Source organism: Pelophylax lessonae (assembly GCF_965119305.1).
Source record: "Pelophylax lessonae genome assembly, chromosome: 12".
Classification (NCBI taxonomy): Eukaryota; Metazoa; Chordata; class Amphibia; order Anura; family Ranidae; genus Pelophylax; species Pelophylax lessonae.
The window spans coordinates 216,232,482-216,290,030 of NC_138779.1; the positions used below are offsets into that span (position 1 = coordinate 216,232,482).

The 57,549-nt window shown below is 48.1% G+C and overlaps 3 protein-coding genes across 3 annotated transcripts; 2 read left to right on the forward strand and 1 right to left on the reverse strand.

Annotated features, from left to right (window-relative positions):
* The first annotated feature begins 2,626 nt into the window (after positions 1-2,626).
* On the forward strand, positions 2,627-4,741 carry PSENEN (presenilin enhancer, gamma-secretase subunit). The gene is made up of 3 exons (XM_082274478.1): positions 2,627-2,751; positions 3,124-3,228; positions 4,427-4,741. Exons 1-3 carry the CDS (start codon positions 2,691-2,693, stop codon positions 4,564-4,566), a joined length of 306 nt encoding a protein of 101 aa, XP_082130604.1. The 5' UTR covers positions 2,627-2,690; the 3' UTR covers positions 4,567-4,741.
* Positions 4,742-15,508: 10,767 nt separating this feature from the next.
* Positions 15,509-22,967, forward strand: HSPB6 (heat shock protein family B (small) member 6). Its single transcript, XM_082273255.1, has 3 exons — positions 15,509-15,725; positions 20,374-20,496; positions 22,231-22,967. Exons 1-3 carry the CDS (start codon positions 15,531-15,533, stop codon positions 22,408-22,410), a joined length of 498 nt encoding a protein of 165 aa, XP_082129381.1. The 5' UTR covers positions 15,509-15,530; the 3' UTR covers positions 22,411-22,967.
* Positions 22,968-28,968: 6,001 nt separating this feature from the next.
* Positions 28,969-46,217, reverse strand: LIN37 (lin-37 DREAM MuvB core complex component). Its single transcript, XM_082274386.1, has 9 exons — positions 46,136-46,217; positions 45,448-45,523; positions 44,341-44,391; positions 40,573-40,602; positions 38,013-38,095; positions 35,671-35,822; positions 33,533-33,676; positions 30,182-30,255; positions 28,969-29,068 (listed from the first exon to the last, which is right to left on the reverse strand). The coding sequence occupies exons 1-9, from the start codon at positions 46,167-46,169 to the stop codon at positions 28,987-28,989; spliced, it is 726 nt and encodes a 241-aa protein (XP_082130512.1). The 5' UTR covers positions 46,170-46,217; the 3' UTR covers positions 28,969-28,986.
* Between the last annotated feature and the right edge of the window lie 11,332 nt (positions 46,218-57,549).

Here is a 57,549-nt window from a genome sequence, read left to right on the forward strand (position 1 = left end):
ATTATAGACCCCCCCCCCCTTAGTCTTTACCAGAATGTGTCCCCATCCATGTGGCACAACAGGAAGTGAGAGGCAACTCCTTTGGATTTACCTGTATAAGTGTCCCCATTTGAGGATTTGATCCTACTTCCTGTCCAGGTGGCACAACAGGAAGCGAGAGGCAACCCCTTAGGATGTACCAGAATGATTGGACCCCATTTCCTGTCCAGGTGGCACAACAGGAAAGCGAGAGGAAACCCCTTTAGGATGTACCAGAATAAGTGTCCCCATTGGAGAACTTGACCCCATTTCCTGTCCAGGTGGCACAACAGGAAGTGAGAGGCAACACCTTAGGATTTACCAGAATAAGTGTCCCCATTTGAGGATTTGACCCTACTTCCTGTCCAGGTGGCACAACAGGAAGCGAGAGGCAGCCCCCTGGGATTTACCAGAATAAGTGTCCCCATTGGAGGATTGGACCCTATTTCCTGTCCAGGTGGCAAGACAGGAAGTAAGGGGCAACCCCTTAGGATTTACCAGAATAAGTGTTCCCTTTGGAGAATTTGGCCCCATTTCCTGTCCAGGTGGCACAACAGGAAGTGAGAGGCAACCCCTTAGGATGTACCAGAATAAGTGTCCCGATTGGAGGGCTTCCCTTCACTCCCTTTCAAGGTGGCACAACAGGAAATGAGAGGCAGACCCCTGGGATTTACCAGAATAAGTGTCCCCATTGGAGGATTTGACCCCATTTCCTGTCCAGGTGGCACAACAGGAAGTGAGAGGCAACCCCCTAGGATTTACCAGAATAAGTGTCCCCATTGGAGGATTTGACCCCATTTCCTGTCCAGGTGGCACAACAGGAAGTAAGAGGCAACCCCTTAGGATGTACCAGAATAAGTGTTCCCATTGGAGGGTTTCCCCTCATTTCCTTTCAAAGTGGCACGACAGGAAATGAGAAGCAACCCCTTAGGATCTACCAGTCTAGGTGTCCCATTGCAGGATTTTACCCCATTTCCTGTCCAGGCGGCACGACAGGAAGTAAGGGGCAACCCCTTAGGATGTACCAGAATAAGTGTCCCCATTGGAGGGTTTCCCTTCCTTTCAAGGTGGCACAACAGGAAATGAGAGGCAGCCCCTTGGGATCTACCAGTCTAGGTGTCCCATTGCAGGATTTTACCCCATTTCCTGTCCAGGTGGCACGACAGGAAGTGAGAGGCAAATTACCTCACTGGCTATAAAATAAGGAATGTAATGAATATGAAAATCTTATATAATATATATTTCATTAGATTGGGAAGAGCCAGGGAAGGTTAAATATAAGCCGGCCCGATCTGTGGTTTCCCCTCATAGCCGACCCCATTTATGTTTGGGATGATTGTGGATCTGTGTGGGGGGTGGGGGAGATGTTCTGCAGATTCCGGGCCGTCAGACTTCTGGATATAAAATATGGCGAGTCATAGATCCGTGTCCCAAACATTACCAAATACGGCCCTCCTCCGCAGGGAAGAATGGGGGGAGGAGCAGCAGAGGGCCCGGGGCCAACATATCTCAGTACGACCCTTAAATCTCCCATCCCCCCCCTCCGGAGTCCACCACTGCGCTAAAGTGATAGACGCTTCCCATACTTGGCGGAGGATGAGACCATTAACCCCGCGGCTCCCTCCTCAGTCTGACTTTCAGTTCATTTGGTGTTCAGGGACTTGTAGTGCCACACATCCGAAATAAGAACTGTCTGTTCTGCCCTATAGCCAGCGGGCGGGTTCAGGTGATTGTGTGGGGGGCAAGTGTGGATCTGCTTGTTGGCTGCTGGGTTGTGCCGGGCGGTAGAAGTGCGGATACCTCGATACAGAAGAGGTGAATTGTATCTAAAAGTAATTATTTCTATAACATTGTAACAAAGTGCAATTCCAAGATAAACTGTCCCCTCTCCCTTCCCTGCCTGCTCCGGTCATGTGATCAGACTTCCCTGTCCCCTGCCTGCTCGGGTCGTGTGATGCCACTCCCCTGCCTGCTTGTGTTCTGCTCAGGTCGCTTGATCCCGCCCCCCCCGCCTGCTTCGGTCGCTTGATCCCGCCCCCCCCCCTGCCTGCTTCGGTCGCTTGATCCCGCCCCCCCCCCCTGCCTGCTTCGGTCGCTTGATCCCGCCCCCCCCCTGCCTGCTTCGGTCGCTTGATCCCGCCCCCCCCCTGCCTGCTTCGGTCGCTTGATCCCGCCCCCCCTGCCTGCTTCGGTCGCTTGATCCCACGTCCCCTGCCTGCTTCGGTCGCGCGATCCGGCTCCCACGTCCCCTGCCTGCTCCGGTCATGTGATCCGGCTCCCCTGTGTCAGTCAGCAGTGGCTGCAGGAAAGAGGAGGGATGGTCTATGGGAGCTTATGAGTGAAATCACCGCTCCCGGGCATTACCAGCTGTTGTGATCACTCTCCCCTGCAGCTGCCACTGGCTGATACAGGAGATCACATGACCAGACTGGAGCAGGCTGGGAATGGGTATATACATCTTTCTTACACAGGTTAGACAGTATAGGTATTAGGAGGGGGTGGGGACAGTTTTTAGGAGGGGGTGGGGACAGTTTTCAGCCTTGTTGGGTTGGAAGAGAAGCTTTCAGATCCCATGACTCTCATTGTTGCTTTTCCTCCCACAGCCCGGTCCGTCCAGTGAATTTCCTCCCCCTGTTGTGTCCTCCATATCCTGCCGCCTCCTGCTGGTCACCATGAACCTGGAACGAGTCCCCAATGAGGAGAAGCTGCAGCTGTGCCGGAAGTATTATCTGGGTGAGTTTCGGGGGGGGAGGTGTCACCTGTTTGTGGAGTCTTCCGGGCATGCTGTCTCTTGAATGGGTTGCAGATTGTCACCTGACAGCCGTTCTCTACCCGGCAAGAGGGAGCAAATGTGAGTTGAATATTTGCAGCAGTCAGGGAGTAACTTGTATGTGTTTCTAGGGGCAGCAAGTCTGTATTTCAGAGGTCAGCAGCCATGTGGGGGGGGGGGCGCGTCTGATATTGCGCCAGCTGTTGTAAATATAACATGGAATTTGAGATGTCTGCCCTTTTTATGCCCCCTTCTGCTGAAGCACCCAAGGCGGCCACCTGTACTGCCTACCCCTCAGCCCGGCTCTGTGTCACACAATGAATCTCTTTTTGCAGGTGGATTCGCATTGCTGCCTTTCCTCTGGTTGGTGAATGTTCTCTGGTTCTTCAAGGAAGCTTTCTTCAAGCCGGCCTACACCGAGCAACCTCAGATACAGAGCTGTGAGTTCCAGATGTGGGTGGAGGGGGGGCAGGGCCTGTACATAGAATGGATATTTAACCCCCGGAGTGACTATCCGCATCCCCTGCATGGCAGAGGAACAGGTTCTCCTCGCTCTCAGGAATAGAGCTTACACATGGCCCCCCTTTCCTCACACCCAGGAGTAGAGCTTACACAGGGCCCCCTTTCCTCGCTCCCAGGGATAGAGCTTACACAGGGTCCCCTTTCCTTGCACTCAGGGATAGATTTTACACAGGGTCCCCTTTCCTTGCACTCATGGATAGAGCATACACAGGGCCCCCTGTCCTCGTACTCATGGATAGAGCTTACACAGGGCCCCCTTTCCTCGTACTCATGGATAGAGCATACACAGGGCCCCCTTTCCTCGCACTCATGAATAGAGCTTACACAGGACCCCCTTTCCTTGCACTCAGGGATAGAGCATACACAGGGCTCCCTTTCCTCACTCCTAGAGATAGAGCTTACACAGGGCCCCTTTCCTCGCACTCATGGATAGAGCATACACAAGGCCCCTTTCCTCTCTCCCGGAATAGAGCTTACACAGGGCCCCCTTTCCTCGCTTCCGGGGATAGAGCATACAAAGGACCTCCTTTCCTCGCTCCCGGGGATAGAGCTTACACAGGACCCCCTTTCCTTGCTCCCGGGGATAGAGCTTACACAGGACCCCCTTTCCTTGCTCCCGGGGATAGAGCTTACACAGGACCCCCTTTCCTTGCTCCCGGGGATAGAGCTTACACAGGACCTCTTTTCCTCTCTCCCGGTGATAGAGCATACACAAGACCCCCTTTCCTCGCTCCCAGTCATAGAGCATACACAGGGGCCCCTTTCCTCGCTCCCGGTGATAGAGCTTACACAGGACCCCCTTTCCTCTCTCCCGGTGATAGAGCTTACACAGGGCCCCCTTTCCTTGCACTCATGGATAGAGCTTACACAGGACCCCCCTTTCCTCTCTCCCGGAGATAGAGCTTACACAGGACCCCCTTTCCTCGCTCCCAGGGATAGAGCTTACACAGGGCCCCCATTACAATTTCCATATAGTCTATAATAGTATTGTGGGGGCGGGGCCCTCATCAACAAGCCATGCAGCGTATAGCCAATCACACGATCAGCATAGCTATATTTGAAGAGGAAATCACGAGACTGGCTGAACAGAATTACAAATCTTGTTTCCTCCCGCAGATGTGAAGCGATCGGCGTTCGGCCTCTTTGTGTGGGTTGTGATCCTGACCACCTGGATCAGCATCTACCAAACCCATCGAGCCGGCTGGGGGGCGACCGGCGACTACCTGTCCTTCACAATCCCTCTGGGCATCCCCTGATTGACGGGGCGACTGCGACCTTCCAAACGGGACCACCTTCCCTCCACCAGCATTAATGCGCTCCCTGCCCCCGAGGGCCGACACTAATAACACTGCGACCAATACCTGGACTAATGACCTCACCTCGGGGGGGGGGCTGGATTGTTGATATGAAATAAAGGACTTCATGAGTCACTCTGGTCACTCTTTTCTAGCAGCAAACGTCTTCTATCCACACATCGGAGATGGAAACCGATTCATCCAATGGTTTTTGGGCCATTCAGGAGAAGGTGACAAAACCCTCCCACAACACAACTCCCCCTTTCTCTTCTTCCGCTGAGATACCGAGTACTTCAGGGTATGGGGGACCATGTGACCGCCTCTCCTTCTACCCAGAATGCATTGCTCTGAGTGGCCAACCACCCAAGTGTTTTAGGAAGGGGGGGGGGGAAAGTCGAAAGCCTCAGCTCCCACAGAGGAGTGCTGGAAAATATCAGGGGCACAAGACCACCCGTCACTGTGCCCTGAGGGTGATAGAAGGCACTGGTTAGCGGTACTAGTGGCCACTAGTAGGTGGCACTGAGTGGCAGCACTGATAGAAGGCACTGGTTAGCGGTACTAGTGGCCACTAGTAGGTGGCACTGAGTGGCAGCACTGATAGAAGGCACTGGTTAGCGGTACTAGTGGCCACTAGTAGGTGGCAATGAGTGGCAGCACTGATAGAAGGCACTGGTTAGCGGTACTAGTGGCAACTAGTAGGTGGCACTGAGTGGCTGCACTGGTTAGCGGTACTAGTGGCCACTAGTAGGTGGCACTGATGGGCACTGAGTGGCGGTACTAGTGGCCACTAGTAGGTGGCACTGAGTGGCAGCACTGATAGAAGGCACTGGTTAGCGGTACTAGTGGCCACTAGTAGGTGGCACTGAGTGGCAGCACTGATAGAAGGCACTGGTTAGCGGTACTAGTGGCCACTAGTAGGTGGCAATGAGTGGCAGCACTGATAGAAGGCACTGGTTAGCGGTACTAGTGGCCACTAGTAGGTGGCACTGAGTGGCAGCACTGACAGAAGGCACTGGTTAGCGGTACTAGTGGCCACTAGTAGGTGGCAATGAGTGGCAGCACTGATAGAAGGCACTGGTTAGCGGTACTAGTGGCAACTAGTGGCAACTAGTAGGTGGCACTGATGGGCACTGAGTGGCGGCACTGGTTAGCGGTACTAGTGGCCACTAGTAGGTGGCACTGATGGGCACTGAGTGGCGGTACTAGTGGCCACTAGTAGGTGGAACTAAGTGGCAGCACTGATAGAAGGCACTGGTTAGCGGTACTAGTGGCCACTAGTAGGTGGCAATGAGTGGCAGCACTGATAGAAGGCACTGGTTAGCGGTACTAGTGGCCACTAGTAGGTGGCACTAAGTGGCAGCACTGATAGAAGGCACTGGTTAGCGGTACTAGTGGCCACTAGTAGGTGGCACTGGTGGGTACTTGTGTTTACTGAGTGGGATCGCTGTCCCTTATACAGAAGCCGGTAATCAGCTTTATTTTTTAGCGGCTTCTGTTTACATCATGTGATCAGCTGTCATTGGCTGACCGCTGATCACGTGGTAAAGGGCCGGGATCCCAAGGACTCGGTGATCACAGAGCACACCAAGCACATGCCGCAGGGGGTGTGCGGGCAGCATGAGTAATGGAGGACGTCCATGTAGGGATCTTCAAACTACGGCCCTCCAGCTGTTGCAGAACTACACATCCCATGAGGCATTGTAAAACTCTTGACATTCACAGGCATGATGGGAGTTGTAGTTCCCGAACAACTGGAGGGCCATAGTTTGAAGACCCCCTGATGCCCTCCCAGCAATTTAAGCCCGCGCTGTAACCGTCTTTTAACTATAGTGCGGGCATAAAGTGGTTAACATGTATGCAATGAAGGAAGAGGGTGACCAGAGACCCCCAGTACAGCCATGTTTAGGGGGAAGCCATATACAATAAAATTGTTTTTTTTTTTTTTTTTTAATTTGGTCATGGCAGGAGATTTTCCTTCACTTCCTGATCCGGTGACCACACAAGAAGTCACAGAAATGTTCTCAAAAACATAAAACATTTGATGACCTCAAAGGGTTCTTCCCAGGGCTCCATCCATATAACATTTGAGGACCTCAGAGGGTTCCTGATATGTAGAGTCAGCTCTGCTTCATCCATATATCAGGAACCTTGTGAGGTTCTCACCTGTTACATGAATGGAGCTGAGCTGATCCTACATATCATGACCTCTGTGCGCTCCTTACCTGTTATGTACAGTGCATTGCGAAAGTATTCGGCCCCCTGAACTTTTTGACCTTTTGCCACATTTCAGGCTTCAAACATAAAGATATAAAACTGCAATTTTTTGTGAAGAATCAACAAGTGGGACACAATCATGAAGTGGAATGAAATTTATTGGATATTTCAAACTTTGTTAACAAATAGAAAATGGAAAAATTAGGCGGGCAAAATTATTCAGCCCCTTTACTTTCAGTGCAGCAAACTCTCTCCAGAAGTTCAGTGAGGATCTCTGAATGATCCAATGTTGACCTAAATGACTAATGATGATAAATAGAATCCCCCTGTGTGTAATCAAGTCTCCGTATAAATGCACCTGCACTGTGATAGTCTTAGAGGTCCATTTAAAGCGCAGAGAGCATCATGAAGAACAAGGAACACACCAGGCAGGTCCGAGATACTGTTGTGGAGAAGTTTAAAGTCGGATTTGGATACAAAAAGATTTCCCAAGCTTTAAACATCCCAAGGAGCACTGTGCAAGCGATAATATTGAAATGGAAGGAGTATGAGACCACTGCAAATCTACGAAGACCTGGCCGTCCCTCTAAACTTTCAGCTCATACAAGGAGAAGACTGATCAGAGATGCAGCCAAGAGGCCCATGATCACTCTGGATGAACTGCAGAGATCTACAGCTGAGGTGGGAGACTCTGTCCATAGGACAACAATCAGTCGTATACTGCACAAATCTGCCCTTTATGGAAGAGTGGCAAGAAGAAAGCCATTTCTTAAAGATATCCATAAAAAGTGTCGTTTAAAGTTTGCCACAAGCCACCTGGGAGACACCAAACATGTGGAAGAAGGAGCTCTGGTCAGATGAAACCAAAATCCAACTTTTTGGCAACAATGCAAAACGTTATGTTTGGCATAAAAGTAACACAGCTCATCACCCTGAACACACCATCCCCACTGTCACACATGGTGGTGGCAGCATCATGGTTTGGGCCTGCTTTTCTTCAGCAGGGACAGGGAAGATGGTTAAAATTGATGGGAAGATGGATGGAGCCAAATACAGGACCATTCTGGAAGAAAACCTGATGGAGTCTGCAAAAGACCTGAGACTGGGACGGAGATTTGTCTTCCAACAAGACAATGATCCAAAACATAAAGCAAAATCTACAATGGAATGGTTCACAAATAAACATATCCAGGTGTTAGAATGGCCAAGTCAAAGTCCAGACCTGAATCCAATCGAAAATCTGTGGAAAGAACTGAAAACTGCTGTTCACAAACGCTCTCCATCCAACCTCACTGAGCTCGAGCTGTTTTGCAAGGAGGAATGGGCAAAAATTTCAGTCTCTCGATGTGCAAAACTGATAGAGACATACCCCAAGCGACTTACAGCTGTAATTGCAGCAAAAGGTGGCGCTACAAAGTATTAACTTAACCGGTTGCCGACCACCGCACGACGATATACGTCGGCAGTCAGCCCCGGCCAGGCAAAGTGACTAGCCTGTCACTCGTCGTTCCCCAGCCAGTCCATGAGTGTGTCCGGAGGACCCGATGTCCGCTGGTCACTCGCCGATCGTCAGTGCAGAGGGAGAAAGGCAGGCGGCTGATGTAAACAAGCCGCCTGTCATTCTCCCCTGTGTAGGAATAGTGATCATACGGTTCTACTATGTAGGACCGTTGATCACTGTTCCTACAGCTCAAGCCACAGCCAATCACAGTAAGAATCACGCCCCTAGGGACACACACCACCCCTCCCTCTCAAATAAAGTTAACCCCTTCACTATCAGTGTCATTTTGCGGTAACAGTGCATATGTATAGCACTGAATACTGCAGTAATGTCACTGGTAACCCCAAAAGTGTAAAAAATGTCAGTCAAGGGTCCGATCTGTCCGCTGCAATGTCGCAGTACCGCAAAAAAAATCGCAGATCGTCGCCATTACGCGTAAAAAAAAAACCCACCAAAAATGACATAAATCGTTCCCTTAGTTAGTAAACGCAATAACTTTTGCGCAAACCAATCAAAATACACTTTTTGCGATTTTTTTTTTTTTTTTTTTTTTTTTTTTTTTTTTACCAAACATAGGTAGCAAAAAACAAATTGGCCAAAAATGTTAAAAAAATTTAGATTTTTACATTTTTTTGGGGGAATTTCAGATAAAAAAATGTGAAAAATATGGTTATTTTTGCAAAATTGATGCTCTTTTTTTGTTTATAGCGCAAAAAGTAAAAATCGCACAGGTGTTCAAATACCACCAAAAGAAAGCTCTGTTTGTGGGAAAAAAAGGACGTCAAATTCATTTAGGTACAGCATCGCACGACCGCGCAATTGTCCGTTAAAGTCAAGCAGTAAGAAATCGCAAAAAAAACCCTGGTCAGGAAGAGGGTAAAATCTTCCAGGGCTTAAGTGGTTAAGGGGGCTGAAAAATTTTGTACGCCCAATTTTTCAGTTTTTGTATTTGTTAAAAAAGTTTAAAATATCCAATAAATTTCGTTCCACTTCATGATTGTGTCCCACTTGTTGTTGATTCTTCACAAAAAATTACAGTTTTATATATCTTTATGTTTGAAGCCTGAAATGTGGCAAAAAGCTCAAAGTTCAAGGGGGCTGAATACTTTCGCAATGCACTAGATGGAGCTCAGCTGATTCTACATATCCGGAAGCCTGTGAGGTACTTGAATGTTATATGGATGGCACTAGGCTGATCCTACATATCAGGAACCCTGTGGGGTCCTCACCTGTTATAGGACCTGTTGAGGAGCTCACAGGGTTCCGGAATTGTTGAACTCTTTGCACAGTACACTGCGTCCAGTCAGTCATTCTTCGCCCTGTGTGTGTTTGAGGTCTCTAGGCTCCTGGAATGAGGACGGGATTGGGGATCTATTCTGAGACATGGCCGTCATCCTGAGTCACTGGTCTCATCGCAGACTGCACTGTCATTCCAGGACTGTTACTATACACCATCTGCTTCCACCCTTCACCCCTGTAACATTACACTCGTCCCGGGACAGAACCGCGCTGTCCTTTGCCTCTCACAGTCATCACAGGTGGAAGAATTCAAAATAATTGCACCTCTGGCCACATCTCCTTCTCTGCATACCATAGCTGGGCAGGTCTGAATCTCTCATGTTCATTGGTCACTCCTCTAAGTAATTTAGAGGGGGACTGACACTGCTGAAAATGCTGATCGCCAGGCTGTCATCATGGCTTCAGTGTTTCCGGAACAAGTATCAGAAAAGTCAGAGCTAAGCCTGAACCACTTATCTGCCTATCTGTCAGGGATCAGCGAGTGAAGGTGTCAAAATTTTCTTTTGCTGCGTCCCTAGTTTACAGGTGTCACATGACTAAATCGTTCCCCTAGTTCCCTATCTGCCTCTAGCAGTGATGAAAATTAAACAGGTACAGCTTTGCCTAAAATAGTTCCAAGAAAAATCGATGAATCTAAAATGGCAATTCAAAGATTTACTCAACAGAAAGGATGGCACCACCTTTGTCCGGGCATCATCCAGGGTCACCATCTTCTTCCTAAAATGAGATGCCAGTTCAGGGATGAAACAATCATGTAAAACCTGGTGCCCTCCAGCTGTTGTGGAACTACAGCACCCATGAAAATTCCCATGAGGCATTGCAAGCATGACTCCCAAAGGCATGATGGGACTTGGCTCCCAAAGGCATGATGGGACTTGGCTCCCAAAGGCAGAGGCATGATGGGACTTGGCTCCCAAAGGCATGATGGGACTTGGCTCCCAAAGGCAAAGGCATGATGGGACTTGGCTCCCAAAGGCATGATGGGACTTGGCTCCCAAAGGCAGAGGCATGATGGGACTTGGCTCCCAAAGGCAGAGGCATGATGGAATTTGGCTCCCAAAGGCATGATGGGACTTGGCTCCCAAAGGCAAAGGCATGATGAGACTTGGCTCCCAAAGGCATGATGGCACTTGGCTCCCAAAGGAAAATGCATGATGGAACTTGGCTCCCGAAGGCAGAGGCATGATGGGACTTGGCTCCCAAAGGCAGAGGCATGATGGGACTTGGCTCCCAAAGGCAGAGGCGTGATGGAATTTGGCTCCCAAAGGCATGATGGGACTTGGCTCCCAAAGGCAAAGGCGTGAAGGGACTTGGCTCCCAAAGGAAAATGCATGATGGAACTTGGCTCCCGAAGGCAAAGGCATGATGGAACTTGGCTCCCAAAGGCAGAGGCATGATGGGACTTGGCTCCCAAAGGCAGAGGCATGATGGAACTTGGCTCCCAAAGGCAGATGGGACTTGGCTCCCAAAGGCAAAGGCATGATGGGACTTGGCTCCCAAAGGCATGATGGGACTTGGCTTCCAAAGGCAGAGGCATGATGGGACTTGGCTCCCAAAGGCAGAGGCATGATGGAATTTGGCTCCCAAAGGCATGATGGGACTTGGCTCCCAAAGGCAAAGGCATGATGAGACTTGGCTCCCAAAGGCATGATGGCACTTGGCTCCCAAAGGAAAATGCATGATGGAACTTGGCTCCCGAAGGCAAAGGCATGATGGGACTTGGCTCCCAAAGGCAGAGGCATGATGGGACTTGGCTCCCAAAGGCAGAGGCATGATGGAATTTGGCTCCCAAAGGCATGATGGGACTTGGCTCCCAAAGGCAGAGGCATGATGGAATTTGGCTCCCAAAGGCATGATGGGACTTGGCTCCCAAAGGCAAAGGCGTGATGGGACTTGGCTCCCAAAGGAAAATGCATGATGGAACTTGGCTCCCGAAGGCAAAGGCATGATGGAACTTGGCTCCCAAAGGCAGAGGCATGATGGGACTTGGCTCCCAAAGGCAGAGGCATGATGGAACTTGGCTCCCAAAGGCAGAGTCACGATGGGACTTGGCCCCTAAAGGAAAAGGCATGATGGAACTTGGCTCCCGAAGGCAGGGGCATGATGGAACTTGGCTCCCAAAGGCATGATGGGACTTGGCTCCCAAAGGTAAAGGCATGATGGGACTTGGCTCCCAAAGGTAAAGGCACGATGGGACTTGGCTCCCAAAGGCAAAGGCGTGATGGGACTTGGCTCCCAAAGGCAAAGGCGTGATGGGACTTGGCTCCCAAAGGCAAAGGCGTGATGGGACTTGGCTCCCAAAGGCAAAGGCGTGATGGGACTTGGCTCCCAAAGGCAAAGGCGTGATGGGACTTGGCTCCCAAAGGCAAAGGCGTGATGGGACTTGGCTCCCAAAGGCAAAAGCGTGATGGGACTTGGCTCCCAAAGGCAAAAGCGTGATGGAACTTGGCTCCCAAAGGCAGAGTCATGATGGGACTTGGCTCCCAAAGGCAAAGGCATGATGGGACTTGGCTCCCAAAGGCATGATGGGACTTGGCTCCCAAAGGCATGATGGGACTTGGCTCCCAAAGGCATGATGGGACTTGGATCCCAAAGGCATGATGGAACTTGGCTCCCAAAGGTAAAGGCATGATGGGACTTGGTTCCCAAAGGCAAAGGCGTGATGGGACCTGTAGTTCCACAACAGTTGAAGGGCTGCAGGTTGAACACCAGCCCCTCCTGCAGCCTCTTGCTGCAAAATTACAGCCTCTCATTGTAGGGGGAGCGGGAGAGGGGGGGGGGGCTTAGAAAATGCTTCCTTCTGCCTGCAGAACAATTATGACATCATCTCACTCAACCTAGGCAAAGCCACTGGAACTCAAAATTACAAAGTGACACTTTTCGGTCATTGTTGTCAACTGCAGGCCAGCTTTTAAAATCTGTACAGCTTGTAGCTTTTAGCAAATCCTCTGTACCGGACAGGCCTAAGTGTCCCTCTCTGGCATTTGGACCCCTCCCCTTGCCTGTGGCACTGCCCACATCCCAGCTGACTCACCTGCTATAAATTCAGGGTGGTCAGGTTACTGTGGATTAGCAAAATCCTCCCCCCCACCGCCACCACCATCCACAGGGGGACAGATACCAGTTACCAAATATAGCGCCCCCTCCTGAAGGTATAGGAGATCTGTTTGTTTTCCCTGTCAAAACATTGTGACAGTTCTGGAAAAATGACCGGCCACAGGCGTCTGGCTATATATAACCGGAGACATTTCCCAAGGGGTCGGGTGACTGTGATGATATCGGACAGCAAAGCATGCAAACAATGTCAAAGGTCAGGAAAGCTATGGTGACTGCCGGAGAGCAGAGTGCTATGCTGCTGCTTCTGGAGAGAAAAGGGTTAATCGGCTGCTGTGGAACTACAAGTTTCAGAATGTCCTGCAAGCCAGTGAACACCGGCCTTCCAAATCTGTACCCAACTCCTTGCTCTGGGCATCCCCAACTTATGACCCCCCAGGGGCACCCCACAGAGTGAGTTTTGGTATATTTACCTTTTTCCTAAACATTTCTGGCCAATCAAGTCACAGGCAGGTTCCCCTTCCTCTCCCGATCTTCTCCAGGGAAGGACAGTCCACCAAGATGTAGAGTGACACCAACATTGTCACCCCAGCGTCATTCTCGGCATAAACAAACTATGAGTGAATAGGTTTACGCCGCCCCCTTAGGGGGTGTGGCCATGTATCCCTTTTAGATTGTAAGCTCTCAGAAACAGGGCCCCCCTAGCTCTCTTCAGCGGTGTATTTTGGTTTTGTGCTGCCCTAGGCAAGACTAAAATTTGGCGCCCTGCTCCCCCCCCTATGTAAATTTGCCCCACTCCTTTTTTAACGTATGTGACTCCCTCCAAAGTTGAAGGCCTACAAGTCCCATGAACCCCTGAGATCTCATGAGAGGGGGGGGGGTGAGAGGGGGTGGGAGAGAGATAAGGGTGAGGGAGGAAGAGAGAGAGGAGGGCTGGGTGATGGAGGGAGGGAGAGAGGGGGGGTATAAGAGAGAGAGGGGGAGAGAGAGGAGGGAATGAAAGAGAGAGGGGGGGGGGATAATCAAAGAGTGAGAGAGAGAGGGGATGAGAGAGAGGGGGGATGATAGAGAGAGGGGGTGAGAGAAAGTGGGTTGAGAGAGGGGGATGAGAGAGAGAGGGGGGGTGAGAGAGAGAGGGGATGAGAGGGGGTGAGAGAGAGAGAGAGGGGGGATGAGAGAGAGAAAGGGGTGAGAGAAAGAGAGAGAAGGGGATGAGAGAGAGGAGGGGGTGATAGAGAGGGGGTAAATGAGAGAGAGGGGGGTGAGAGAGGCAGCTCTAGCAACCAGTGGCCAATAGAGTCCAAGGTAGAGGGGGGCAAATTTTTTGCTGCCCCCCTGCAAAGTGCCGCCCTAGGCCTGGGCCTTGTTGGCCTAGGCCAAAATACAGCACTGGCTCTCTTATCTTGTACTGGAAGTGTACTGACTCTCTTTATATTACAAACTGTAACTGTTGGCTCTTTATCACTTGCCGACCTCCAACACTGTGGCAGGTCAGCTCTATTGCACGAAACAACGTACCTGTACCTTGTTTCTTGCAATAGCCAGAGGGGGGAGCCAAACAGCGGATCGCGTCCGCTGGCCACCCGAGATTGCTCCCCAGAGAGACGGCATGGCGGTCTGTCTATGTAAACAAGGCAGACGGCCGTTCTGTCACAGATGAACACAGGGATCTTCATTATTTTCTAAGAGATAAAAAAAAGAACACAGTAATCTTGTGATCCTGCTATTTAGGAACACGGATCTCTGTGTTCATCCAGTGAGTCCATCCCCCCACGCAGGTACTCTTGTCTAAAAGACCCCAAGCCCCTCCTCTGCACTGAAAAGTATTCAAAATGCCAAGTTTGGCTGTTTTGAATACTGTCATTTTTTTTAATCTGGCGCCGAGTACCCGGAAGTGATGTCATGACAGCACTTCCGGGTTTTTACATGGAGACCCGACCAGAGCCGAATGCGGCTTTGATCGGTCCTTCGGCGGCCGTGCAAGCTGGTTGCCCGGGTCTTTTGGTGGGGCGGGAGACCCAAGTGAGCCGCGGAAGGCGGCGGTAGGAGGGGGGGGGGACGTCCCCTCCTGCTCCTTGTAATGACAGCCGAGTGGCTTCTCAGCCGCATCCGTTGTCATTACAAGACAGCCGACCATCGGCTATGGATGCCGGTACCGGGGTGATGCCTCTAGCTGCAGGTATCACTCCGGTACAAGCACTTTCCGAAATATCGGTCACCTCAGGGGCCGATTCCAATATATCGGGGAAAGTGCAGATCGGCTTTGCCGATAATCGGTTGATTCCTAATCAAAATGCCTTGATGGGTGGGTGTCAGTCTGGAGGGTGTTCCTAGGCAGGCTGCGTTTGTTTGCATGTAACACTTACCTGTAATGCTCTCCCTCCAGGGTTGAAAGAACTGAAATCCAATGAAAGGGGTGGGGCCAGGGCCAGTCAGATTGGGGAGGAAAGGGCTAGATAATGCCGGATGTCCTCCAGACAGGAAATGAGGCGGATTCTTTCGGACTTGCTGCAGGTTCTAATGTGAAAAGCTCACAGTGTGCAGTGAAATCAGAGTAAGCCAGGAGAGGAGAATGTATGAGACTGAAGGGAAGGCTGGAGGCCAGCTTTAATTATTTTAGTGTACCCCCCCATCAGGCAGGAATAGTTTATACTCTGCGATCTCTGAATTGCTCAGTCATTGTCAGTTCATCTATTTATACTGTACAGATCTGGACGACGTCCACCCCCCCCCCCCTTGGAAGTGTCAGAACTGCAGCCAATTCTAGAGTGTTCTGTCTATGGGGGGGGGGGGGCGCTCTGTATATAAGGAGTGGAGCTCAGAGACTCCCAGTCTGTGCCCACATCCTCCCTGCAGCATGGATATTACAATTCACCACCCTTGGATGCGGCGCCCGGTCCTGGCCCCGCCGCTCTTCCCCAACCGTATCCTGGGTCAGAGGTTCGGTGAAGGAATCCTGGAATCAGATTTGTTCTCCCAGATGCCCCTGGGCATGAATCCGTATTACATGCGTGTACCCAGTGTGCCCCAGCCAGAGACCGGACTGTCCGAGGTATGAAGGGGGGGGGGGCAATAACAGTCCCATGGGAAAGACCCACTTAGGGGTGGAGTTATAGAACTGCGAATCTGACATTTACCAAACATTCAATGCAGGTGAACCTTTCTGGCGCATGTATTATAAATGATTCACCCCCAGTGAATGATCAGTGAAAGTCACATTCACTGTTTTTCTTTTTAATATTCCACATCACGGTCCTGATTGTACAACCTCACTGCCATGGAGAGCATTATTGTAGAATTTGCTCAGAGCCAGCGAGATCAGATTTTTCAATCACACCTAAAAGATTCTGATTGTACAGGGGGAGTGGTCTAGTGTGAAAGGGGTTCTGTGGGGGAGGACATTATTATAATGTAGGGTGTGGTCAAATGGTATTGGGGGGATGAATCTACCTAACAGGGACATGGACACATTGACTGTCCTCACTGCATACTGCTCACTGACTGTCCTCACTGCATACTGACTGTCCTCACTGCATACTGCTTACTGGCTGTCCTCACTGCATACTGACTGTCCTCACTGCTCACTGACTGTCCTCACTGCATACTGACTGTCCTCACTGCTCACTGACTGTCCTCACTGCATACTGACTGTCCTCACTGCTTACTGACTGTCCTTACTGCTTACTGACTGTCCTCACTGCATACTGACTGTCCTCACTGCATACTGAATGTCCTCACTGCTCACTGACTGTCCTCACTGCATACTGACTGTCCTCACTGCATACTGACTGTCCTCACTGCTCACTGACTGTCCTCACTGCATACTGACTGTCCTCACTGCATACTGCTCACTGACTGTCCTCACTGCTTACTGCTCACTGACTGTCCTCACTGCATACTGACTGTCCTCACTGCTCACTGACTGTCCTCACTGCATACTGACTGTCCTCACTGCATACTGACTGTCCTCACTGCTCACTGACTGTCCTCACTGCATACTGACTGTCCTCACTGCATACTGCTCACTGACTGTCCTCACTGCATACTGCTCACTGACTGTCCTCACTGCATACTGACTGTCCTTACTGCTCACTGACTGTCCTCACTGCATACTGACTGTTCTCACTGCTTACTGCTCACTGACTGTTCTCACTGCATACTGCTCATTGACTGTCCTCACTGCTCACTGACTGTCCTCACTGCATACTGCCTGTCCTCACTGCATACTGCTCACTGACCGTCCTCACTGCACACTGACTGTTCTCACTGCATACTGATTGTCCTCACTGCATACTGCTCACTGACTGTCCTCACTGCATACTGATTGTCCTCACTGCATACTGCTCACTGACTGTCCTTACTGCATACTGACTGTCCTCACTGCTTACTGACTGTCCTCACTGCATACTGACTTTCCTTACTGCTTACTGACTGTCCTCACTGCATACTGACTGTCCTCACTGCTCACTGACTGTCCTCACTGCATACTGACTGTCCTCACTGCTCACTGACTGTCCTCACTGCATACTGACTGTCCTCACTGCATACTGCTCACTGACTGTCCTCACTGCTTACTGCTCACTGACTGTCCTCACTGCATACTGACTGTCCTTACTGCTCACTGACTGTCCTCACTGCATACTGACTGTTCTCACTGCTTACTGCTCACTGACTGTTCTCACTTCATACTGCTCATTGACTGTCCTCACTGCTCACTGACTGTCCTCACTGCATACTGCCTGTCCTCACTGCATACTGCTCACTGACCGTCCTCACTGCACACTGACTGTTCTCACTGCATACTGATTGTCCTCACTGCATACTGCTCACTGACTGTCCTCACTGCATACTGATTGTCCTCACTGCATACTGCTCACTGACTGTCTTTACTGCATACTGACTGTCCTTACTGCTTACTGACTGTCCTCACTGCTCACTGACTGTCCTCACTGCATACTGACTGTCCTCACTGCTCACTGACTGTCCTCACTGCATACTGACTGTTCTCACTGCTTACTACTCACTGCCTGTCCTCACTGCATACTGCTCACTGACTGTCCTCACTGCTCACTGACTGTCCTCACTGCTCACTGACTGTCCTCACTGCATACTGCTCACTGACTGTCCTCACTGCATACTGCTCACTGACTGTCCTCACTGCATACTGACTGTCCTCACTGCTCACTGACTGTCCTCACTGCTCACTGACTGTCCTCACTGCATACTGACTGTCCTCACTGCTCACTGACTGTCCTCACTGCTCACTGACTGTCCTCACTGCATACTGACTGTTCTCACTGCTTACTACTCACTGCCTGTCCTCACTGCATACTGCTCACTGACTGTCCTCACTGCATACTGCCTGTCCTCACTGCATACTGCTCACTGACCGTCCTCACTGCACACTGACTGTTCTCACTGCATACTGATTGTCCTCACTGCATACTGCTCACTGACTGTCCTCACTGCATACTGATTGTCCTCACTGCATACTGCTCACTGACTGTCCTCCCTACTCACTGACAGTCCCTCACCACATACTGCTCACTGCTTGTCCTTACTGCATACTGACTGTCCTCACTGCTTACTGACTGTACTCACTGCATACTGCTCACTGACTGTCCTCACTGCATACTGAATGTGCTCACTGCATACTGCTCACTGACTGTCCTCACTGCATACTGACTGTCCTCACTGCTTACTGACTCTCCTCGCTGCATGCTGCTCACTGACTGTCCTCACTGCTTACTGCTCACTGACTGTCCTCACTGCTTACTGCTCACTGACTGTCCTCACTGCATACTGTTCACTGCATACTGTCCTCACTGCTTACTGACTGTCCTCACTGCATACTGACTGTCCTCACTGCATTCTGCTCACTGACTGTCCTCACTGCATACTGACTGTATTCACTGCTTACTGCTCACTGACTGTCCTCACTGCATACTGCTCACTGACTGCCCTCACTGCATATTGCTCACTGACTGTCCTCACTGCATACTGACTGTCCTTACTGCTCGCTGACTGTTCTCACTGCATACTGACTGTCCTCACTGCTTACTGACTGTCCTCACTGCATACTGCTCACTGACTGTCCTCCCTACTCACTGACAGTCCCTCACCGCATACTGCTTGTCCTCACTGCTTACTGCTCACTGACTGTCCTCACTGCATACTGACTGTCCTCACTGCTCACTGACTGTCCACACTACATACTGACTGTCCACACTGCATACTGCTCACTGACTGCCCTTACTGCATATTGCTCACTGACTGTCCTCACTGCATACTGACTGTCCTTACTGCTCGCTGACTGTTCTCACTGCATACTGACTGTCCTCACTGCTTACTGACTTTCCTCACTGCTTACTGACTGTCCTTACTGCTTACTACTCACTGACTGTCATCCCTACTCACTGACAGTCCCTCACTGCATACTGCTTGTCCTCACTGCTTACTGCTCGCTGACTATCCTCACTGCTTACTGACTGTCCTCACTGCTTACTGACTGTACTTACTACATACTGACCTTTTCACTCAATAAAATACACTTTGTTTTAAGTTTGACAATAAAGGGGGCACACTGACAGCTATACCCTTGGAGGTTATGTGATGTTAATTATTGTGTAGTCCTGGGGGCTAATAATGCACATTCCTGGGGGTTTACTACTTTGCTGTGCTAGGAGTTTCTGTGTCATGCTGGGGGTTTATTATTGTGCCAAGTTAGGAATTCATTATTGTGCAGTGCTGGGAGTTTATAATTGGGCCATGCTTGGGTTTTTACTATTGTGCTCTGCTGGAGGGTAATTATTGTGCAGTGCCGGCGGTTAATTATTATGTTGTGCTGGGAGATATTGCTGGCCCTGACTAATGGCTGGAATACACGATAAGAAAATCGGCCGAAAATTTCCGTTCAGCGAGCGATCGGCCGATATTCTACTCGTTAATGCCCAGCCATCAATGAGCGATATCGATATTGTGAACGAAAAATACCGTTTGAAAAACCCGAAAAATGTTGTCATCTCGTTTGCGAATGAACGATTTTCTATACGTTGGTGTTGAGGTTGTTCAGTTTAAATCTGTATAACCTCATCACTCATGAGGACCGAGGAACACTGTTTCGATGGTCGGCGGGCAACGGTCGGGCGATATTCGGACCGTGTATGTTAGCAACGTTTTCGACCGACAAATACTTTTTCAAAAGTCGGTGGTTGAATGATCGGGCGATATTCTAATCGTGTATTCACACCATTATACTGGATGTTATCATTCCTGGCTCTTACACTTGCTGGGGGTTATTGCTGGCCCAGACACCTGCTGGTGGTTATCATTACTGTTCCCAATTGGGCTTTTCTTATTCCAACAATCTCTTTAGTGTGCCCCCAGGCCATATTCTCTCCATACAAATGGGGAAAGTGACAATATAGGCCACAAACTTTGAAGAAACATCCAGAAGATGGTCAGAGACTGCAGCTGTGGTCAGTCGGAGGATATGCCAGAGGTGACTGTCAGAGACTGGAGATATGTTACATGTGACTGCTAGAGATCACTGACCCTTACAGCCACTTGCCAGCTTCCATATTAGTGCCTTGTTTGAGAGTTCTGTTGGGATGATTCATTAGAAAAGAGGAAATAGAATGGTTGGGTCAGAAGAGTCAGACCTGTGCAGATCACAACCAATGTCCTTTGTCTCCATATAGGTGAAGCTGGATAAAGACCTGTTCTCTGTACTGCTGGATGTCAAACATTTCTCCCCCGAAGAGCTGACAGTCAAAGTTGTTGGAGACTATGTGGAGGTGCACGCCAAGCACGAGGAGAGACCGGTAACTGGGATATTTTACAACACACAGAGGAACAGCCATTGGCTAAAAAGTTTCAACTTGGCAAAACTCCCCTTAGCCTAGCTCTGAGCATACTCTGGTCCATGCGCACACTGCTCTGTTTTGATCCTGAATATCAAAAAGCTTTATTAACACCAGAGCAGGTCACTCAGATGCCTTTCAGATGAAACCCCACCCCTGAGAAGCTTAGTCCCCTAGATTCCTATGACTAAGCCTGTGTGGCAGGCAAAACATGTTAGCGGTGGAGTTACATCATTGACATGTTTCGCCCGCTTTATGGGCTTAGTCACCTCCTGTATACTCCTATGGCTAAGCTTGTATAGCAAGCAAAACGTGTAACCCCACGTTCTCCCGAGGGGGACTCCTATGACTAAGCCTGTATAGCGGGCACCACCACTGACAAGTTTTACCTGCTATACAGGCTCAGTGAAAGGAGTATAGGCGATTAAGCCTATAAAGCAGGCGAAACATGTCAGTGATGCAACACTACCACTCTCACGTTATGCCTTAGTCATAGGAGTTTAGGGCTTAGTCATAGAAGTTTGGGGGGACTAAGCCCTTCGGGGGTGGGGTTACATCTAGTGGTAGCTCAACCACTGACACGTTTCGCCTGCTATAGAGGCTTAAGCCTGGTACACACTTTTTTGTTGTTTTTGGGTTGAACTCGGCTCCGGTCAGAGCCACTGAACTAACAATCAGTTAGGACAGTGATGTATCCCTCTGAGCTGTTGTGTTCTGACAGGGGCAGAAAACTCGAATCAGCCCTCTCAGCTATTGCCGCTGATAGGGAGCCGGAGTGCTGCTGGCTTTCCAGCATTCTCGTCCAACAGAAGCCGGCTTCAGTCGGACCGGCTGGCATAGACACGGGCCCAATGTCGGCCGTTCTGCTATAAGGGCTAGACACAGGACTTATCAGTGATGTAACTCCAGCACTGACATGTTTTGCCTGCTACATGGGTTTAGTCAGGGGTGGAGTTACATCTGGTGGTAACTCCACTGTCATGATTTGTCTGTTATATGGGCTTAGTCATAGAAGTCTAGGGCACTAAGCCTGTATAGCGGGTGAAATAAGTCAGTGATGTAAAGCCACCACCGACATGTTTTACCAGCGATACAGTCTTAGTCATAGGAGTCTGGGGGATTAAGCCCCTCAGGGGTGGAGTTACATCTGGTGGTACCTCCACCACTGACATTTTTCTTCTGCTATAGGGGCTTAGTCATAGAGCAGGGATCCTCAAACTACGGCCCTCCAGCTGTTGAGGAACTACACATCCCATGAGGCATTGTAAAACCCTAACATTCACAGACATGACTAGGCATGATGGGAATTGTAGTTTCTGAACAACTGGAGGGCCATAGTTTGAAGACCCCTGTCAGAAGTTCAGGAGACAAAGCCCATATAGCAAGGGAAACATGTCAGTGATGTAACTCCACCACATTTGCACTGCTATATGGGCTTAGTTAAAGACTAAGCCATCAGGGGTGGGGTTATATCTGGCAATGAAGGACATTTTCTTGGCCTGGACCTTTTGTATGTTCAACAACAAGGATCCTTGAAGGCCGATCAATTTTGGCCCATTGCTGTTCTGTCACCTGGAGTAGTGTGGCTTACATTGCTTAGTTTAGCTCTGCTGTAGGTAAATCCTAGTTTGAGACTCTGGAAAGGAGCCGGTATATTGATCATATAAGACCCAAACCATTTTCTGTATTTTCCAGGATGAACACGGCTTCATCTCCCGCGAGTTTCACCGCCGATACAAGTTCCCTTCAACGGTGAATCCGGCCTCCATCACTTCAGCACTGGCCGCCGACGGACTGCTCTCCATCCAAGCGCCGGTCGTAGATACGGCCAAGACTGAAGAGAGGAGTATTCCAATTGCAAGGCAGGAGAAATGAGAAACCAGAAGCTGATTGCACCGTCTGTGCCCCTTGTCCGCCATTTTTGACAAAGGGCCTCCTAAAATGACAACTGCTGGGGAAGGATCCTAAATCCTACTATGTCTGCTGAGGCCTCATTTAACCCACTAGCATGAGAATTCCTTTAAGTGTACCTGTCAGTACAGCTGTGACCTGGTACAGATAAGGTGTGGACGCTGGCATGGTCCGATGCTAGTTCCAGGGCATGCGCACACCTCTATAACCGCAGCTGCACCAGGTAACAGTCGTTCTGACAGGTTCTCTTTAATTCATTGTTTCTCTTGCCATCTTAAAGAACAACTCCACTTTTTCAAGTTTCAAGCTTTGCTAACATTCTTGCTGAGTCATAGAGGGGCTGAAATGTTTACTTTAACTAGAGAAAATGGTGCTTCCGACTCCCTACAGTGCTGGAGCATGCGACCAGAAGCAAAGGCCTTTCATCACTTATGAAGCAGAGGCTCATAGTTTAGATTGACTTTTCCTCCTTGTCACCAGAGATCACATGACCAAAAACCTAGCCTTTGGTCAAATGACCAGCTCTGAGGAGAGCTAGGTGCAGCATTTTCTCCAGGGTGGGTAAGCATTTCAGCTCTTACATAAATGTAGAATGCAATTCCTTGGCTTGTACAGGTTCTACAACATTTACTCCCCCCTCACCTTGCATCTTTGTATATTCGTACATATTTTCTATTTACTGCCATTATCCTAGGATATGATGCCACCTCAAAGGGCTCTGCTCTATCCAGAGAGCAGATCAGTGTCCTATCCCAGAACACTGGTTGCTTCACTTGCTTGCCTCCCTCCATTTCCTGCCAATATCACTTTCTTTTTAAATGCGGACTAGTTATACAAGTTCATTAGCATTTAATAGAAGCAGCCTACTGGGGGAAAGAAAAGTGCAATTAATCATTTAACTTCCCAATGGTTGCTAAAAAAGGCTTTCTGAAAGTGACTCTGCTGTATCCAGATAGCAGATCAGTGTCCTATCCCAGAACACTGGTTGCTTCACTTGTTTGCCTCCCTCCATTTCCTGCCAATATCACTTTCTTTTTAAATGCGGACTAGTTATACAAGTTCATTAGCATTTAATAGAAGCAGCCTACTGGGGGAAAGAAAAGTGCAATTAATCATTTAACTTCCCAATGGTTGCTAAAAATGATATTCCATATTGTTTATGAAAAGAAAAAAATCACTAAAATGGCTGAAGCAAGAAACAGGATAGACAGACATGGCTGAGAAGCACAGGAGGAATCTGAAGGAAAAAGTCAAAGAAGTGTCTAAAGATTGCAAGCCAACAACATCACCTGAAGCTGAGAAAACATTTATTTTTCTTGTGAAAGCTGTTGCAGAACTTTTACTGTTTGTGTTCTAACATGTGAGGATATCGGGGTCGCTTTCTGAAAGTGATCCCCCATTGTCTGCTGATATAAAGAATCTGGATCTGTGAAAAAATCTCTCCCTCATGCTGAGGAACAAATACTTATGTAATGGAAACTAACTGGGATAGTTAATAAAAGTAATTTTCATGTTCAGTTTGCTTTTTTTTTTATAGTGCAAGACACACACAGTGCATTATGGGATGGATAGCGGTAGTACGGCTACAGTATTTATTTGGGGCCTGGCTGCACGGTAGGTTCAGAAACGCACACAGGGGAATTCAAAATGGCGCTAACACCACTTTTCTAGCAGCAGTTTGCTTAAGAACTACCTGCGCCTACTTAAAGGGATGTATTTGGCCACTGTCTGTAACTTTACTAAAATGTGCAGCAAATTCAGGTAGTTTTTACTGCTGCCACTTTAACCGCTTCTGGACCGCCCTATGTACATATACTGCAGCAGGGCAGCCCTTCAGTGCAAAATCACGTACTGGTACATCATCTCCATTTCCGGGGCTTCCACAGAACTTTTACATGAACGTTTGTCCCATTCCATGTTCTACAACACCTGGTTGATCCTGCCTGTTTCCACTGCAAAGCTTGGTCAATTCACATAGTGGAACACATGGAACAGGCAGGATCAACCAGGTATTGTAAAACATGGAATGGGACAAACGTTCATGTAAAAGTGCTGTGCTGTATATTATGTTTAAAAAAATTTTAAAGCCCGAAGCGTGTGAAATCACACTCAAAAAAGACTTAGCACCCGGTGCATAAAAAAGTGCACACACGCAAACGTGAACACACAAAAACTGCACAGGGTGTGCGAAAATGGTCTGGCCTCCGAAGAGGTTGGACCTATACCTTGATCCCCCGGGGCGCAAGACTCCTGACAGGGACTGAGGTACTTCCTATGGTTTGCCTGGCCGAGACCTGGCAAACCCCGTTCTCCAGGGGGACTGCCGAAACAGCCCACCCCAAGTACTGGGTGGGGCTCCCCCGAAGGGAGACCCCCATGAGAGAGGGCGAACTAAGCCAAAAGGCCATGTCCACCCCCTCCCAAGACTTTCAAGGTAGGCCCAGAGACCCACACCGTACTCGTCGTGCAGGAAGAGAAGAGTGATAGTGAAGTGACACACCACAAAGAAAAATACACACAAACAAAAAGGTGGGGAAGGGGAGGTGGAGGAGTGAATTAGTGCCTAAGTGAAAAACAAAGGCAGGCCTTCCGGCCGGAATAAAAATTCCTCTGGTCGAAGCCAAAAGGCCTTGCCCAAGAGGCAGGTGCTTAAAAAAAGTGTGTAGGTGCAGTGACCATGGTGCCGAAAAACTCAAGGCGAGCTGCCCCTCACCAGTGAGAATTAAGGCACCCCTGGGCTGCCACCCCAGGGGCACATACACTACGGGCTTTTTTCTACCCCGGCCCTTTATATTATGTTTAAAAGGGACAGGAGCATTATATATTTTATTTTGGGTTACAACTACTTTGATGCTCCATGTCTGTCCGCATACCACCCCTACTTCACGTTCTTACATAAGGGTGCTCACTCCTGAAATAACTGGATAAGGAAAAGTGGGTGGGGGCACGCTCACATAAAGCACTTCCAAATCTTTATTGTAGCACTGCAAAAGTTTCTTTCATTGGATTTCAGTTTTTTCTCCATCAATGGAGGCTCAGCATCACGTGTGGGCATTACCTGGAGCGGTCTACATGCAAATACACCCTGCCTAGGATCACTGCTCTTCCTGACTGACATCCAACTGTCAAGGCATTTTTGATATTTGCATAACTCCTCCTACTGCTTGCATCAGGACTGAGGGCTCTGCAGGGGAGTATAGAGGAAGGATACTGGGAATGTATTTATGGCCCCCCTCTACCAGCCACTTCATAGAGAAGCACAGTGATGACATAATTGGGTGTAAAATATGGCATGTAATAAGCCAGAAAGGTTTTATCTAAAATTGTCATTAGCCTTATGGGGGGGGGACCAAGGAAAGCAAAATATAATCACATTAAACTTTAATGGAAGAAGAGTACGATATCGGTTACAACGAATGCCCATACACAGGGCAGGATCTGTTCATGTACAGAAAAGGAGAGACTGGAACACGTACACAGAAAGTTCTAGTACATTTTTTATTCTCCAGTAACATCACACACAAAACCAGCAAAAACGCGGGGGGGGGGGGGGGGTCCATTCAAAACATGCCACAATGTATTACAAAAATTCATACAAAAAATTGCTAAATATCTTTTTTTTTTTTCTTAAATAAAATGCACTGAAATCTAATTTTTTTCTTTAGTGTGCTCAGTCCCCTCAGACACAAAATAAGGAAAGGCAAAGTTCAAAATAACAAAGTTAACAATGGTATGGGTGATAAAACCACTGAGGAAGAAGCACTGTTAAAACCTGTGCTTTGTCTAAGCATGCAACAGGTTCTCTTTATTGCCCCCCCACACCTGCTGCACATACTCTCACTGATTAGCCACTGGGAGTAAAGAAAAATAGCCAGTACTTCATGGTATGAGAACCATGTGACCAATACCCCTCCCATGTGACAATACTGGTGCTTGGCTGCTCGGGCACCCAGGGCTATCACATTGGGAGGCAAGAAGGTCCTCAGACCTGTGTAAGCTCTAGGTTGTGAGTTGGAGCTTATACGGTTCCCTTGGTTTGCTCCAAGCGTGACCAATGGAAGGAAAGTATGTGCAGATTCTGGGGCCAACAATAAAGTGAATGTGCTGCAATTTACGTTGGTACTAAAGCCTCTTTTTTGTTTGATCAGCAACACATTGGCATTGTTTACTTTAGCACAGGATAATAAATTATTCCGTCCAGTAAACCTCAGGGACAGTCACATTTTGGTTTGTTTGTGTACTGACCCATCCTCTGGCTTCCTGCGGTCACTCATAATAAAAACTTTATAGACATGTTCCATCACTCATAGCACCTAGGCGTATTCATAATTAGTGGTCCATATGAGGGCGCTGAAACAAACAGGCAGCCTGTGCGGACAGCACATGCAAGACACACCCCCTGTCCCCCTCCTCCAAGGCAAGTGATTGGCAGCGGCACCCGAGTCCACCTTGGGAGATGCTGTCAATCACTTCCTTTGGAAGAGGAGCAGTAATGTGTCTTGCATGTGTTGTCACAGCCTGAAAAAGACAAGGTAGAGAAGAAACGCTTTTGGTCAGGTGATTGACAGCAGCTCCTAAGTGGACAATGCATGCAAGACACACCCCTGCTCCTCCTCCAAGGTAAGTGATTGGCAGCGGCACCCGAGTCCACCTTGGGGGTTGCTGTCATTCACTTCCTTTGGAAGAGGAGCAGAGATGTGTCTTGCATGTGTTGTCACAGCCTGAAAAAGACAAGGTAGAGAAGAAACGCTTTTGGTCAGGTGATTGACAGCAGCTTCTGAGTGGACAACGTATGCAAGACACACCCCCTGCTCCTCCTCCAAGGCAAGTGATTGACAGCAGCTCCTGAGCGGAAAAACGCATGCAAGACACACCCCTGCTCCCCCTCCAAGGCAAGTGATTGGCAGCGGCTTCTAAGTCCACCTTGGGAGTTGCTGTCAATCACTTCCTTTGGAAGAGGCGCAGAGATGTGTCTTGCATGTGTTGTCGCAGCCTGAAAAAGACAAGGTAGAGAAGAAACGCTTTTTGTCAGGTGATTGACAGCAGCTTCTGAGTGGACAACGCATGCAAGACACACCCCTGCTCCTCCTCCAAGGCAAGTGATTGACAGCAGCTCCTGAGCGGAAAAACGCATGCAAGACACACCCCTGCTCCTCCTCCAAGGCAAGTGATTGACAGTAGCTCCTGAGTGTACAATGCATGCAAGACACACCCCCCTGCTCCTCCTCCAAGGCAAGTGATTGGGGATGCACAGGTGTTTCATGCATCCCCACGCAGAGTCACATTCAAGTCAATTGGGATGCAGCGGCTGCACGGACACAACCGCTACTCCCAATTTGACATTCCATATGGGTGCAGGAACAGGTATGTGTGTCCCCAAATGCAGGCAGTGTGTGATAGGGGACAGGCACCCGCACCCACACGGATGTCAGATTGGGAGCTATGTCATCTGCCTGCGCCTCCCCCACCATGTGCTGTGGTTCCATTTACCGCCTCCCTTTCTGGAAGTGTTGGATGTGAAGAGGCCAGGGATATAGGCAGTAATCCTGTACCCGTGTTCTATCAGAATACCTATCAGATTCTGCAACCAGAAGGGACGTACAGACTAGAACAATTTACTGCGCATGCGTTCCAAAATGGCCGCTATGTGTTCCAGTAGGTTTCCTAATATGATAGAACACGAAGCAGAGGCGGACATCTTTTTACACCCACGCAAGTCTTGAATTTTACATTTATTTAAGCAGTAAACTCACCTTATAGACTGAATCACAGTTTTCCATTTGTATGATTATTGTATTCTAGTATGTATAGTGAGAAACCTTCAGGTAGAAGATGGCAACGGCCATCTTGGTACACCCTGCACTGCTCAGTGACAAACTGATTATATAGTGAAATAGACTCGGTCGCGGTGAAATAGTCAATTTCAGTATATAAGGTGAGTTTACTGCTAAAATAAATGTAAAATTCAAGACTCGTGTGGGTGTAAGAAGACGTCTGCCTCTGCTTCGTGTTCTGTCCCATTAGGAAACCTATTGGAACGCATAGCGGCCATGTTGGAATGCACAGTGCATGCGCAGTAAGTTGTTCTTGTCCGAACGTCACTTACGGTTGCAAAATCTGATAGGTAGCACTATTCTGATAGAGCACGGGTACAGGAGTACTGCCTATATCCCTCCAGCGGTGGCCGAGGCCATTAATACTGGCTCGGGGCAATTGGTGTTGGCATGAAGTGTATGCTAAAAGGACATTATTATAGCTTATTTCTTCACCTGTTATCTAAAAATTAGGGCTGATTCATAAAGTGTGTGGAACAAAATACAGGAGTCACCCATAGCAGCCAATCAGAATGCAGCCGACTGTCCCACAGCACAACACGCAATAAAATGGTAGAAGGATGACCCCTATCTTGTCCCAGGCCCAGTTTCCATTCATTAGCGCCACACTCCACCTGCAGGATCAGACTCCGGACAGATGCATAATATAAAAACATGGCAATAAATGAAATACTCAGCGAAGGCCCAAACTGCACCAATAGCCGGGTTACTGGCGCTCGTACATCTCTTTCAGGATCTTCATACTCTGGGTGTAGCGCTGCTGATTCTGGTAAGATGCATCTTTCCATCTGCAATACAAAACATTCAGATTAGAGAGAGACTCCGAGGAACACCCTGCTGGGGCAGTAAGGGAAAACTCCAGTGTTGATGGGAAAGATCCTTTCCAGGCCAGATAGATAGAGATATATATATATATATATATATATATATATATATATATATATATATATATATATATATGTGTTCACTGGGACAGGACCTAAAATAAAATATCCTTAACACTTTTATATGACGTCCTCCAAGAACAACAATGCTCCCGCCCGGCCGTCATTGTACTATAGGCCGGGCGGGAGCATTGTTATTCTGGAAGGACATCATAGGATGTCATCCCAGAAAGCGCCGCTCGTGGTGCCATGCATTGGCATGATCTGTCACTGGCTGCGTCCACCGGTGACTTCTGCCGAGTGCCCCCATAGCAAGCCGCTTGCTCTGCGGGCACTAATGCGTGCTCACTCTCAAGCCGGCTCTGTGTCCACTTACACACAGAGTGAGGCTCTGCCCTACCCCTTGCTACCTCCTCCCTGTCTGTGACTGACAGCAACAGGAGCCAATGGCTCCCACTGCAGTCTTTGAGCCAATGAGGGCGAGAGCCGAGAGAGCAGCTGGCCTTGTGCACATCGCTGGATCGAGATTGGGCCCATGTATTGGGGGGGGGGGGCTGGAAGGGGAGCGGGGAGAACCACTTTAATATTTGCCCGGTGATGGGCTGTAAAGTGAACCTGAATTTGAAAAGTAAAAATGGAATTTTTGTAAAATCTTACCTGTAAAATTCCTTTCTCTGAGTCCTCCGACAGTCGCTGCCACCTCTAAGTCTGCCTAGCTACTCCTGCGGAGCGGAAGTCAATACCCAATAGTGATGACTTAGAGATGGCGGCGACTGTCAGAGGAAGTAAGAGAAAAGAGGTTTCTGCTGGATCTAACCTGTGGATCTGTGCTTCCTTTACCTCTATAGCGGCTTCTTCATCATTACACCCCCCCCAGCAGACGTCAGGGGTACACCGCTGACATTATGAAAGAAAGCCTCTACCAAGATGGCTGCCTCCACACAAAGACACAGTATGGGGTGTGTGTGTGTACACACACTACTATAAGCTCTACAGAAGAGATGTCTTTTTTCTCACCTCTGACGAACCTTCTTCCATCGCTCCATGTTCCGACAGATCAGGGTGGTCATGCTGGGTGTCTGCTCTGCTGGCTGATAGAAAATGCGGGAGATGAATGATACTAAGGAATACAAATATTCTCCTGCATGCTTTGAATCTAGTCACCAACTAAACCTAATCGCTCACGTTTAATCCAGAGGTGGATTTGCATGTTTGAAAACACATGTGGAAAACACACTGCCGGCATCAAGGCACCTCTGATAAGTGTGTTCCCTAACTGAAGGTTATAACAAAGAGACATATAGCAATGCATGTACCAAAAGCAGACCTACCTGGAGGCAGTCCTCTCCTCAGAGGTAGAGCAACACACCAGAAGTTCAGGCATCAGCCAAGGCAGCTGGAGACTTCTATGTGCATGCACCAAATACTAAAAAATCCAGTATATGCATGCACCAAGTCCTAAAAACCAACAATGGCAGCTGCTCAGGTCCGTGAATCTGGGAGCAGGTGGTGAAATTTCTCCACGACCAGATGGGTACCCCTGTGACTTTAGACCCTAAGATCTGTTTATTAGGCATACTTCCTGATGGACAAATACACAATTAAATTCCTACAAGAGACGTTATTTAGTGCCCGCAAGCTGATCGCCCGGGTGTGGATCCAACCATCCCCTTCTACACTTGCTACTTGGATCGCGGAGGTCAATAGCTCTCTCCCCTACAAAAAGATTATCTATAGGCATAGAAGGTGCCCGGCATGCTACCACAAGATCTGGGATAGGTGGCTCCAGGTTGACTCCACCTCCCCCGTGAAATGATGGGTCTCTATTTTTCCACGGGCTGAGAATTGGGTGATTTTATTTCTTGTTTTATATCTTTTCATGGTTCTTCCCTGTATGCATCGTGCCCTGCAATATCGGTGTAACTGCCAGATATGGCTTATGTGTGCATTACTTCCTTTTTTTCTTATGCCCACTACATACGCGTTTGATTTATGACTGTACAATGCACTGTTTGCGTTCTTTTTATTTATGCATTTAGCATTCTTTCTTGTTGTATGCCTTGTTTCCGTTATGTTTTCTTTTATGCATAACTCAATAAACGCTTGCTTTTTTAAGAAAAAAAAAAAATAATATCTTCATGCATTTACAGGTAAATATACATGTACAAGCGAATGCATAGTTTCGGACAGGTATATTTACCTGTAATTGCATGAAGATATGAAGTAAACGAGATATCTACAATTTGAGATTGCATCTCCCATTTTTTTGATGAATGTCTGGTGGAAACAAAAAAGGAGCGCCACATCAGATGTAATCCTCTCTAGATTAATTTGTTACACGGCAGAGGTGTCCTACCTCGAAATTATATATATATATACACACACACACACACACACACACACACACACATATACACACATACAATATATTATCGTGTATATGTAGGGTGGCATCAATACCATTTTTTTTTCTGGCGAGTAGGAGTACCGATACTTTTGGTCAAGTACTCGCCAATACTGGAGTACCGATACCTTTGTGGTGCAATATGAGCTCCTACAAATGAATGGGCTCAGATCGCACTGCAAAGAATCGCATGCGATTTTAACAGGAATGCGGCGTGATTCCTGTCCGAATCGCATGAAGTTTCAAGCACCACTCCTGTGTGAACCCAGGCTGAAATCACTATGACAAGCCTGGGTGTGCACAGCGGTGGTGGGGGAAACTGCATGCGGACTCAGACAGGAATCGCACCACATCACACCGCAAAGGTTTTGGTTTCAGCTATCGGAGCATTTACACTACTACTTGTGTAAATGGTTAGTATTGGCACCAATATCGATAATGGTGCAACCCTAATAGTATAAATACACACACACATATATATATATATATATATATATATATATATATATATATATATATATATATACATACATATACACACACACACACACACACATATACACACAAATACATACATTATATATATATATATATATATATATACACATACATTATATATATATATATATATATATATATATATATATATATATATATATATATATATATATATATACATATATATACACACATACATAAACACACACACACACACACACACACACACACACACACACAATATCCAATGGTTGCCACCACACACAAATCAGGGATAGAAGATGCTATATATATATATATATATATATATATATATATATATATATATATATATATATATATATATATATATATTTTTTTTTTTTTTTTTTAATTGATTACATTTTAAGGTTAACATAAATTCGCCTTAAAGTATAAGTCCAGCCTAACACTAAAATCGCTACATCTACGGATATCCATGATCTAACACTAACCTATCTAGCCATGTAAAGAAGAAAATCAGTATACATACCTTTTCTGAAGCCACTCCGGTCCCACGCTGAGCTGTCAGTGTCGCTGTGGAGGCGGGTGCAGAGGACACAGCCGACAACGGAAGCCCCATAGTAACTCTATAGGTGACATCACTTCCCATTCATTTCACAGCCGTTGTCTCGGCTGTGTCCTCTGCAGAGCTTCTGCCGCTGGAGACCGGACCAGAGCGGCTTCAAAAACGGTATGTATAGCGAAGTACGGAAGTGACGTCACCTATTGAGTTACTATGGGGGCTTCCGTTGATGGCTGCCTCCTCTGCACCCGCCTCCACAGCGAAGCCGCCGCTGACAGCTCAGCGTGGGACCAGCTTCAGAAAAGGAAACTATACTGATTCCTTCTTTATAGTGCTAGATAGGTTAGTGTTAGATCGTGGATGCCTGTAGATGTTGCGATTTTAGTGTTAGGGAGGACTTCCCCCCCCTTTAAAAATACCTTGATACGAATTATTTTCTGCACCTCTTATTTTACATGGGTATTTAACTGTGTCAGACGGTACATTTAGTCGGAGTGATGCCTCTATGTTTTTAATGTTGTACAGACCTCTGTTTTGTATTTTTGTAACATTCAATAAAATACATATTTGCCTTTAATAATACCTCGCCCTAAGAGCCGGTTCACACTGGGGCGACTTGTCAGGCGACCTGGTCGCCTGACAGGTCGCCTGCCATAGATTAGCACAGGACCCGTTCTAATAGGAGCGACACAAGTCGCTCCGACTTAGAAAAAGGGTCCTGTACTACTTTGGGGCGACCTGGAGCGACCTGCATTGACTTCAATGATATGAAGTCCCTGCATGTCTCTCCGAGGTTGCGATTGCGCGCTGTGCACCGCGACTTCACAGGTCGCCCCGGCAAGTCGGGTCGCCTGTATGTGAACCGGCTCTAAATCTTCCTTTTTTTATCTTCATTGGAAAAAATAAAGACTTCTAGTCTTACTATGCTGAGGTTGAGCTGGTCTTCATCCCGAGGGAACGGTGGTGGAAGTCTCAAGTTTACCGGCTCTCCACCCTCGGACACGGGACACGGTATGGGAGAAGGTAGGTGGTAGATGTTCTGAGAGCTCCCGTTCACCACGTCTCCCTGGAAACAAACAGAAAAGAGAACAAATCAGCTCATGAAACCAATCTCTATATAATGGCTCTTCTTAGATATAAGGGTGAAACTATCAAAGACCTGAATCCAAGAGAAAGTAAGCCCGGTCTTCCAGGTGAAACGCATCAGTATGGAGGTCCCAGCATTTGAATTTTTAAGTGTCGCCAATCGAACTGCTCTTGGATTTGTTTGCTGTTAGCACATAAGAAGATTCCCCTTACCCTGGCGTTTGGCACCTTCTTTTCGGAAGGTGACCCAATTATGAGCCTAAAAGCAGCTGACCCCATTTTTTTTTTCCCTATTAACCACTTCAGGTCCGCCCCATAGCAATTTTACTACTACAGGGTGGCACCTGTGCGCCGGATCATGTATATATACATGATTCGGTTCTTCGGGTGCGCACATATGCTTACACACAGCGGAAGCCCAGCGACGGGTACCGTGGACTTGGGTTCGTGGGTTCGTACCGTGGGTTCGCCAGCAACCGCTGATTGTTCAGTACATAGGCAGATCGCTGATCTGACAGGGGGGAAATGGAGGGAATTTGTGTCTCTGCAAAGCAGGGACATGGATCCATGCCTTCCCCTAGTAAAAGCACCTCCCCCACAGTACACAAAATCACTAGCTGGGCACACATTTAACCCTTTGATCGCCCCTAATGTTAACCCCTTCCCAGCCAGTGTCATTAGTACAGTGACCGTGCATATTTTTTTTTTTTAGCACTGATCACTTTATTAATGCCACTGGTCCCCAAAAATTGTCAGCCGCAAAATCACACGCAAAAAAAAAAAAAAAAAAAAAAAAAAAAAGGCACTGATTGCCGCCATTATTACCAGTATAAAAAATAAATAAATAAACCTATCCCATAGTTTGTAGACCAGGGATCCTCAAACTACAGCCCTCCAGCTGTTGCAAAACTCCACGTCCCATGAGGCATTGTAAAACTCTGACATTCATACACGACTAGGCATGATGGGAATTGTAGTTCCTGAACAGCTGGAGGGCCATAATTTGAAGACCCCTGTCGTAGACGCTGTAATTTTTGCGCAAACCAATCAATATAAGCTTATTGAGATTTTGTTTACCAAAACTATGTAGCATTATACATATTGGCCTAAATTTATTAAGAAATTAGATTTTTACCCTTTTTATTTTTTTATTGGATAGGTTTTATAGCAGAAAGTAAAAAATGTTTTTTTTTTGTTTCAAAATTGACGCTCTTTTTTTGTTTTTAGCGCAAAAAAACAAAAACCGAGGAGGTGATCAAATATCACCAAAAGAAAGCTCTATTCCGGAGGTCAAGTGGTTATTGAACTCATTGGAAGGATGAAAAATAATTCCAAGCCTTCCTCCATATTTACACCCCAGTGTTCCATTATAACCGAGGTTTCCAGTCAGTGGTGGATGGAGATAGGACCGTACTTCTCAGAGACTCAAGGGGTTCAAGTGTAATACTAAATATCAGCTTCAAGAGAATCTGCCATTATGGCGCTTTTCCACTGCATGGAACTGAACGGTTCGGCACGCTTTTGTGCTTTTCCACTGCTGGTACCGCATGGTATAGTGTCGAAACGGTTCAGTACGGTACGGTATAGATTTGCTTTTCCACTGCATGCAACCGAACGGTACGGTACGGCTCTGAAAAAACAGTACCTACTCGATTGTGGTTCCAACAGGTACCAAACTGGTACCATATCCCACAATCCTTTGCATGCAGTCACTACTAGCCACTGATTGGTCAGAGAATCCCACCCACCCCGTTGTTATCCCACCCACTTAACTTTAGTACTACTTTAGTGGAAAAGCAAACCATACCGTACCGTACCGAACCGTTCCGACACTATACCATGCGGTACCAGCAGTGGAAAAGCAAACCGGGCCCAGCAGGGCTGAGTAGAGCCGAGCCGGTACGAGCCGGTACTTGCAGTGGAAAAGTGCCATATTAGAGAAGCCAAATCCTCACTGAAGCCATACTACATTACCTCTTCTGATGGCGTGGGTGTTGATGGGCGTTCGGGGGCCTTTGCTCCGGGTGCATTGCGCAGCCAGGCTCGGCACACAGGATAAAGGGGCGTGTCTTCAGAAAATTGCGCCAAGTCTACGCTCCGATCAAAGAGGCGGATGACGAACGTGTCTAAAGGAAAAGGAAGAGAGTGTATTTTCAGTGAGCTCATATTTGGAGTTATTATGAAACATTTACTTGAGAAAATTGTTTATAGGACTTTCACATTTCTGCACGCTTGCTCTTAAAGAGGAGCTCCAGGCTCCTACAAATACTGTACAAATCCTGTAGCTGCTGACTTAATATTAGGACACTTACCTATCCACCAATCCGGCAGGGCCTTCACCCCAGCTGATTTTTCAATTGGCTTTCGGTGCTGCCTCCGCCATCTTGGGTAAGGGAAACCGGAAGTGAAGCCTTGCGGCTTCACATCCGGTTCCCAATTGCGCATGCGCAAAGTGCGCTGTGCTTTGTGAATGGCCTGGGGGCAGGGGAAGCAGTTGAAAAAGAAAAAAAAACACCAAAAGCTCCTAAACTCAAGTTTAGGAGCGGTGCTAGTGTACATGAAGTCTTAACAAGCTGGTGAAAAGTGAACTGGGGGGGGGGGGGGGGGGGAAAGAAGGAGGACATGATGGCTGTTGGGGGGGGGGGGGGAAAGGAGGACATGATGGCTGTTGGTGGGGGGGGGGGGGGGGGGAAAGGAGGACATGATGGCTGTTGGTGGGGGGGGGGGGGGAGGAGGACATGATGGCTGTTGGTGGGGGGGGAGGAGGACATGATGGCTGTTGGTGGGGGGGGGGGGGGAGGAGGACATGATGGCTGTTGGTGGGGGGGAAGGAGGACATGATGGCTGTTGGGGGGGGGGGGAAGGGGGAGGAGGACATGATGGCTGTTGGGGGGGGGGGGGGAGGAGGACATGATGGCTGTTGGTGGGGGGGAGGGGGAGGACATGATGGCTGTTGGGGGGGGGGGAAGGAGGAGGACATGATGGCTGTTGGGGAGGGGGGGGGGGAGGAGGACATGATGGCTGTTGGGGGGGGGGGGGAAGGAGGAGGACATGATGGCTGTTGGGGAGGGGGGGGGGGAAGGAGGACATGATGGCTGTTGGGGGGGGGGAAGGTGGACATGATGGCTGTTGGGGGGGGGGGGGGGGGAGGACATGATGGCTGTTGGTGGGGGGAAGGAGGACATGATGGCTGTTGGTGGGGGGGGGGAGGAGGAGGAGGAGGAGGACATGATGGCTGTTGGTGGGGGGGTGGGGGAGGACATGATGGCTGTTGGGGGGGGAAGGAGGAGGACATGATGGCTGTTGGGGGGGGGGGGGGAAGGAGGACATGATGGCTGTTGGGGGGGGGGGGGGTGGACATGATGGCTGTTGGGGGGGGGGAGGTGGACATGATGGCTGTTGGGGGGGGGGAAGGAGGACATGATGGCTGTTGGGGGGGGGGGGGAAGGAGGACATGATGGCTGTTGGGGGGGGGGGGGGGGGAAGGAGGACATGATGGCTGTTGGGGGGGGGGGGAAGGAGGACATGATGGCTGTTGGGGGGGGGGAGGGGGAGGAGGACATGATGGCTTTTGGTGGGGGGGGGGGGGAGGGGGAGGAGGACATGACGGCTGTTGGGGGGAAGGAGGACATGACGGCTGTTGGGGGGGGGGGGGGAAGGTGGATATGATAGCTGTGAGGGGAGGGAAGGAGGACATGATGGCTGTGGGGGGAGGGAAGGAGGACATGATGGCTGTTGGGGGGGGGGGGGGGAAGGAGGACATGATGGCTGTTGGGGGGGGGGGGAATGGAGGACATGATGGCTGTGGGGGGAGGGGGGAATGGAGGACATGATGGCTGTGGGGGGAGGGAAGGAGGACATGATGGCTGTGGGGGGAGGGAAGGAGGACATGATGGCTGTTGGAGAAGGGAGGACATGGCTGTGGAGGGGGGAAATGGAGGGACTTAGGACACTGATGTAAGAACGCTATTGTGATATAAGGAGGGGGTGATGTGAATGATCATGCCACTTGGACATTTGCTGGAAGAAATTTTTACTGATCTGACCTCCATGAATTGTAATGCAATACCTCTGCACTAGAGGGAGCTCTCACTGGCTTAGTGCTATCTCACTGCTTTCTGCTTAACAACTGCTGCAACGATTTTACTGTTTGAGTTAAGTTGTTCCTTAACTGAACAGCAATGAAGAGTTGACCCCCCCCCCACACACAAAGCATAGGTGGACAGGAGGCTGAAGACGAACAGATGCCCCTCCTCCTTTGAGAAGCCCTGCCCCCCGATTCTGCTGACTCTCCATCACTCTGGTGTCACTCTTACTGGTTTTGGGCTGTCCAGTTTCGGTGATGCCATCTTCCTCTTTTCTCTTCTTCCGTCGGTGGTGGGAAAGGCGCGCTGGAGGCCTAAATGGAGAGAGAGAGGAGAACAAGGGATGCAAAGAGCTGCAAATCAAATACTGTAAATCTTTTAGATCTAAAAGGCCGATGTCAACCCAACAGTTTTGTATTTGGAGTAAACTCGTTTCCTGCACTCTGTAATTATCAAGCGCATCGTCTAAAGAAAATCCTGGCTGCAACTACCGTCCCCATCCGCCAACCCTGCCCACTGACGCATTTCACCCGGATGAAGACCTGTCCTGGTGAAGCGCACTAGAGAGAGTGTGGTTGACGGGTGGGAACTGTAGCTTCCATTGTAATTATTAAAAAAAAAAAAAAAAAAAAAAAAGAAGAAGGAGGGGCATGCCCTGGAAATCCATTTCAACCCCTTCTCGCCCAGCCTATTGTAAAATAATGGCCGGGCAGGAGCCCTGTCATAGGACGTCCTCCAAGGATTGCGCTCCGGCGCGTTCTGTCACCCTCTGTATCCATTGGAAACAGCGGATGACAGATCAATGTACCAGCCTGCTGCCGGTACCATGTGATCGCTGTGACCAATCACAGTAGATCAAATGAAAATTGTACACAATGTATGGCTTTGATTCATGCCATTCATTGTGAACTATTGTGCTGATCACTGTGACTGGTCACAGTAATTACACGGTACAGAAAGGACCAATCACATCCTATCTGTACCATGTGATTAGCTGTGGCCAATCACAGCTTATGACACGCTGAATTAATCTATTTCATTCAGTAAAAATGGTTGTTTAGAACAGAAGAATTGTAATAATAAAATAAAAAAAAAAAATATATATTATATATATATATATATATATATATATATATATATATATATATATATATATATATATATATATATATGAGGCATGGTGAGCATTTTTCAAAATTTTGATTTTTTTGTCACAATTTTCGGAAAATTACTAATTAATATATATATATATATATATGTGTTATATATTATGTAAAAAAAAATATATTATTTATTTTTTTTTTTGTTACATACGGTCGACAGTCAGTGCCCCTGATCACAGCCACACCAGATATATCACGACGCTGTACTTCACTGGGGATAGTATGTAAAAAAATAAATAAAAATTAGTAATTTTCCGAAAATTGTGACAAAAAATTTACAATTTTGAAAATGCTCACCATGCCTCTTAGTAAATATTTTGGACTGTCTACTTTCCAAAAATAGGTCATTTGGGGGGTATTTGTACTAGTGATTGACCAATATCGTTTTTTTTTATTGCCGATACCGATATGCGATGACCAAAATATCGGTATCAGCCAAAATTGGCCGATATTTTCGTACATTAAAACTTTTTTTTTTTTTGACAGGTCCTTTTGTGGAGGGATCTGGGGGGTCTAAAAGACCCCAAACCACTCCTCTGCACTTAAAAGCATTCAAAACGCCAAGTTTGGCTGTTTTGAATGCTGTAATTTTTTTTAAATTGGCGTCGAGTACCCGGAAGTGAGGTCATGACATCACTTCCGGGTTTTTACATGGAGACCCGATCAGAGCCGAATGCAGCTTTTATTGGGTCTTCTCTTCAGCGGCTGTGCAGGCTTGTTGCCCGGGTCTCCTGGTTCGACAGGAGACCCAGGCGAGCCGCAGAAGGCGGCAGGAGGGGGTGGTGCGTCCCCTCCCGCTCCTTGTAATGACAGCCGAGCGGCTTCTCAGCCGCATCGGTTGTCATTACAAGACAGCCGACCGTTGGCTATGGACGCCGGTACCGGGGTGATGCCTCTAGCTGCAGGCATCACCCCGGTACAAGCACTTTCCCGAAATATCGGTAATATTGGTAACCTCCGGGGCCGATTCCAATATATCGGGGAACGTGCATATCGGCTTTGCCGATAATCGGTCGATCCCTAATTTGTACCGTCCTGGTGTTTTTTTTTCAGATCGGCCGTCAGTACAACAGGATTGATCAATTTTCAGACATATATCCCATAGTCTGTGGACTTTACCTTCTCTGTGAGAACGGCGGTCTGCTTTGTTTACATAGGCAGACCGCAGTTCTACCTCTCTCGGAACGATCCTGGGTGGACGGCGGACATCGGGTCCGCTGGACCCGCTGATTGGCTCCCCCTTCTGTCCAATCACCATGTGATGGCGCCTCCGGCGGCGCGTGCCCCCTAGTGGCTATTGCATGAAAATGTGATGGCGCCTCCGGCGGCGCGTGCCCCCTAGTGGCTATTGCATGAAATGACGTACAGGTACGTGATTTTTCGCAATAGAGCCGACCTGCCGCAGTACATGTACATTAGGGAAGTGGTTAAGCTGCCCATAATAATGATGGACCAGTAGTGGGTTGTGGGAGGTGGAAGACGGAGAGAGCAGTGATATCTCAGAGGGGTCCTCCATGTCATGAGGATGTACAGGAGAGTCTGAGTGCAATACAATCCTTGTTATGTTTTTGGGATTTCACCGCAGGGTTCACTTTAAATATATAAGAGGAAGTTTAAGAAAAATGTACCTTTTACCAGCTGCAGAAGGAGAAGAGTCTCTGAAATCATAAAAAGAGGAACACATTTTAGGACAAGCTTGCTGATTCTGGTCAGAACTGGAACTACGGTTTACAGCTGATCAGAGAATTTGCTTCGCATCCTGAGATCTCAGCTCAAACTTACATACAAACATACAGTATATACAGTATATACAGTGCGATTCAAAATAGATGGTGCCAAAGTAAAGCTGATTTATTTATTTATAACAGAATGAACCAAACCCAACGATAATACCCGCTTCCACACAACGTACTGCAGACGGGCGGGCGCTATAGGCAAAGCAATGTGCCCGTAGGTTGCTGCCTATGTCCTTCTACCCATTCACCCAAAAAAAAAAAAACAGTATGGTGTAACAAAAAACATGAGCTAGTTTTTGACAAGTCCTTTATTAAAAATGACTGGTAATAATGTCCCCCTGATGTAGATCCAAAGACAATCACGATGGCTGTCGCCGCCACACTGATAAAAAAATGACAAATACTCCTGCCGGCAGCTCCCGTCTGACATTTCTTATATAGCTATGGGGCGTGGCCATGCGGTGACGTCACCCAGAGACACCACCCCCCTGTGACGTCACGGCCCCGGGCATGATGAGTCCATAATGTCACAAGGGAGCGTGGTCTCCAGGTGATGTCACAAGGGGGCGAGGTCTCCAGGTGACATCACAAAGAGGGGGGGGGGGCGCAAGTTCTCCAGGTGCCGTCACAAGGGGGAGGCGAGGTCTCCAGGTGATATCACAAGGGGGAGGCGAGGTCTCCAGGTGATATCACAAGGGAGGCAAGGTCTCCAGGTGATGTCAGGTGACTTCACAAGGGGGGGGCGAGGTCTCCAGGTGACGTCACAAGGGGGGGGGGTGAGGTCTCCAGGTGACGTTAACAAGGGGGGGGGGGGGGCTTGCGAGGTCTTCAGGTGACGTCACAAGGAGGGGGGGGGGCAAGGTCTCCAGGTGACTTCACAAGGGGGGGGCGAGGTCTCCAGGTGACGTCACAAGGGGGGGGGGCGAGGTCTCCAGGTGACGTCACAAGGGGGGGGCAAGGTCTCCAGGTGACGCCACAAGGAGGGGGCAAGGTCTCCAGGTGACGCCACAAGGAGGGGGGGCAAGGTCTCCAGGTGACGCCACAAGGAGGGGGGGGCAAGGTCTCCAGGTGACGTCAACAAGGGGGGGGGGGGCGTCACCACATGGCCAAGCCCCATAGCTTTTGAAGAACTGTCAGACACAGGAGCTGGCAGAACTGGGGGGGCATTTGTCAGGGGAGGAGCGTTTTTCTTTTTATCGGTTCGGCAGCGAGGCTGGATCTACATCTGGTGACATAATTAGGACTTGTCAAAAACTGCCTCGTTTTTTGTTACACTACATGGGTTTTCTTTTGGGTTAAATGGGTGGGGTACTTATTCACATTGGGGGGGGGGGGGGGGGCGGGATCTGGGGGCTCCCTTCCCTAAAAGGGGGCTTCCAGATTCAGATAAGCCCCATGCCTGCAGACCCTCACAACCACAGCCCAGGGTTGTGAGGAAGAGACCCTTGGGGACAAGGTGCTTTGGGGTGGGGGGGGACAGAGCACCCCCCATGTTGAGTGATCGTGGGACAGGCGATTGGCTGTTTTTGTAGCTGCTGACTTTTTTTTCCCCCACAGATGGCTGAAACTCCTCTTTAATTTTCCAAAGCTTGATTGAAGAAGCTGAAGTTTGAAGCCGATTGGCTCCCATGCACAGCTGCGCCAGGTTCTGAGTGCTCCAGTTTTAGTAAATCTCCCACCATTGTATCAATCAGTAGTGGGCACAGAAGTACTTGATCCACTTGCCCCCCCCCCCCTTCATGATCAGGCCATTTTTTCCATACGGCACTGCGTTACTTCATAGTTAATATTTTTTACTTCCTGCTATAAAACAAATCAAAATTATTTTTTTTTAGAAATCGAAATTTCTTCATAAAATTTAGGCCAATATCTATTCTCCTACAAGTCTTTCGTAAAAAAAAAAAAACCCAATAGGCGTATATTGATTGGTTTATGTGAATGTTATAGCATCTACAAACTATGACATATTTATGGAATTTTTATTTATTTTTTTACTAGTAATGGTGGCAACTTCTAGCAGGACTGCGATATTGCAGCGTACAATTGCACACCAACTGACACTTTTTTGGGGGAACAGTGACACTAATACAGTGATCAGTGCTAAAAATATGAACTGTCACTGTACTGATGACACTGGCTGGGAAGAGGTTAAACATCTAGGGGCAACCAAAGGGTTAAGTGCGCCTAGCCAGTGTTTGTGTGTGCTGCTTTCACTAAGGGAAGAGACGGATTCAACCCCTTGCTTTGCAGAGACATAGAATCATCCCTTCCCCCTCTGTCAGAACTGATATTAGCCTTGTTTACATTGGCATATCGCAGTTCTCTCAGTGTTTTACTAAGGATCGGTGGGTGCTGGCAGAGTACATCGGGCCCCCTGGACCCGCAGATCAGCTTCTGCTGTGAATTATCATAGCGGAAGCAGCCCCCGCATGCCACCTGCAGGCAGAAATGAAAAATTACGTATATATACACACAGGTGATTCTGCCCACGGCTGCCGCCCCGTAGCAGTAAAGGTGCTATAGGGCAGTGGTCCTCAACTCCGGTCCTCAGGGCCCACTAACAGGCCAGATTTTAAGTATTACCTTGGGGAGATGCAGACTAGAATACTGCAATCACTGAGCAGCAAATGATATCACCTGTGATGTATTTCAGTTATCTTGCAAACCTGGCCTGTTAGTGGGCCCTGAGGACCGGAGTTGAGGACCACTGCTATAGGGCAATCAGCAAGTGGTTAAAGGGACACTAATTTAGAGTAAAGTCACAGATTCTCTTCTCTTGGAAGCTCTCATCTTCCATCCCAAAAACACATATACGCACCCTTGCTACCCTTCCCTGGTGTTCTGTGGAACTCTCGGTAGATACCTGAGGGGTTCCAGGTATGAGGAAGCATGAGACCACCTTCCAAGGGACAGTGCTTGGTCATATCAGGGAGTGATGTCATCAGCCCCGTGCAACCTCCAATACCATCCGACACTTATGAAGAATGGGTGGTCAAACTGTGGCCCTCCAGCTGCTGCAAAACTACAAGTCCCATCATGCCTCTGCCCTTGGGAGTCATGCTTGTAACTGTCAGCGGCTTGCAATGCCTTATGGGACTTTTAGTTCCGCAACAGCTGGAGGGCCACAGGTTGAGCACTCATATAAAGGGTTTGATTCCAGGCTCAGGTAAGGAAAGGGGGCGCTGGCACAATTTAGGACAAATAAATTCAAACTACAATCATTATGTTGGTCACATTCTCAATATCCACAAGACTTCTTCAGCCACCCCGAGAAAACAGTCTGGGCCCCTCATTTGTCCCTGCACCTTCTTACGTCACCTTATACACATAGATATATAGAGAGACAGAGAGAGACACAGAGAGAGACAGAGACAGAGAGAGACAGAGAGAGAGACAGAGACAGAGAGAGACACAGAGAGAGACACAGAGAGAGACACAGAGAGAGACACAGAGAGAGACACAGAGACAGAGAGAGAGAGACAGAGAGACAGAGAGAGACAGACAGAGACAGAGAGAGACAGACAGAGACAGAGAGAGAGAGACAGAGACAGAGACAGACAGAGAGACAGAGAGAGAGAGAGAGAGAGAGATATCTATCATTCTAATAAACATCTAATGTGTCCACACCACACACTCTTCTATCCCCAATCTTTGTCTTACTTGCTATGGGGGTCTGCCAAGGCCTTTCCACCATCATCCTCCATCTGCTCCCTAGAGAGACCAGACACAGAGTTATAATAATAATAATATAATACAGGAATTATTTAGTGCAGACAGTTTACACATGAGGACAGACAGTACAATTACAATACAGTTGAATACAGTAGGAATCAGAGAGGCCTGCTCCTTAGAGCTTACAATCTAAAAAGGTGACACACACAATGCACAGAGGTGAATGACCAGTCAAGAGCTTCCAATATTAACAGAAATAAGATGGGCACTGCATGATTATACCTACTAGTACAAGCAAATCTTATCCCCTCCAAAAAATGGGCACTGTGTGATTATACCCATTAGGATCAAGAGACCCCCCCCCCCCCCTCATAAGATGGTCATTGTGTGATTATACCCATCAGGATAATCAGATCTTATAAAGGACAGAGGTGCAAACACAATGACCAGCAGGAAATAGTAGGATGTTTTTCATAAACTTTCGCTAAGAAAATAATTATTGTATGGAAGTTATCTCAGGCAGGAGATAGGTCATCTTCTGTGGGGCCTTACAATCTGCTATCAGTTATGATCTCAGACGATAGATAGGTCATCCTCTGTGTTGCCTTACAATCTGCCATCAACTATGATCTCAGGTAGGAGATAGGTCGTCGTCTGTGGGGTCTTACAATCTGCCATTATCTTTGAGCTCAGGCAGGAGATAGGTCGCCTTCTGTGGGGGGGGTCTTACAACCTGTCATTAGCTATGATCTCAGGCAGGAGATAGGTCATCCTCTGTGGGGCCTTACAAGTGGCCATCAGCTATGATCTCAGGCAGCGGAACGGTCATCCTCTGTCTTCAATCATCACCCCGGTTTGTCCTATCTCCATATTCGAGTTCCCACCTCCCAAAATTAATGCTATAGCAGTCTTAAAGCTCCTGCTGCATTCCCTGCTATACATTGACTATAAGCAAGAAGCTCCACCCCTTCTACAATACCCCACCCCTTTTCCAGATAAGGTAGATGTTCCTCTATGTCAGAAGCTTCTGACTGACAGACAACTCTGAATTCTCTATATATCAGCAGAATGAGCGGTAAGAGGACAGTGACTGACCTGTCAGCCTCATTCCTATCCAGGAGACCTTGCAGGATGGCGTCCAGCCGGTTCCGGGCGTTGGCTGCCTCCAAATCTGACCAAAACAAAGACATGTAAGAATCTCACAATTCATGCCTGTTATATACAGCACAGCTCCACTTTACAGGGACTCTGTCACCAGTGTGGGGGGGGGGGGGGGGTCTCCGATATCTGACACACCCAGAACTGAGTTGGATGCTTTTGATTCTTCGGCTGCTGTGGCTCTGCAAGCAAATTAAAATAGAAGGCATCGCCCAAAGGACTGAGAAATGATCCTCACCGTGTTATGCAAAATGATGTTGCTGGCTATAGTCAGTTTAGGCTCCATTCACACTTGTGCGACTTGTCATACGACTTTGGACATCAAAGTCGCAGCCAATTCTTTTTAATGGCACCCGTATAAATCTAAGCCACTTAAAGTCGCATCGATTTTGAAAAAAGGTGCCTGCGCTACTTTGGGGTGACAATTGATGCGACTTTGGTAGAGTCAGATCAACGCCGCACTGGAAATCACGCGACTTTGGAGACGCGCTACTGTAAATGCAGCCTTAATGTACACATCAGTAGTTATTTAACCACTTTAATACCAGGCACTTTCACCCCCTTCCTGCCCAGACAACTTTCAGATTTCAGTCCTCCAAACCCACAGCCCATAAGTCCTCCTCACCTGTTTTCTCCACCTTCACCTTTGTGAGCGACATGGCGACCACAGAGCGGAGCCTCACGGGGTGACTTGTCTGAACAATTCCTCCTGTAAGGACCGGTGTCACCTGTAAGACAAATCAGATTTCAGCGTCCCTCATCTGTAGGATAAGGCCTAGGGTAAGGGATGAGGCCTAGGGTAAGGGATGAGGCCTACGGTTGGGGAGAAGGCCTACGGTTGGGGTCTAGGGTTGGGGAGAAGGCCTACTGTTGAGGAGAAGCTCTAGGGTTGGGGAGAAGGTCTAGGGTTAGGGATGAGGCCTAGGGTTGGGGGGAGAAGGCCTAGGGTTGGGGGGAGAAGGCCTAGGGTTGGGGGGAGAAGGTCTAGGGTTGGGTTGGGGAGAAGGTCTAGGGTTGGGTTGGGGAGAAGGTCTAGGGTTGGGTTGGGGAGAAGGTCTAGGGTTGGGTTGGGGAGAAGGTCTAGGGTTGGGGAGAAGGTTGGGGAGAAGGTCTAGGGTTGGGGAGAAGGTCTAGGGTTGGGTTGGGGAGAAGGTCTAGGGTTGGGGAGAAGGTCTAGGGTTGGGTTGGGGGGAGAAGGTCTAGGGTTGGGTTGGGGGGAGAAGGCCTAGGGTTGGGTTGGGGGGAGAAGGCCTAGGGTTGGGGGAGAAGGCCTAGGGTTGGGGGAGAAGGCCTAGGGTTGGGGAGAAGGTCTAGGGTTGGGTTGGGGAGAAGGTCTAGGGTTGGGTTGGGGAGAAGGTCTAGGGTTGGGTTTGGGAGAAGGTCTAGGGTTGGGTTGGGGAGAAGGTCTAGGGTTGGGTTGAGGAGAAGGTCTGGGGTTGAGGAGAAGGTCTGGGGTTGAGGAGAAGGTCTAGGGTTGGGTTGGGGAGAAGGTCTAGGGTTGGGTTGGGGAGAAGGTCTAGGGTTGGGGAGAAGGTCTAGGGTTGGGTTGGGGAGAAGGTCTGGGGTTGGGGAGAAGGTCTGGGGTTGGGGAGAAGGTCTGGGGTTGGGGAGAAGGTCTGGGGTTGGGGAGAAGGTCTGGGGTTGGGGAGAAGGCCTAGGGTTGGGGGAGAAGGTCTAGGGTTGGGGGAGAAGGTCTAGGGTTGGGGGAGAAGGTCTAGGGTTGGGTTGGGGAGAAGGTCTAGGGTTGGGGAGAAGGTCTAGGGTTGGGTTGGGGAGAAGGTCTAGGGTTGGGTTGGGGAGAAGGTCTAGGGTTGGGTTGGGGAGAAGGTCTAGGGTTGGGGAGAAGGTTGGGGAGAAGGTCTAGGGTTGGGGAGAAGGTCTAGGGTTGGGTTGGGGAGAAGGTCTAGGGTTGGGGAGAAGGTCTAGGGTTGGGTTGGGGGGAGAAGGTCTAGGGTTGGGTTGGGGGGAGAAGGCCTAGGGTTGGGTTGGGGGGAGAAGGCCTAGGGTTGGGGGAGAAGGCCTAGGGTTGGGGGAGAAGGTCTAGGGTTGGGTTGGGGAGAAGGTCTAGGGTTGGGTTGGGGAGAAGGTCTAGGGTTGGGTTGGGGAGAAGGTCTAGGGTTGGGTTGGGGAGAAGGTCTAGGGTTGGGTTGGGGAGAAGGTCTGGGGTTGAGGAGAAGGTCTAGGGTTGGGTTGGGGAGAAGGTCTAGGGTTGGGTTGGGGAGAAGGTCTAGGGTTGGGGAGAAGGTCTAGGGTTGGGTTGGGGAGAAGGTCTAGGGTTGGGTTGGGGAGAAGGTCTGGGGTTGGGGAGAAGGTCTGGGGTTGGGGAGAAGGTCTGGGGTTGGGGAGAAGGTCTGGGGTTGGGGAGAAGGTCTGGGGTTGGGGAGAAGGCCTAGGGTTGGGGGAGAAGGTCTAGGGTTGGGGGAGAAGGCCTAGGGTTGGGGGAGAAGGCCTAGGGTTGGGGGAGAAGGCCTAGGGTTGGGGGAGAAGGCCTAGGGTTGGGGGAGAAGGTCTAGGGTTGGGGGAGAAGGTCTAGGGTTGGGGGAGAAGGTCAAGGGTTGGGGGAGAAGGTCTAGGGTTGGGGGAGAAGGTCTAGGGTTGGGGGAGAAGGCCTAGGGTTGGGGGGACAAGGTCTAGGGTTGGGGGAGAAGGCCTAGGGTTGGGTTGGGGGAGAAGGCCTAGGGTTGGGGGAGAAGGCCTAGGGTTGGGGGAGAAGGCCTAGGGTTGGGTTGGGGGGAGAAGGTCTAGGGTTGGGTTGGGGGGAGAAGGTCTAGGGTTGGGTTGGGGGGAGAAGGCCTAGGGTTGGGTTGGGGGGAGAAGGCCTAGGGTTGGGTTGGGGGAGAAGGCCTAGGGTTGGGGGAGAAGGCCTAGGGTTGGGGAGAAGGTCTAGGGTTGGGTTGGGGAGAAGGTCTAGGGTTGGGTTGGGGAGAAGGTCTAGGGTTGGGTTGGGGAGAAGGTCTAGGGTTGGGTTGGGGAGAAGGTCTGGGGTTGGGGAGAAGGTCTGGGGTTGGGGAGAAGGTCTGGGGTTGGGGAGAAGGTCTGGGGTTGGGGAGAAGGCCTAGGGTTGGGGAGAAGGCCTAGGGTTGGGGGAGAAGGTCTAGGGTTGGGGGAGAAGGTCTAGGGTTGGGTTGGGGAGAAGGTCTAGGGTTGGGTTGGGGAGAAGGTCTAGGGTTGGGTTGGGGAGAAGGTCTAGGGTTGGGTTGGGGAGAAGGTTGGGGAGAAGGTCTAGGGTTGGGGAGAAGGTCTAGGGTTGGGTTGGGGAGAAGGTCTAGGGTTGGGGAGAAGGTCTAGGGTTGGGTTGGGGGGAGAAGGTCTAGGGTTGGGTTGGGGGGAGAAGGCCTAGGGTTGGGTTGGGGGGAGAAGGCCTAGGGTTGGGGGAGAAGGTCTAGGGTTGGGGGAGAAGGTCTAGGGTTGGGTTGGGGAGAAGGTCTAGGGTTGGGTTGGGGAGAAGGTCTAGGGTTGGGTTGGGGAGAAGGTCTGGGGTTGAGGAGAAGGTCTAGGGTTGGGTTGGGGAGAAGGTCTAGGGTTGGGTTGGGGAGAAGGTCTAGGGTTGGGGAGAAGGTCTAGGGTTGGGTTGGGGAGAAGGTCTAGGGTTGGGTTGGGGAGAAGGTCTGGGGTTGGGGAGAAGGTCTGGGGTTGGGGAGAAGGTCTGGGGTTGGGGAGAAGGCCTAGGGTTGGGGGAGAAGGTCTAGGGTTGGGGGAGAAGGCCTAGGGTTGGGGGAGAAGGCCTAGGGTTGGGGGAGAAGGCCTAGGGTTGGGGGAGAAGGTCTAGGGTTGGGGGAGAAGGTCTAGGGTTGGGGGAGAAGGTCTAGGGTTGGGGGAGAAGGTCAAGGGTTGGGGGAGAAGGTCTAGGGTTGGGGGAGAAGGTCTAGGGTTGGGGGAGAAGGTCTAGGGTTGGGGGAGAAGGCCTAGGGTTGGGGGAGAAGGCCTAGGGTTGGGGGAGAAGGTCTAGGGTTGGGGGAGAAGGTCTAGGGTTGGGGGAGAAGGTCTAGGGTTGGGGGAGAAGGTCTAGGGTTGGGGGAGAAGGCCTAGGGTTGGGGGAGAAGGCCTAGGGTTGGGGGAGAAGGCCTAGGGTTGGGGGAGAAGGCCTAGGGTTGGGGGAGAAGGCCTAGGGTTGGGGGAGAAGGTCTAGGGTTGGGGGAGAAGGTCTAGGGTTGGGTTGGGGGAGAAGGCCTAGGGTTGGGGGAGAAGGTCTAGGGTTGGGGGAGAAGGCCTAGGGTTGGGGGAGAAGGCCTAGGGTTGGGGGAGAAGGCCTAGGGTTGGGTTGGGGGAGAAGGTCTAGGGTTGGGGGAGAAGGTCTAGGGTTGGGGGAGAAGGTCTAGGGTTGGGGGAGAAGGTCTAGGGTTGGGGGAGAAGGCCTAGGGTTGGGGGGACAAGGTCTAGGGTTGGGGGAGAAGGCCTAGGGTTGGGGGAGAAGGCCTAGGGTTGGGGGAGAAGGTCTAGGGTTGGGGGAGAAGGTCTAGGGTTGGGGGAGAAGGTCTAGGGTTGGGGGAGAAGGTCTAGGGTTGGGGGAGAAGGTCTAGGGTTGGGGGAGAAGGCCTAGGGTTGGGGGAGAAGGCCTAGGGTTGGGGGAGAAGGCCTAGGGTTGGGGGAGAAGGTCTAGGGTTGGGGGAGAAGGTCTAGGGTTGGGTTGGGGGAGAAGGTCTAGGGTTGGGTTGGGGGAGAAGGTCTAGGGTTGGGTTGGGGGAGAAGGCCTAGGGTTGGGGGAGAAGGTCTAGGGTTGGGGGAGAAGGCCTAGGGTTGGGGGAGAAGGCCTAGGGTTGGGGGAGAAGGCCTAGGGTTGGGTTGGGGGAGAAGGTCTAGGGTTGGGGGAGAAGGTCTAGGGTTGGGGGAGAAGGTCTAGGGTTGGGGGAGAAGGTCTAGGGTTGGGGGAGAAGGTCTAGGGTTGGGGGAGAAGGTCTAGGGTTGGGGGAGAAGGTCTAGGGTTGGGGGAGAGGGTCTAGGGTTGGGGGAGAAGGTCTAGGGTTGGGGGGAGAAGGTCTAGGGTTGGGGGGAGAAGGTCTAGGGTTGGGTTGGGGGAGAAGGCCTAGGGTTGGGGGAGAAGGCCTAGGGTTGGGGGATGAGGTCTAGGGTTGGGTTGGGGGAGAAGGCTTAGGGTTGGGGGAGAAGGTCTGGGGTTGAGTTGGGGGAGAAGCCGTAGTGCAGTACAAAGAGTTTGGATGAGGATCCCAGTCTGACCTCCCCCAGGTAGCGGTCACTGTTCCCCACCAATCAGAAGCCCCGGGCATTCCTCTTGGCGTCAAATCGCACCTCCACCCTGAAAAACCAGCAATGTCCACCTGACTCCGCCCCTCCAGGTATTCCCCGCCTTGCAGTCTCCACACTCTGTATATGTGGAAGGCGGGGAATGCCCAGGGGGCGGAGTCAGGAGGAAATCACTGTTTTATTTAGGGTGGAGGTGCAATTCAGAGGCGGGCTTCCCGATCAGGGGAATGCTGTGATTGGCTGGAAAGCTCCCGATCGTATACAGTGATCGGGGAGACGTCCGCACACAATGGAGTCCACATATAGACACAGCCAGGAGGGGAGTGGCCTCCATCAGAAGGTGACAACGCAGGAAGACAATTGGGAGGCGGGGACACAGAGTAGTCACCCCATAACAGGAAGTTACATCACTGCAGATTGAAAGACAGCATAGACATGAATGTGTGTATCCCCCCTCCCCCACACACCAGCTGAAACTTGTAATCAGGCTTCCAGTGGGGGAGGGGGAACACAAACACAGCCTGGTGCTGCCTCTGTACCCAGCTCTGACAGCCTCATATTCCAGGCCATAGGGGGAGGAGCTAGGTCAGTGCCAGGAGGCGGGGCTGTGAGACACTGCATCCCCAAAAAACCGAGTCTCACCCCCGAAGGCCAATAGGACAGGTGGGATAGCAGAGACTCCTGGGGGGTGTTGGACTGGAGTCAGGGGGCCGCCTGGGTGGAAGTTGTTACTATGCCCGTAACACCCCGGGGTCAGCCACCGGTTCAACTCACCTCAAAACCCGCTCCTCTCCTGGCCCCGCCCCACAGTTCCTCATTGGATCACCTGTCTACCAAGTCGCATAGCTATTAGCCCATCGTCGCGTCAGTCACCTTCTCTGGCCAATCGGTGTCGGTTAGCCGACGCAGTGCGTGGCGACGTTAAGTCTTCAGGGCGTAGAATGGAAGGGGCGGGGTTATTCTGGGGCAGCATGGAAGGGGGCGGAGTTATTCAAGTGTAGAGTGGAAAGGGCGGGGTTATCCAGGGTTAGAGTGGAAGGGGCGGGATTATCCACGGTTAGAATGGAAGGGGCGGGGTTACCCGGACGGTGGTTGCCAGGAGACGGGCGGCTGAGGGAGCGGGAAGTACGAGATCTGCACCGGGGACACCGGGAGCCGCGATACCGATACTGGTAATGGGTGGGGACGGGGTGTCACCGAGCACCGCATACCTCACCGGACACTCCTCACTGTATGGGGATTATGTCAGTGATATGTGATGTATATCTGTGTCCCCATCAGAGTGATTCCCTTCACTTCCTGTCCTGGTGACGCCCATACAATAAATAAGGATACTTAGACACGGATAGTGCCCTAACCTTTACCCATTCTAATAACAATGTGTTCCTGTCTGTGTCACCATCAGGGAGCTTTCCCACCACTTCCTGTCTCCTTGACACCCATTCAGGAAATTAGGGAAATGGTTGTTATCCACTTTATTACCAATGTGTTCTTGTCTGTGTCCCCTTCTGAGGAATTTCCCACGACTTCCTGTCTTAGTGACACCGTATGGGAAATAAGGGAAGTGGTTGTCACCGGGACAGGAAAAATACAGACTGTTTTCTAATCATTACCCCCTCCTAATAACAATGTTTCCTGGTCTGTGTCCCCATCTGAGGGATTTCCTACCACTTCCTGTCTCAGTGACACCTGTTCAGGAAATGAGGGAATTGGTTGTCATGCACTTTATTACCAATGTGTTCTTGTCTGTGTCCCCATCTGAGTGATTTCCCACCACTTCCTGTCTTAGTGACACTTGTATGAGAAATAAGGGAAGTGGTTGTCACCGGGACAGGAAGACACACCCAGTGATTTAATCATTACACCCTGTTAGTAAGAAGGTGTTATTGTCAGTTAGATGTCCCCATTGGAGAGAGATTTTCTGTTTATTGACTTATTCCTAGATATACCGAGACCGGCGTACAGGAGACCCCCCACTGATTTCCTCATATCTCCTCTGTGTGATTTATTACTTTCTAATAAACAAATAATAATAATAATGCATAATATAAATACATAATATGATATTAAATAATATAAATATGAATAATACATAATAATAAATACATAATCGCAATAATAATATAAATACATAACAATAATAAAAATAATCCATAATAATGATATTAATAATATAAATATGAATAATAATAATAAAAACAACAACAATAATAATAGAAGTACATTATTATAATACATAATAATGATAATAATATAAATAATAATAATAACAATAATAAAAACAACAACAATAATAATATAAGTACATTATTATAATAATACATAATAATAACAATAATAAAAACAATAATAATAATATAAATACATAATAATAATATAATATAAATAATACATAGTAACAATAATAATATAAATACATAATAATAAGAAGAAGAATAAAAACAACAACAACAATAATATTAATATAAGTACATTATTATAATAATACATAATAATGATATTAATAATATAAATAATAATAATAACAATAATAAAAACAACAACAATAATATTAATATAAGTACATTATTATAATAATACATAATAATAACAATAATAAAAACAATAATAATAATATAAATACATAATAATAATAATAATATAATATAAATAATACATAGTAACAATAATAATATAAATACATAATAATAATAAAAATAATAAAAACAACAACAAAAATAATATTAATATAAGTACATTATTATAATAATACATAATAATGATATTAATAATATAAATAATAATAACAATAATAAAAATAATCCATAATAATGATATTAATATAAATATAAATAATAATAATAAAAACAACAACAATAATAATATAAGTACATTATTATAATAATACATAATAATAACAATAATAAAAACAATAATAATAATATAAATACATAATAATAATATAATATAAATAATACATAGTAACAATAATAATATAAATACATAATAATAAGAAGAATAATAAAAAGAACAACAACAATAATAATATAAGTATATTATTATAATAATACATAATAACAATAATAAAAAGAACAATAATAATATAAATACATAATAATAATAAAAATAATAAAAACAACAACAAAAATAATATTAATATAAGTACATTATTATAATAATACATAATGATATTAATAATATAAATAATAATAACAATAATAAAAATAATCCATAATAATGATATTAATAATATAAATATAAATAATAATAATAAAAACAACAACAATAATAATATAAGTACATTATTATAATAATACATAATAATAACAATAATAAAAACAATAATAATAATATAAATACATAATAATAATAATATCATATAAATAATACATAGTAACAATAATAATATAAATACATAATAATAATAAGAAGAATAAAAACAACAACAACAATAATAATATAAGTATATTATTATAATAATCCATAATAACAATAATAAAAAGAACAACAATAATAATATAAATACATAATAATAATCAAAATAATAAAAACAACAACAAAAATAATATTAATATAAGTACATTATTGTAATAATACATAATAATGATATTAATAATATAAATAATAATAACAATAATAAAAACAACAATAATAATAATATAAATACATAATAATAATAATATAAATAATACATAGTAACAATAATAATATGAATACATAACAATAATAACAATAATAAAAAGAACAACAATAATAATATAAATACATTATAATACATAATAATGATATTAATAATATAAATATGAATAATAATAATAAAAACAACAGTAATAATAATATAAATACATAATAATAATGATAATATAAATATGAATAATAATATAAATACATAATAATAAAGAAGTAAATAATAATAAATATGAATTATAATAATAAAGCTGCAGATTATTGTGGATGTATGATAAGGGGCCCCGGGCTGGGGACCGTCCATCAGACCTCTACAGTGGATATAAAAAGTCTACAGACCCCGGGTAAAATTTCAGGTTTCTGTGATGCAAAAAAACTGAGACAAAGATAAAATCAATTCAGAACTTTTTCCACCTTTTTATTGTGACCCATAAACTGTACAACTCAGATGAACAACAAAATTTAAATCTTGTAGGTGGAGGGAAGTAAAAATAAAAAAACTAAAATAATATGGTTGCATAAGTGTGCACACCCTTAACCACTTCTGGACCGGAAGATTTCCCCCCTTCCTGACCAGGTCCTATTTTGCGATCCGGCACTGCGTTACTTTAACTGACAATTGTGCGACGCTGTACCCAAATGAAATTGATGTCCTTTGGAACTACATTTCCCATGATGCTCAATTACATTGCCGAGTGCATGAGCATCATGGGAAATGTAGTTCCAAAACATCTGGGGTGCCAACGTTCCCCCATCACTGGTACTATATCTATTGCTTTGGAAATTCTTTTGTACCCTTCTCCTGACTGATACCTTCTACCAATGAGCTCCCTCTGATGGTTTGGAGGATCTCTGCAGTCCATGGCTTTTCCTGTAGGATGCGACTAAGAAAATGTCAGGAAAGACCTCCTAGAACAGCTGAACTTTATTTGTGAGATCGGTGAATGAACATTTTATTTTTGTCTTCATTTGTTGCTTTTCTTTCAGGATTTGTTCCTTTTTTGGGAGGAACAGAAGGAGAGCGATTCCACCGAAATACAGACCATGAAAAGCAGGTGCGTCCTTTAGAGCCCAACTTCTCCCATCACAGCCAGATAACAATCGATGTTCTTTAACCGGTTGCCGACCGCCGCACGACTATATACTGCGGCGGTCAGCCCCGGCCAGGCAGAGTGACGTAAGGTTAACCACTTTACCACCGGAGAATTTTGCTGTCTTACGTCTGGGCCACTTTTTGCGATTCGGCACTGTGTGACTTTAACTGACAATTGCGCGGTCATGCAACGCTGTACCCAAACGAAATTTACGTCCTTTTTTTCCCGCAAACAGAGCTTTCTTTTGGTGGTATTTGATCACCTGTGCGATTCTTACTTTTTGCGCTATAAACAAAAAAATAGCGTAAATTTTGAAAAAATAACAATATTTTTCACATTTTTTTTATATGAAATTCCCCCCAAAAAAATGTAAAAATCAAAATTTTTTTAAATTTTTGGCCAATTTGTTTTCTGCTACCTATGTTTGGTAAAAAAAATCGCAATAAGCGTATTTTGATTGGTTTGCGCAAAAGTTATTGCGTTTACTAACTGAGGGAAAGATTTCTGTCATTTTTGGTGTTTTTTTTATTTAACGAGTAATGGCGGCGATCTGCGATTTTTTTTTTTTTTTTTTTGGACAGATCAGACCCTTGACTGACATTTGTGACACTTTTGGGGTTACCAGTGACATTACTACAGTAATCAGTGCTATACATATGCACTGTTACTGTAAAATTACACTGGCAGGGAAGGGGTTAACTTTATTGGGGAAGGAGGGGTTAAGTGTATCCCTAGGGGCGTGCTTCTAACTGTGATTGGACATGGCTACTGGTGTAGGAACAGTGATCAACGGTCCTACATAGTAGAACCGTATGATCACTATTCCTACACAGGGAGAATGACAGGCAGCTTGTTTGCATCAGCCGCCTGCCTTTCTCCCTCTCCACCGACGATCGCTGAGTGACCGGTGGACATCGGGTCCGCCGATCAAACGCACGGACTTCCTAGAGAAGGAGCCGTGGCGGGCGCGTGCCTCCGCCGGCGCGCGCTCGCCCGCTATTGGCTCACAAGCAAGTGACAGGCAAGTGACGTATATATACGTCACTTTGCCTGGCCGGGGCTGACCGCCGCAGTATATGTACTTGCGGCGGTCGGCAACCGGTTAAAGGATAAAGAAGAAATCCGTATACTTGCCTTACGACCCGATCCCATGCTGAGCTGTCAGAGGTGGCGTCGCTGTGGAGGAGGGTGCAGAGGACACAGCCGACAACGGAAGCCCCAATGTAAGTCTATGGGTGGCGTCACTTCCCATTCATTTCACAGCCGTTGTCAGCTGTGTCCTCTGCAGAGCTTCCGCCGCTGGAGATCGGGTCGGATCGGCTTCAAAAAAGGTAGTGATTTCTTCTTTACAGGGCTAAATAGGTGAGTGTTAGATCCTGGAGATCTATAGATGCTGGGGTTTTAGTGTTTAGGGTGGACTTATCTTTTAACCGCTTCCGGACCGCCCGCCGCAGTTATACTGGGGCACGGCGGCTCTCCTGCGCGAACCGACGTAGGGATATGTCAGTCGCGCGCCTGCAGCTAGGGGGCGAGCACGCGCACCCACTCGTCAGCAGGGACTCCGATGTACTCAGATATACTGCGACAGGCAGCCCCTCCTGCGCGAACCGATGTAACTCTACGTCAGTTGCGCGCCTGCAGCTAGGGGGTGAGCGCACGCCGGTGCACTCCCGCCCCCACTTGGCATCAGGGACTCCAATGCACGGGGCAGGCGGCTCTGATTACCGCCTGACACCCACGATCGTTCCCCGCTGAGAGAGAAGGATGGTCGGCTGTTGTAAACTCAGCTGACCGTTCTTCTCCCTGGAATGATCACAGAGCGCCTGTGATCCTTCTATATAGGATAACAGGTCTCTATGATCATTTCACAAGTCCCGCCCCCAGACAGTTAGAATCACTCCCCTAGGGTCACATTTAACCCCTTGATCGCCCACAGTGTTAACCCCTTCACTTCCAGTGTCATTAGTATAGTGACAGTGCATATTTTTAGCACTGATTACTGTAGTAATGTCACTGGTCCCCCCAAAAGTGTCAAAAATGTCAGTTAGGGGTCCGATCTGTCCGCCGCAATGTTGCA

Excerpts from the sequence above, each read along its gene's own strand:
- HSPB6 (XM_082273255.1), top strand. The coding sequence starts at position 15,531 with ATGGATATTACAATTCACCACCCTTGGATGCGGCGCCCGGTCCTGGCC. Across the intron at positions 15,726-20,373 it reads CAGAGACCGGACTGTCCGAG|GTGAAGCTGGATAAAGACCT; the intron begins GTATGAAGGGGG and ends GTCTCCATATAG. Across the intron at positions 20,497-22,230 it reads CCAAGCACGAGGAGAGACCG|GATGAACACGGCTTCATCTC; the intron begins GTAACTGGGATA and ends TGTATTTTCCAG.
- PSENEN (XM_082274478.1), top strand. The coding sequence starts at position 2,691 with ATGAACCTGGAACGAGTCCCCAATGAGGAGAAGCTGCAGCTGTGCCGG. Across the intron at positions 2,752-3,123 it reads GTGCCGGAAGTATTATCTGG|GTGGATTCGCATTGCTGCCT; the intron begins GTGAGTTTCGGG and ends CTCTTTTTGCAG. Across the intron at positions 3,229-4,426 it reads GCAACCTCAGATACAGAGCT|ATGTGAAGCGATCGGCGTTC; the intron begins GTGAGTTCCAGA and ends TTCCTCCCGCAG.
- LIN37 (XM_082274386.1), bottom strand. The coding sequence starts at position 46,169 with ATGTCGCTCACAAAGGTGAAGGTGGAGAAAACAG. Across the intron at positions 38,096-40,572 it reads CCTTCTGCAGCTGGTAAAAG|GCCTCCAGCGCGCCTTTCCC; the intron begins GTACATTTTTCT and ends CTCTCCATTTAG. Across the intron at positions 35,823-38,012 it reads AACTGGACAGCCCAAAACCA|ACACGTTCGTCATCCGCCTC; the intron begins GTAAGAGTGACA and ends CTTTTCCTTTAG.